Genomic DNA, 71,804 nt, shown 5'->3' on the forward strand with positions numbered 1-71,804 from the left:
CTTTGCAAGAGAGCTGCATCCAAGTTTTCACACACACACACACACACACACACACACAAACACACACACACACTGGCAAGATGGCTCAGTGGGTGAAAGGAGTTGCTGTCTGAGTCTGGAGACCCGAAGTGGATCTCCAGAACCCATGGGCAATGCAGAGAACTGACTCCTGAAAGTAATCCTCTGACCTCCACACATTTGTGGAGAGACTTATTCACCTGAACTCATACGCACATCATACACGTATAATAATAAATAAGTAAATATGTAAACGTCCAAATATAAAAATTTAAATGAAAAACAAAGACCGTGGATAGATAATTTTCCAAAGAAGATAAACAGACGGCCAATAAGCACCTGAGATGATCAGCTTCATTAGTTATTAGGGAACAGAAATCAAAGCATTTTGACATAGCATTTCACCCACCAGGGTGGCTGCTGGCAAGAGTACCAAGTGTCAGATGACAAACGAAGAAATGGAAACTCTTGTGCTTTGTTGGCGGGAATGGGAAACATTTGCAGCCACAACCAACAGTTGTGTTTCAAAAAGAAAGAAAGACCAGTTACCCACTAGCCAGCAATTCTTCTTCCAGAAATATACATCAGGTAACTGAAGCAGGGGGCACCCGTGTTTTCTAGCGGCATTTTCCCACAAAATGGAAAAACATGGAAGCAAGCCAGGCACCCAGTGATGGATGAACGCATACACATCGTATAACTGACCCATAGAATGAATGTGGTTCTGCCTCAGGAAGGAGGAAACATCGACACATGCTACAGCGCTGATGAACTTGAAAGCATTCGTACTCAGCAGAGCCGCTACACAGATCCAGATTCTCTGACTCCAATTATGTCAGGTACCAAGGCTGGTCAGATTTACAGACAGCCTGGCATGGTGGTGCACAAATGTCATTACACTCAACGAGGTAGAGGCAAGAGGATCACTCTGAGTTTGAGTCCAGCCAGGACTACATAGTGAGGCCCGGTTCCAAACCAAGCAAACAAGCACAAACTTACAAAGACAGTAGAAAGGTGGGTGGCAATGGGAGTCAGTTTTTATGGGGCCATTTTCAGCTGGGGGAGATGAGTTATTTTGGAGATGGGCAGTGTTAGAATTCCTAGCCACTCCCCCAGCTACATGACTGTGGTGCGCTGGCAAGATGTTTAGTTATCCCAGGGCCTTAAGTCCTACTAATTTGTGCGCTGTGTGATCATGTAATTTGTGCACAGTGTGATCACGTAATCTATGCGCATGTATGGCGTAGCTACATAAGCCCATATGCGCATGTGCGGCGGGGAGGTGGGGTGCCTATAAAAGCAGGTTCCACTTATTCCTCCTCCCCCTTCCTACACGGTCATTCCCCCATAGGCCTCAGCACACCCCTTCTGTTCCCTTCCCTTAAAAAATTCTTATACTGGATTTTGTTGTACCTCGTGGCTTTTCTCGAACGGTAAACAGTGCTGCTTAATGAATAACATTGTGACGCTTAATAAATAACAGGCAGGGGTTATGCTTGCCCCACACTGTGAATGTGTTTTGCCACTGAGCACCTCAAAGTGGCTAAGATAAACCAAGTTTGAAGGTAACCCCAGCATTAGGAGGTGGAGGTTGAAGGATCTCTGTGATTTTGAGGCCAGCCTAGTCGACACAGAGAGTTCCAGGCCACCTAGGGCTATAGCGTGAGACCCTGTCTCAAATAACATCAACGACAAAAGTTTAAGATAGAGTTTAAATAATAGACGAGGTCTAGTACACATCTTGCAGTCAGTTCTGAAAGGACCAGTGTTTGGTAAATATCATCTGAGCTCAAGTCTCTTCTCATTTTTACAGCACTGGGGATCAAACCAGGTCTACCACTGAGGTCCATCTCCAACCTTTCTACATATACCCACTGTTGTACCTAGCTCATGGGCTAAGGATGTGGGGAAATGGTTCTGGAGTTGTCTTGAGCATCTTTAAAAGAAAAGAGAGCAGGCTCAAAATGGAGCTGCTCCTAAAAGGTCCAGGATTCCAGACACTTACGTGAATTATCTGTAAGACCTGACCCTCTGAAGGATCAGCAGAGAGCCAAATTGCACTGAGCTGACAAGATGTCATTAACACTCCTATAAAAGAAAGGGATCTTGAGTCTTGAGGCAACACAGGCTGGGGAGAGATGCCCCTCCCCCATCAATGCCTGAGGCAGATGGGAGAGCCAACCCTGAAGTCATAAGAGTAGGAGAGCTGTCCTTGCCCCTCATTAGCTGCAGCATTCGGGAGAGTGGCCACTACACCCTGCCTGGACAGCACAGTAGAGCTGGTCCTGAAGGTGCAGGTGTGGGAAAACCAACCCTGAGGATGTGAAAGTCGAGAACTGGCCCCGCCCCTTGCTCATTGCTGCAAAGGCTGAATTAGCCAGGGCAATGCAGGAGAGCTCACCTTGGTGGCCAAGACAGGGGAGAGCTGGCAAGCTGACCAACCCTGCAAGTACCCAGGCCCAGAACCAGGGTTATGTGTTGGCCCACTCCAACATTCACCCCATCTGTGACCTGCAGGAGCATGGGAGTAGGGAGTTAGTGGGGTAGGGATGGGGTTAGTCCTGTAGACCCAGGCTGCGGGATCTCCACAACACAGGCAGCAACCGGATGTCCAGGAAGAGTCCCAGTGGGGGTCCATCGTCAATGGTGCAGCAGAGACCAGGGGCCTCGAAGGACACCAATGATTCTTTTCAATCAACACCTGCATGTAAAAATATATGGATAAAGGGGTTTACTGCGTGACTGGCTCACTGTGTCACACTGCAGCTTCCATGATGAGATTTTTCCCTTTTTCTTTTTTTTCCTCTGTTTTTCTCTTAAATTTTACTTTCTTTTTGGGGGGGTAGAGAGGAAGATGGGTGGGATTGGGAGGCATGATGTGAAAGACACAGAATAAATAGAAAAATAAGTTAAAAAAAGAGAAAGGGATCTTGAACAACTTGGTATACTCTCATTGTTGCTGCTTTCGTCTTTTTTTATACAAGCGTTTATTTTTATTGTTCTTAACTCTTCATTTTTAGAGGGGGTGTGTGAGTGCTGGCCTGAGATGTTGGATCCCCAGGAGCTGGAGTTACAGGCAGTGTGAGTCAGCTGACATGGGAGCTGAGAACTGAACTCATTCACTCTGCAAGAGCAATAGACGATCTTAACCAATAAGTCATCTCCCCAGCCCATGCTTTTTGTTTTGGTTTTTGAAACAGTGGTTTTTTTTCTATGTAATACAGGCTGGCTGGAACTCCCTATGCAGAACAAGCTGTCCTGGAACTCACAGAGACCTGCCTGTCTCTGCATCCCAAATGCTGGGGTTAAAGGTGTTTTTGAGACAGTTTCTAGTAGCCCAGACTAGCCTCCAACTCACTGTGATGATGACCTTTGAACTGCTGATCCTCCTTTCTCCACCCACCTTCCTTCCTTTTTAAAACATCCCTTCTAATTATTCTGTTCCTCTAGAGAACGCTGGTTAATACACTGGGCAAGAACTCCAACACCAGAGACACACTGCCCAGCCTCTTTAAAAAATTCAAAAGATTCTGAATTCCAGAAACACACCTGGTGGGAAGAGGGTGTGACACAAGATTGTGGATAGCCAGTGTCAGTGTCAGCCCAGGAACACTGAGGAGTGACATTCCATCTAGTGAGTACTTGGCTTAAAATATTTTTATTTTTTTTCTTTGAGGTGGGGTCTCTCTATGCAGCCCTGGCTGTCCTGGAACTTTTTAAGTAGACCAGGCTGGCCTCAAACTCACAGAGATTCATTCACCTGCCTCTGCCTCCCTAGTGCTGGGATTAAAGGTATATGCCACCGCACCTAGCCTGCAAAATTCGTTAAAATAGGTAAATATCTCCCAGTCCCCTATCAGTCGCCAATGTTATCTCTTACAGGAAACTGAAGTAAGAGAGCCACCTGGAGATTCTGCAGCAGCAACCTAAGGACAGCTTCATGCACTCATAATGGTTTCCTGTGGTAAACTCAAAGTGCCTCAATAGAGAAGTGTGGAGTGTGGCCAGGGGTCACGTGGCTCAGAAGAACGTGTTGTTAAAACCCACTTTGCAGGAGCGTTGCCACCAGCACTCCTGTTGGTGATGTGAAGGCTGTCACCGCTCCAGGAAGTTAACGTTGAACGGGAACTGGAAAAAGACACCCCAAGGTCTACTTCCTAGAACTCTGCTTCAAGCCACCTTCTCTACTTCTCACTGGTTCAAACCAGCTCACATGCTCACTGCTAGCCAATCACTGCCAAAGGACTGGCCCTATTTTAATTCGTCAAAAAAGGCATAGGGATCTGGGAGCTTTAGTACAGAAGAGTTCAGAGCTTTGCGGGGGGCCTGGAGGGAGGAAGAGGCTGGACAAGCTACCGCAGGAACCCTGGCCTAGTCTCCAAGAAGTCGGTGTGCAGCCTTCCGCATAGCCGGGGCCTGGAGCCGCACCCCACTCCCGATATCTGTGGCCGTCCCTGCCCCCGGTGGTGCTCCCGGGGTCCTGCTCACGACCAGCTAGCAAAAAACAGCAGGGCGCTGCCCACAAGGCGGAGATAGAATTTGCGTTTTTCTCGCACCACCAAGCAAAGCTATTAGCGGTCAGACCGCAACTCCCGGGCTAGCGCAGCCTCAGCCATGCCTATTGGTCTGCGGCTCCATCAATCAGAACTCAGTAACCAATCATAAGGGAAAAGAGGAGGGCGCGCCTCCCTCGGACCAAGGGTTGCAGAAGCCTGGCAAATACTAAACAAACGACCTTTGGGACTGACTTTGTGAGCCGAGAAGCGACAAACTAGTTACAGCTTGCTAGGCATCCACCTGTGGCGGGTGAACGAAGCCCTGCACCTCGGGCCGTAGGAGGCTCGAGTTTCGGCTACTCCTGCCTGCAGCCCTCGGTGGGGCACAGTCGCGGTCCCGCAGGCTACGCCCCACGCCTCCTCATTGGCTCCTCCAGGCACGTGGTAGGGTGGTCCCGCCTCCGGGTGGCCTGAGAGGCGGCACGCAAAGCCGCATGGACAGCTTGGCGCCAGGCCGATGGAGACGACGGAGGATCGAGGAGCTGCCGGTTGCAGGGGACGCGGTAAGCTCCGGGCAGGGCGCGAGCCGAGGGAGGCGGCGCCGTAGCTGGCGTGCGGGCGGCTAAGGCGTGGCCCTTCCGGACGGCGGGCTGGCTGGGCGGTGGAAGCCTGCTGCCGAGGCGGGGCCGGGGGCGGGGCCGAGCAGAGGACAGTCCCGCCCCTCCGGCTGCGCTTGCGCATAGATGCGTAGACGTGTGCTCCGTAATACCGTGTTATGGAGTTTATGAATTACACCCTGTGCCTTAAGTCCTGTCTGGTCACCCATCCTTAATAAGCAAACTGATAGATCCAAGTTAAAAGTAGAAAGCAGAAAAATATTTATTTAATGCAGCCACGTTGGAAGAGGGACAAAGGGACCCAGGTGAACCCCTCCGACTTGGGAGTCCTGAAGTGAGAGTAAAGGTGAAATAGAGAGCCAAGAATATCTAAGCAGTCCGTGTCAGAAGTGTGGTCCGGTCAACACTGGCCCATCATTGTCATCTTGTGAGGTGGTCTGACAGGTTAGAACTGTGTGAACTCTTTCCACTGATCCATCTCTCCAGCCCCCCTCTTTACACATTCTTATAGAAGTTCCTTATCAGATTCATGATTGCAGAAATCCTCTCCCACGCCGAACCTTTGTATATTCTTGTAAGAAAGTTAGTTTTAACTTCTGCATTTAGATCTGTGTTCCATGTCCATCAGAATAGCACAGAGCAGATTCAGAATAACCGGGTTATTTTGTGAGTACTAAGTTCTCAGCACCCTTTGTGGAACAGCTTTTTTTCTTCCCAGTAATTACTTTTGTAGCTCTGTTGGAAATTAGTTCCTTTTTAAATGGGAGGGCTTTTTCTGGACTTTCAGTTGATCAATATATTCACCTTTGTGATAGTACAATACAGTCTGAAGTGCTGTGGTTTGAATGGGAGGTCCCTGAAAAGGCCACGCCCATGCTAAAGGTTGATTGACATTTCATCACTATGGAGAGTTGAAATGTTGCAGGTTTTACAGATTGAAAACTAAGATTCTCTCCAACTGTTCTTAGTCACTTATAGCTATTCATCACCCACCTCTATATCTCTGTCACCTACCCTTGCAGCTATCAGATTAAAGCTTTGGGGATGTTTTAACTTAGGAGACCATTAGCTTCCATGAGCCCTCAAATAGAAACCTGTAGACTTGTTTCTTTGATTGTAACCTGCCTATCTGATGCACCACTGTGTTTAGTAAATGCCTTAAGTTATCACATCTGTCTCCGCTTCCACAATGGAACACATCATTCAGAGTCCTTGTTCCCCCGAGTCACTCAGAATAAACCATTTCTTATTTCCTTTGAAGGTGAAGTTGTGTTTTGTGTTTTGCAGACACTTTGCTTGAAGTCAGTGTTGAGATCTGTAAATGCAATTCTCAAAGTTTGTTCTTTTTGTAGATTATGTCAGCCATTCTGGGTCCCTTGAATTCCCATATGAATTTTAGAATCTGCCTTTTAATTCCTGCAGACAGGTCAGCCAGAGTTCTGCTGTGCTGAGACTTGACCCCAGAGCCATGGTGTGCTAGGCAGGTGTTCTACCACTGAGTGAGACCTCTAGGTCATTCTCCCATACACCCTTTTGTAAAATTTTAGTTTGACACAAATTGGCTTTAAATTTGTGGTTCCAATTTATTTCCACTCCAGTCTGAGAACATACTTAGTATGACTTGTATCCTTTCAAATTTATGACAATGGCTTCTTCCATGGCCTCAAATGTGGTTGGCTTTGGGGAATGTTTTGGTTTTTCATTTTTATTTTTTTGAGATAGGATCTTTCTACATAGCCCTGGCTGTCCTGGAGCTCACTACTTAAGCCAGCCTGGCCTTGAATTTACAGAGATCCACCTACCTCTGCCTCCCAAATGCTGAGATTAAAGGGTATGTGTTGTGACAACTGGTTGAAGTGAATTTCTTGTATACCATAGTTGAATCTGACTGTGGATGTCTTGTCACATGACTATTGGTATTTAAAAATCCTTCATCTTTTTTTGGAGGCAGTCTTACCACATAGCCCTGGTTGGCCTGGAATTCACTATGGAGACCAGGTTGGCCTCAAACTTAAAGTGATCTTCCTGGCTTTGCTTCTCAAGACGTTTTTGTTATTGCTTGCTTTTTGAGTTAGGATGTCATATACCTGAGGCTGACCTTCAATTCAGAATGTAGCCATGGATGACCTTGGACTTCTAATGCTGCCTCTGCTTGTGCAGAGCTGGGAATACAGGCTTTCCCCACATTATTTGTTTTCTATTTAGCAACTCCTTGCTTATCTTTCCTGTTTTCCTCTTTAGGCTTAATGGGTTTGTTTGTTTGTGTGTTTGTTTTGTTTTGACTGTGTGCTGTTTCCCTCATTGGTTACTTAGTTGCCGCTTTGCTGTTTGATCTAGTGTGTATCTTCAGTTGACACAGTCACTGTCAGGCTGCAGCAAGCCCCTTCATGGTGAAGGAGCTCCCGTGATTCTCCTCTCAAGTACGTTCCCCTCTGCTGCAGTCCTACATGCTGCACTGTGCTGTTTACCGTGTCACTCACACAAGCCTTACCCAGGCCGGACCCTGCTTAGCTGTCAGGATCAAGAGATCTGCTCCTGGAAGGTGTCTTTCCGTAGACTTCTGTTTAAGCCGTTATACTTTAGAGAGGTTTCCATAGCAGGAACCAAGAGACCATACATACAGAGTTCCATCATAGTTCGAGTCTTCTTTTCGTCCATATTACCTTCTGGAATGTTGAGGGTCAGGGGTTGTTTTGCATTTGTTGATGATTAGATCCAGAGATTTGTGTATACTTTGTGCCCTAATACTGAACAGAAATATCCGATGTCTATAGCCCCTTTTAATATTTTTTCTTAGTGTTAATATTTCTCTTTAGTGTTTTTTCAGTTTTAGGAAATCAAACACAAGGCCTTCTACATGTTAGGCGAGAACTCTGCTACTCAGTGGTGTCCCTAGATTACTTTGGGAATTTTTAGAGGACAGATCTGCTGGTGATAATTATTTTGTCCTCTTATTTGTCAAAGTATTTCACTCTCTGTGTGTGTGTGTGTGTGTGTGTGTGTGTGTGTGTGTGTGTGTGTGTGTAAAGATGATGATGATGATGATGATGATGCTAGGGCTCATATACAGGGCCTCACATATAATAGACAAGAGTTCTGTTGCTAAGCTACATCCCCAGCTTTCTTTTTAAAACAGGATCTTACTACTTTACCCACACTGACATTTAATGTGTTCTGTAGCCAAAGCCGACTTTGAACTTGTGGTGCTCCTGCAAGCCTCCCAAGTAGCTAGAATTATAGGCCCATGCCACTGGACATAGCTAGGTGTCTCAAATTCGATGGCATCTGTAACCCCAGATGTCAAAGAATCTCGATAATTGCAAGCACAGTATCATGGAGAAAACTATGGCAGAGACAGCTAATGAGCAAATTGTCCGAAGGTACTGATAGGAAAATGTAAAAGCAGCCAGAGACACGCTGTGTGTGGAGACACAACCATAGAGGGCTGTGACTTCACACTGGAAATGGTTCTAGCAGAACAGTGGTTTCCTCAGTGATGGACGATACCCAGTGACAGTTACCTTTTGTGTTCAGTTTCTGATAACTCCTAGGATTGTTTTTAAGCCAAGCAGCCTTTTCTCTGAAAGTGTCTAATTTGCCACTCATTGCGTCCAGTGCAGTTTTCATCTCAGGAACTGTAACCTTCCGTTTGGATCATGCACACACACACACACGTCCCATGTCTAACATTTTGAGCATATGCAGTTATAGGAACCCTTCGAGTGCTCTCCTCTCATTCTTCATTTTCAAACCAGAAGAGTTTGTTTTGGCCCAGTTCTGTGACCCTGTGGACAAGCAGAGTATCATGTTGGGGAGTGAGGCTGCTCATTTCACAGCGCTGTGGGCAGAGAGAGAGGAACGGGGGATGATAGAGAGGAAGGGATTGAGGATGAGATGTATGCTTTAAAGGCACACCCCATGACTTGCTGTCAGGCCATGCCTCTTATTAGCCACTGAGGCTATGATTTCATTAGTGAGGTTAACACCCTCACTGCCCGTCTACTGGAACACGATCCAAGAATGGAGTTGTGTGAGGAGAATTCTGAGTGTTTGTGAGAAAACAGAACGAGATTCTTGTGACTTAAGTTTCTACTTTTTAAATTTTATTTATTTATATTTTATGTACATTGGCGTCTTGTCCAAGTGTATGTCTATGTGAGGGTGTTAGATCCCATGGAACAAATCTTACAGACTATTGTGAGCTGCCGTGTGGGTGTGCTGGGAATTGAACCCAGGTCCTCTGGAAAAGCAACCAGTGCTCTTAACTGCTGAGCCATCTCTGGAGCCCGTGACTTCAGTTTTTTAAAACATGGAATTGTTCTGGGACCGTGTTTTCATGCTCCTCTAGGTGTAGCAGACAGGAGTGAGCTTACTTCAGCCACTCATTATTGCTTGCTGCTGTTATCCTGTATGTGCCTCTGTGGAGAACGACATTTTTGCCATGTGTGGCTTGCCGTGTGATTTTATACAGCTTGAACTCTTGAGAACTTTACTCATGTGACTCTTCTTAACCTTCAGAATACAAATTGTCTGATACTCTAAGCTGCCTATTGCATGAGACTTTAGTTCGCCCCATTTATGGTCTCCATTTTCCCAGGTCCCACTGCCACTACAGTGGTAAACACCCATCACCTCTGGGACCCCACCTTGGAATACTGCTGCATTGGGATCAAGCCTTAGTTCATGAGACTCTGGGGGACACTTACTATACAAACTATTATACCTAATAATTTTTTATTGGTCAGACATTGTCAATTAGAGGTGTAGTAGTTTGAATAAGAATCGCCTCTACAGGCTCACATATCCAAATGCTTAGTTACCTGCGATTGGCACTATTTAAAAGGATTAGGAGGATCAAGAGGTGTGGCCTCACTGGAGGAAATGTGTCACTGGGGGTGGGCTTTGAGGTTTCAAAAGCCCATGCCAAGCCCAGTATATATCCTTTTTTCAGCCTGTGGGTCGGGATGTAACTCTCAGCTACTGGACTAAACTTCTGCAACTGTAAGCAAGCACCCAGTTAAATGCTTTCTTTTATAAGAGTTGCCTTCGTCATGATGTCTCTTCACAGCCACAGAACAGTGACTAGGACAAGAGGCATGGGTGACATCCACATCAGAAAAAGCTCACCCCAGCATGGTGGTGACTCGTGAAAACTGCGTCCCTGCAGTTCCCTGAACAGCAAGCAGGCAGTCCACAGAGTCCGTGGTTCCCAACAATTGTTTACTGCTTATAGAAATCTGGGGAGGGACTTCGTGCACCTCGGAACTACCTGAGCTTCCCCAGTGTTATAAAATTGAGCTTTCCATTTCCTTAGCTTTCTAAAAAGAGCTTCCCTCCAGGAGGATATGTTTCAATTCATAGGAAATGGCTGCACAACACAGAGGTACCCAATAACGCTTAGTTTGAAGGACTTTTTTAGAAGTTTGGGCTGGGCTAGAGAGAGAAGATTCCCAGCATCCACATGTCAGCTCATAACTGCCTGTAACCTCAGTTCCACAGTATCTGATGCCCTCTGCTGGCCCCAGTGACCAGCAGGCAAGCAAGTGGTACATAGATAACACTTGCAGGCAAAACACCCATATACATGAAATAATCAATGAATCAATAAATAAAAATAAAAAAATTAAGAGCTTCCAGCTCCAGAGCTTGCTTCTTCAGAACCTTTGAGCCATGGGGTCCACGTGGATGAAGAAGCCAATACGTAGTCTGAAGTTCAAAGACAAAAGATAAAGTGTAGGTCCAAGTTAACTATGTTCACCCGTGGAGGCTGAAGGAGCAGATAAAAGAGATGCTGGGGACGGGGACCTTGTTGTGAGTTGTTGGGCTACATGCTGCTGTCAACAGCGCATTTGAAACTTCTGTCACCATCTGGTCACCAAGACCACCATTGAGACACCTGCCTTGTTCACAACCGGAGCAGCCCTAGCCCTTGCCCTGAATCTGTAGCATTCTGACTGGCTGTATTCTCAGAGGTGTGCAAATGTAATGTAGATAGAAGAAATCACCTCTTCTGCTAAAAGCACAAAAGGCTTAAGATTGTCAATTTTAAGTGTTCCCTGCCTTGTTTTGACTGGGAATATTTTAAAGATTGTCTTAGAAAAAAAGTTCATCAGCAGCTACTTCACAGCCAGCCAAAAGCACCAGGGGCCGGGCGTGGTGGCGCACGCCTTTAATCCTAGCACTTGGGAGGCAGAGGCAAGTGGATCTCCGTGAGTTCAAGGCCAGCCTGGTCTACAAAGCGAGTTCCAGGACAGCCAGGAGTGTTATACAGAGAAACCTTGTCTCGTAAAAACAACAAAAAGCACCAGGGACCTGACTTTGCTTCCTGGCTATGGTCTCGCCTCTGTGAATTCTTCTGGGGGCAAAGGCAGCAGTGTGGTATATTGTGTCCTGGCAGACTGGCTTTTCCTAGCTATTCCTTTCATGGACACCCTCAGGCAGGTCAGGCTCTTAGTCCAGAGATAACAGACTCAAGGATGTCGAGAGGACAGGTAATTTTGAGTTCCAACCTGGAGTATTTTTGATGCAGGTACACAGACTTTGATGTAAATGAACCCGAAAGCTTCAGTCTGTCTTGTTTACCAATTCTTACTGTTATGAACTGGTTTAAAAACTGGGGATGGGAGGGTAGGTGGAACTGTGTTTTATCCCTCTGTTCTATCTGTGGGGAGCTTCAGGACCTACCTTTGCTAACACTTGGGAAATTATCCAATAAAGCCAGTAGTCCTTGTCAGCAAAACCACTTAAACGTATTGATGGCTTTAACACCCTCCCAGAAACCCTAAGGGGTCTAACTTAAAAGTACGAAGATGGAGAGCTGAGTCTGCCCGTTTCACTCCGTCGGATGCAGATTTGATGGCTCGTCTGCCGAGTGCGGTCCCCAGTGGAACCCTAATGAGCACCCGCTGATGAGGCAGGGCCTTCCAACAGAACCCTTTGCTTTGCCCTTTGGTGGTTATTAAGATTTTCTTCCTCCGTCATTATAGCCCACTCCTCAAGAAACAGGCTCCTGAGCCCTCACCCCCCCCCCCCCACTTTTTCTCTTAGAATCTGCTGAGCTGAGTTGCTGTGCCTGACTTGGTTTAGTTATGTTTGGCCACGCTCCTCCTTGGTAAAAGAAATGGGTCAGTGGTTCGTCTTTGGTTGTGCCCCTGACCTAAGTGTTCTCCTACAGCTACACAGAGTACCAGTCTGTTGTAGCTGGGGTCGGATTTTATTATAGATGCACAGAAAAGTAGAGAGGAGATAAGGGCCCCCGGAAGACAACTTTCCCTGGCTAGGGAACCTCCTGCATGGCTGCTGTATTCAGCAGGTGCCCTGGAAGGACTGTGGGTTGGCTTCTCTGATTATCAGGTGCTTGGCACCAAGAGAGGTACTTAGTATGTGTCCTGGGAACACCACCTTGTCCATCTGACTCAGAGAGCACACGCGTTTCACAGAAAAGAAATAAAGGAGGCCTAGAAGAATGTGTCATATTGCTGATATTTCCAAAACATTTATTTAGGAAAGACTAGGATTCAGTTGTGTCATAACGAAATGCAGTATTTTGTACAATTAATTCATGCTAATGAAAAAGAAAAAAAAGCAGCCTGTGATTCTAGCAGTTGGGAGGCTGAGGCAGAAGGATCACTGTGAGTTCAAGGCCACCCTGTGCTACACAGTGAGTCCAGGTCAGCCTGGGCTGCAGAGTAATACTATGTCTCAACAAACCAAACCAAACCCAAACAAAAAACTATCATCGTGTGTAATCTGCTTTCCTGATCTGGACTGTAGCTTGCTTCTTCTGACTTCTCTTAGAGTTCTGAAGACTATTGTCGGATGAACTTGGAGTCAGTTTTCTTTAAGGGTGTGGTTCCTGATAAGCTGATTCTTGCATCCCCAGAAGCCATCAAGTGTCCTCAAGTAGGACTAGGGGTTCATGAACCCCTTCTTATACGTGCTAAAGTGTCGACTGACTGGATCGTGAGCGGGCAACCACAGCTGTTGTGAGTTCATGAGTACAAGTGGTCCTGTCATGTCCAGAAGACACGGTTTCACGCTGATCTTCCTGGACCTTTGGCTCTTGTAATCTCTCTGCCCTTTCTTCACGGTGACCCTTCAGCCTTGGTGGGAGGGCGTGTCCCATCTGTGGCTGAGCTTTGGCCAGCTGTGAGTTTCCGTGTTACCCAGCATGCACTGCACAGGCATTTCTCTGCTGAGATCTGAGAGCTGCACTGATCTAGGAGTGTAAGAATAACAATTTAGAGAGAGATTTGATATTGTGTCTTTTTTTTTTTGTAAACAGCCTATTTAAGTCTTTTGTCCATGAAAGAAAAAGCTTAACTTACATACCACAAAGTTAACTTAAAAAAAAAAACACCTTTATTTTTATTTTATATTTATGAATGTTTTACCTGCATGTGTGTCTGTGTACCCTGTACCTGGCTAGTATCCGCTGAGGTCAGAAGAAGGCACTGGATCCCCTGGAACTTGAGTATGGTTGTTGTAGGGTCTTTAGAGCTCTCCAAATGACCAGAAGACATCCAATATGCAATTGTAGAAAGCAGCTTTATTTTCAAGACAGAAAAACCAGCATGCTGGGGTCCACCTAAAATGGTGTCTACCCCTTTTAAGCCTGCCTAGGGGAATTCCAGCTGTGGTTAAATGTACTTTGAGGTGATTGGGTTAGATCTTTACTGGTACAGGAATCATTTTATGATTGGCTCATGACATCTGGTCAGCAACTGTGGTTGCGGTCTTAGAGGTCTGTCTGCTGTGTCAGGGGTCTGTCTGACTGAAAACAGCAAGAACAATTCCTGCTTATGGCCAGGTAGGACCTTGATTGGCTACCAGACTGGACGTTCTCCCTGAGGGTCTGATTGAAGCCAGACATGAGTCAACACAGGATGGTGGGGTAATATGGGGCAGAGGTCTTAGCAAACTAGCCCCGGAAAAAAAACAACTGGCCCTGTCCCTTCAGTTGTGAGCCTCCATGTGGGTGCTGGGAATCAAACCTGGTGCCAGTGTTCTATTGCTGTGAAGAGAGACCATGACCACGACAACTCTATAGAGGAAAACATTTCATTGGGGCTGGCTTACAGGTTCAGAGGTTTAGTTCATTATCATCATGGTGGGAAACAGGAAACATGGTGGCGTGCAGGCAGACATGGTGCTGGAGAAGGAGCTGAGCAGTGTATATCCTGATCACCAGGCAGCAGGGAGGGAGGGAGGGAGGGAGGGAGGGAGGGAGGGAGGGAGAGAGGGAGAGAGAGAGAGAGAGACAGAGAACCACTGGGCCTGGCTTAGGCCCTTGAAACCTCAAAGCTCACCCCCAGTGACACACTTCCTCCAATAAGGCCACACCTACCCCACCAAGGACACACCCCCTAATAGTGCTGATTCCTGATGATGCAGCCTTCAAATACATGAACCAGTGTGGGCCATTCTTATTTAAACCACCACACCTCTTTATTCTGTAAGAGCAGCAAGTGCTCTGAACCTCTGAGCCATCTCTGAGGTACCATTGTTGTTGTTTGTTTGTTTGATTGATTAATTGATATTAAGTCTTTTGATATATCCCAGGCTGGCCTTGAACTCAGGGTTTTCCTGCTTCAGCCTTCTGGTTGCTAGTATTACCAGTGCCTGCCACATACCTGGCTTTACTATTCATTCTTATATTAGTGTCTGATCTGTATTGGGTTGATTTCTGTATGTGACAAGTAGCAGGTCCTCAGTCTTTTTTACATTTGAAGTGAGTCCTCTTAGCACGCTTTTCTCCTGAAGACTGTATCTCCCTTGTTGGATTTTCTTGACACTGAAGGGACACTAGCCCACTTGAGCATATGGCTCTGGCAGGCCTTGCCCTTCTCCCCAATTCCCTCTGCCTTGCTAAGAACAGTTAGATTACATTCCTAAAGCTAGCCACCAAGGTCTATTCCCTTATTTGGCCACTTCTTCCCCCTGAGGATGACTACCCAAGTCCAACTATCGAAGTATTAAAGTCCAGCAATCAAAATCCCCCTTTGGTTTACCAAATTAACATGCCCAATTAAAATTAAACACCTCATCTGAACACAGGGTCTCCCATTTTACCTTTATAAGCTGCCATTTGCCTATGGGCCATGTCTGTCTCTCTATCCAGAGGCGGTCCTGTGCCCCTCCAGGACAGATACCCCTGCCTCCTTCCCCTTGTCCCCTTCCCCTTCTCCCTCATCCTCTATCTCCTTTACCACCACATCCCAGCCCATTCTAACACAGACCTCCCCTTTTGTCTTAGAAATCAATAAAGGATCTCTCTGTGAAAACAGGTATTTGGGTGTAGTTTGTACCCAATCCAGAGGGAGCCCCCACTGTTGGTGGGGCAGGAAGTCTCATTCAGACACCATTGTCAAACATCACTTGACTGTAATGGTTTAAATGAATGTAATGTAATAAACATAATGGCTTATTTCTCAGCTTCCAATATCCTTCCATCAATCTGCATGTTTATCCTTCTACCAATAGTATATTCTCTTGACAGGGATAATTGTATGCTGAGATTTTATTAGGCTTTGCCATCTCTTCTATACATTGTTTTGTTTTTTAAGATTCCATTCATTGAATTCTTTAGTTCTGTCTCCAACTCGTTGGAGAGCACAGTGAAAGCTTAGGTCCGTCAATCACAGGCATCAGGTAAATCAGCCAAGGCCTTCGTGCTTCATTTTTCTCATTCCAAGACTCAAGTGAACCCCTTACCTTCCACTGTGATATGGGGAAGAAATGAAATGTCATTTTATTTACATACGGGGTGTTTATTGGGTTCTGCTTGCTATCAGTAGATGTAATTGCTTTCTTTAAGATCTTTAGAGTTGGGGCTAGAGTTGTGGTTCAGCGATAGAGTGTTTGTTCTATCCCTAACACTACGGGAAAATTATCTTTAATGTCGTAATCCAAATGTGGCGTAGGCTTCTGTGTCCTGGGTAAACTCACACAAGCCTAAATCTAATCATCAGCAAGTCCACTGAGTACATTTGTCCTCCCTACTCCTACCCCCAAGTTCAGCTTTCTATTGAACACGTGACAGGAGAAGTCTGAGCTGCACCTGACTCCTCAGACCTTGCATTTGTCTCTGATCTCCTTTCAGCTGGGGCAGCGGTGGCAAGGCTTGGCAAGGCTGCAGGATCGCCTTCCAGTGCTGCACAGCTGTGGGCCAGGCCTCTAGGCCCTGACTGCAGGCCAAGCTCTCAGCGTCCACAGTGGCCCAAGTCTTTGCCACCAGGCCAGGTCCAGAAGGTCCAAATTTATAACAGCACTTTATGAGGACTCCAGTGTTGTCCTTGGAGATGGTCACTGCACCCACCATCCATGCACATAAAGACAGAATAGTTCAGGCAGGCTTGGAGATGGTGTGATGTGGGCTGCCAGGCATGGGGGCTAGTCATGGCATGAAAGGAGAGTCTCACCACAGTGTGTTCTCAGACGCCACCAGGATGGAGCACCTTGGCAGCTGAGGGAAGGCCTGTGTCCTTCTCTGTTTTTTGGTGTTTTGAGTAGCCCAGGCTGGCCTCAAACGTGGTGATCCTCCTTCCTCTACCTACTCCCTTTTTTTATAATTAAAAAAATAAATATAATATATATATATATCTTTATTTATATTTATTATTTTTAATTATGTGTAGGTGAGAGTGTGTCTACATGTGGGTATGTGCAGGCGCCTGCAGAGGCCAGAGGCTTTGGATACCTTGGAGCTGTGAGGGCCTGACTCAGGTCCTCTGAAGAGCAGCAAGTGCTCTTAATTGCTGAGCCATCTCTCCAGTCCCTTCCCCACACCTTTTTATTAAAAGTGGAAGACTGAGTTTTCCCCTTACTCTTCTCCATTGCTTCCTCAAGGTGACCATCTGGCCTAGCATTAGTTGGCCTGTTATTTTGCCCTTGGCTTGTTGATACTGTAACTCACCATCTCCTTGCCAAGTGAACTTGGCTGGAAATTACTGGAAGATCTTGCCTGCTCAGTTGAGAGTCTTTTGAATACTGCTCATGGCCGAGTGAGGCTGCAGCATCAAGATGTCGAGGTCTGTCTGGTGAGAGCCCGTGACGTCCTTGTAAGGTAGGGACCAAGAGTGAGTAAGAGTCCTAACTTCCAGCCGGCCCCTCTCTGCTTGACATTCTGCCAGATTTCATTGTGCTATAGGAAGCAAATCTCTCAAGAGTGCAAGGTCATTTTCCAAATGAAAATGTCATCAGGAAGGAGTCTTTGCTTGATGGAAACCATGCTTTGACTCTAAATGGCAATCTGTGGGGCTTTATTAATCTTGATTCCTGGAAGTCCCCGCTCCCTGTACAGACTGATGGCCGTCCAACTGCAGCATAAGGAAGCTTCTTTATTATGGCAGATAGAGTGGAGGAAAGCTCGAGAAACCATCCGCTACACTTCCTGTAGCTGGACATGAAGAGTGGTGTACATGCAGAGTGCTTATCAGCACCAGGATAAGGCTGATAATAAAGCTTCTCAAAATACCTTCAAAAGGAAGGGTTAGATCATTGTTGCTACTATGTATTATTCTCATTATTATTTTGATGACATGTCACTGTGTAGCCCAGGCTGGTCTCAGACTTGTGATCTTCCTGCCTTCCCTTTCCTAGTGCTGGGATATATGTGTACACCCCCATGCCTGGAAGATTCAGTTATTTCTTTTATGTTCATTTTTATATAAAATACATTTTCTTGTGGACTTGGCATCGGTGCATTACTGATCTCTAATGACTCTGGTTTTCTAATTTTTTAAATTTTAATTAATGTTTTTTTTTTTTTTTTGAGACAGTGCCTTACTATGTAGACCAAGCCGGCCTTGAACTCACAGAAGTCCACCTGCCTCTGCCTCTGAGGTGCCAGGATTGAAGCCGTGCACCACCATGCCTGGCTTCGTTTTCTGAGTTGTGCTATGCATGTATCACTCGTGCTGAATCACATTAACACTCGTAGTATAAGTGCTTCCCCCGGGTGTTTGGATAGTCTAGAGTGTGCCATCTCTTCCTTCTGCTAACTGTGGAGATTCTGCAGTGCTTTCCTGTTGGAGCAGTACTCAGTTTTTATCCACCCCACTCTTCTAGAGTTTCGAGTAGGAAGGTGGACTTGGAAAGATGTTTCGTAGTCCGGAGCCATACCCACCAAGGAGCCGCTGTGTGGTCCCCTGGGTCCTCAGTCCCTGTTGCATTTCCAGGAGTCCCAGGGTCATGTCCCATCTGGTTTCTGGAAGGGCTCATCTTGTCAGCACAGAAACCATGCTTTGAATCTCATTTCTGGCAAATTGCTAAGTCTTAACCCCCTCCTCCCTCTGGACTCTTCATTCATTAGGGTCATTTGGGCCCATCACTTCCAATAAAGGAAGTATCCACATCACCAAAGAAGGGCCCCCTTCCTCCTCAGGGAGGGCAGCTGGACATTCTGAGGCCTGTCCCAACTTTGTCCCGTCACTGAGGCAGCAGGATCATGACTTGTATTTTAATTCGGGCCTCGTCTGCAGAGGTGTCTGCTCAGCTCCGCCCCTGATTTCAGCTGTGCTCAGATGAGGCCGCTGGTCTCTTGATCTGCTTCAATTACTGTTAAGTAATGGGGTCTTTGTGTCTGGTTGGGATTTTAATTTTGTTTATGTAGTGAAGTGTCTTTTTAGTTTGGTGGTAAATCTTCATCTGCCTTCACGGAAGCTGACAGGTCTCTCTGGAAGGGAGCAGAGAGAATGAAGCGCTCAGCTCTAGCAGTCCCAGCACAGTGCTTTAGCACAGTGCCCCAGCATAGTGCTCTGTCACAGTGCCCCAGCACAGTGCCCTAGCATAGTGCTCCAGCATCGTGCTTTAGCATCAGTGCCCCAGCATCGTGCTCCAGCATAGTGCTCCAGCACAGTGCCCCAGCACAGTGCTCCAGCATAGTGCCCCAGCATAGTGCCCCAGCATAGTGCTCCAGAACAGTGCCCCGGCACAGTGCCCCAACACAGTGCTCCGGCATAGTGCCCCAGCACAGTGCTCCGGCATCGTGCCTCAGCATCAATGCCCCAGCACAGTGCGCCAGCATAGTGCTCCAGTACAGTGCTCCGGCACAGTGCCCCAGCATAGTGTTCCAGCACAGTGCTCCAGCACAGTGCCCGGCAGCAGTCAGTGTCCTAGGGTCGGGGCAGACTTTGATAACTGGACTGTTGGCCACAGGAGCATGCTGTTCATTTAATCCACTCTGATGGCTGAGGGTCACCACACACATCATGGTCTCATGCCCCAGAAGATAGCTGCCCACCATGGCATCGGGGTAGGCCTTTCCTTTTCTCCTGCACCAAGGATCAAGGACCCGGACCACCACCTTAGCACCTAAAGAATGTTGGCTCATCACCGTGGGGGTCACAGGTCTGCTGGCCTTCCTATGACAGGTGCTTTGCTGCACACAAACTGTTGTGAACAGTTCCAGAAGTGTCTTGAATTTCACCGGTGAAATATAAGCTCTGGTTTGTGTTTATGCTTCTGCTCCCTTTTCTAGTAAGTCAGTTATTGCAAGAAGAGGGAGATGCTGTTGCTGCTGACTATGTTACTAACAGGAGACATGAAAACATGTATGTAAATAGTGTGAGGAATAGTAACAATCCCACATTGGCCCCAGGTTTTGAGAGTTGGCAGCAACCCAGTGTTAACACAGTGTATTAGTTAATTTTCTGTTGCTGTGATAAAATACCATGAGCAAGGAAACTTAAGGAAAAGAAGGTTTTTTAGCTTATAGTTCCAGAGGAAGAAGAGTCCATCATGGTGGGAGGCGTGGCAGCAAGTGGCAGGAGCCGGAGCTATCTTGAATGGCAATCAGAGGGTGACTGAGTCTTTAAACTCCCAAAGCCTGCCCCACCCCACCCCACCCCACCCCACCCCCCGTGACGGCCTCCTCCAGCAAGGCTGCACCTCCTAAGCCTTCCCAGACAGCACCACCAGCTGGGGACCAAGTATTCAAATATCTGACCCTGTGGAGAACATTGTCATTCCAGCCACCACACATTGTATATCGTTCTCCATGTAAAACCTGAGCAGATCCCAAATAACCAGAGATTCGGGCCTCCATCGTGTCCTCTTAAAGCCTTCGTCTAACTGAATGCAGAAGGCTTGCAAAATCCTCGAGGAAGTAGACATGGTGATGGTGATCCATGGCGGAGTAAGAGCTGAAAACATTTAGATATGACAGAGTACAACATGGAGGTGGGAGTTGTCTTGGTTGGCAGCAGCACTTGCCTCGCAAACATGAGGACCTGGGTTCGGTTCCCAGAACTCTCATAATAAATCTGGGTGTGGTGGCATGTGCTTGTAATCCCAGTGTTGGGAATGCAGACATAGTCCCAGGGCTCACTCAGTCGAGACTAATGGATAACAGACCCTATCTCAAAAAAATAAAGTGGGAGTGTTCCTGAGAAATAATACCCACAGTTGGCCTCTGGCCTCCACAGACATGTGCATACATCTTTACAGACACCCCACTTGGTGGCACACACATGCACACAATATTCTAGGAGACCGAGGCAGGAGGAATATTATTTGAGCCAGCCTAACTGGGCTACTCACTGAAACTGCCCCACGCCCCACCCACCCACCCACAGGTCCTAGCATCTATTGACAAATCTCATCTAGCTGTCTCTGTGGTATTTACTTATCGCTAATTTTGTTTCTGTCACACCGTTGACATTCATTACTTAGAATTTATCACAAAAGGAAGCCCCATCCCTCCTTGTATTTGTTACTGGGTTATTTTCAGATTGGGCAGGTGCACGGTGTTTACCGCTCTCTGAACTGTAACCCAATGCTATCATTTACTTTACAGTTTAAATTGCTCTGACCATCAGGCTGGCACCTGTGCCTTGTTGATGTGCCCGCGTCCTTTCATAAGGATTTCCTAAGTATTTTGGTTTGAAAAATGTTTTAATTAGGCTCAGGCTGACAAGATGGCTCAGTGGGGGAAGACTCTTGCCACAAAGCTTGATTCCTGGAACCTGCATGGAAGAAGGAGAGAAACTGAGTTCTGCAGGTTGCACTCTGACTTCCACACGTGTACCATGGCCTGTGCATTCCCCAAAACAGAGAAATAAATGTAAATAAGTATTAAAAAAACCCACTTTTATAAAAAAAATTAGGCTCCTCTTTTGTTTTCCCTGCTCCATCCTGAACAGCATTTAGAAATCAAAATGACAGTGTTGGGTGCAGTGAATATTGAGCTCATTGCTCTCGGATGCTGTAAACCATCTGAGGAGCATCCATGCACACTCATCTGTGCGTCTCCTTACCTCCATGTCATACTGTATACATGCATGCACACTCATCTGTGCATCTCCTTACCTCCATGTCATAGTGTATACATCCATGCACACTCATCTGTGCGTCTCCTTACCTCCATGTCATAGTGTATACATCCATGCACACTCATCTGTGCATCTCCTTACCTCCATGTCATAGTGTATACATCCATGCACACTCATCTGTGTGTCTCCTTACCTCCATGTCATAGTGTACACATGCATGCACACTCATCTGTGCGTCTCCTTACCTCCATGTCATACTGTATACATGCATGCACACTCATCTGTGCGTCTCCTTACCTCCATGTCATACTGTATACATGCATGCACACTCATCTGTGCGTCTCCTTACCTCCGTGTCATACTGTATACATGCATGCACACTCATCTGTGCGTCTCCTTACCTCCGTGTCATACTGTATACATGCATGCACACTCATCTGTGCGTCTCCTTACCTCCGTGTCAAACTGTATACATGCATGCACACTCATCTGTGTGTCTCCTTACCTCTAGGTCATACCGTATACATGCATGCACACTCATCTGTGTGTCTCCTTACCTCCAGGTCATACTGTATACATGCGTGCATACTCATCTTTATGTCTCGTTACCTCCGTGTCATACCCGTGAGAAGCGAGGAGTGGACCGCAGTAGTCCAGTGCCGGAGATGTGTCTTTGGGTAGATGGCTAGACGTAGAATTGCTGGGTTCTCGTGACTTCACCATACTCTCTTATCTCTCCCTTCCAGCATCACAGGAGATGCTTGCCTTCTACAGGGCTGTGTCACATTTGAAAAGCTGTGCCAGGCTAATGGGTGACAGATAATGTCTTGATATTAGCTTCATTTGCGTTTTCCTAAATACGAATGTATTACTGTTCTTATTGCTGTGTTTACAGGAAGCAGAGAGATGAATCCTGGTGCTCAGCCCACTTTTTCTTTTTTTCTTTTTCTTCATCAGTCCAGGACCCCAGCCTTTAGAATGGTGCCACCCACCTTCAGGGCCCAGCGTCCCCCCCCTCAGCTAATCCTCTGTGGGAATACCATCACAGACACCTCCAAAGACATGCCCACTAATGCCCTGGGCATTCTTTCATCTCACCAACTTGACAAAGAAATCACTGAAGTGAGTGTATTTAACTGAGCACTCTGTCACGACTGATGTGTGTGGCTTCTCAGCAGCTTGCTTGTAAATCCTCTGTCTTTTGTTCATGGAGGTGGGGCCACTAAGGTTTTTCTCTTGCTTTTTTCTGAGACAGGCCTCATGTAATGTGGTTGACCTTGACTCCTGATCCTCCTGCCACTACCTCCCAGTAACTGGGATTACAAGTATGTACCACTGCATACATGTAACTTGTTCCTCACCCTTTATGAGTTTCACATATGAGTCATGAGCCTTTGTAGCACATGCTCCAAATATTTTCTTGATAATAAGCCACATAAGACTTTATTTAAAAAAGCAAACAACCTCCCCCCACCCCCTCCCCCCACACACACTCCAAAAAAGAATGTTAAATTCTGTGAGCCAGGTATGGTGGTGTATGCCTATAATCCCACCTCTCAGCACTCCCAGCTACCTGTGGATCAGGGGGTCCCCTCACACATGTGGTGCACAAAAACCCACACAGGCACGTAAATAAAAAAATCAATTAAAGTACAAAGAAAACCCAAAGCATTTGCTTCCTAGTTTAGTTTAGTTTAGTTTGTTTTTGATTTGTCATAAATGGTGTTTACATTTCAAATGATTTTTAGTATCTCTGGAGATAATTGTGTCATTGTTTTCCTCATGAGAACTAACCTGGGAATGATGTTCATGGATTTCCTGCTGTTGAGCCTGGCTTTCATTTCTAGAAGTTCTTCCTGGTCATACTGTGATTCCCTTAATGTGATGGGAGAGGTCATTTTACTTTTTGCCTTGGTATTTGTGATGGTTAGTGTTGATTGTCAGTTTGACAGGATGTGGAATCAGACAAACCTCCAGGCACACCTGTGAGGGATTATTTAGATTAGGGTAGCTTTTGGGAATGACTGGGAAATCTAGGGCTCAGTCCCATGTATCACGGTGAAATGCCTCCTGGTCGAGTAAACCCATTATGTTTCAAAAACCCCCAACTCTGTGGTAGGACCATTGGCAGTAAGTGGTGGCTGCAGGAGTTGGGGGAGTGGTGTCATTTTTGTCAGTGGGGCACCCACTGAAAAGTAGTCTGCACCAGGAAGTAACTTCCTACCCGTGCTCATGCAAACAGTCAGCCCTAAGTAAATCAAATTGAAATGTGCGCACACACACACATACCCTCAAAGACCTGAAAACTAGAGGGAGACTTCAGGGAAAGAAAATGAGTTCAGGGGAAGAAGTGCTGGGAGGGTGAGAGATGGTGCTGCAGACTCAAAGCTGGAGGGGCTGAGCTATCAAAGTCCTGTAACATCAGGCGTCAAACTACAGCATTTGGAGTTTGCCCTGCTGGGTTTCCATCTTGGGTTCAGGACTTCCTCACTAGGTCCATATTCTTTCCTTTTGGAATGGTGATGTAGATTCTGTGCCACTGCATGCTGGATGTATGTAACTGGGTTTTTAATTTTATAGGCTTGTCTTTTGTCTCAGAAGCAACATTGGACTTTTATTTATTTATTTATTTTAAGAATCAAACTTGATCTTTAACTTTTTTTTTTTTAAATTTTTTTTTTATTATGTATACAGCATATATGACAGCAGGCCAGAAGAGGGCACCAGATCTCATTACAGATGGTTGTGAGCCACCATGTGGTTGCTGGGAATTGAACTCAGGACCTCTGGAAGAGCAGTCAGTGCTCTTAACCTCTGAGCCATCTCTCCAGCCCGACATTGGACTTTTAAACAGTGTTGAGACTGAAAGACTGTAGGGACTTTTGAAGTTGCACTAAATGCATTTTGCATTATAATATGACCACGAGCCTGTGGGGGCCAAGAAGTGGAATGTGATAGTTTGAATGAGAAACGTTCCTCATAGGCTCATAAGTTTGAATACCTGGTCCCCAGCTGTAGAGCTCTTTGGGAAGGATTGGAGAGTATGGCCTTGTTGGAGGAGGTGTGTCACAGGGGTCAGGCTTTGAGAATGTAAAGACTCACACGCCATTTCAAGGTTTATGCTTGTGGTAAACAATGTGGGTGTGGTGGTGCATCCCTTTTATCCTAGCACTTGGGAGGCAGAGGCAGGTGGATCTCTGTGAGCTTGAGACTAGACCCTATCTTGAAAAAATAATTAAATAAAAATGAGTACTCTCAGCTTCCTGCTCCCACCACCATCCCTGTGGCCTCCCTGGATTTGTAAGCCCAAATAAACTCTTCTGTGAGTTGCCTGGTCGTGGTATTTTATCACAGCAACAGAAAAATAACTAACACAGATGATAGTGATTAAAACTCACTATATATTTGAAACTTTCAATGAATACATTTTAAGAGCCAACTAGGAATTATTAAATAAATGATACCATAGATAATAAACACAGTTGGGGAAACTCAGACTTGGCAAAGACAGTGATTTACAACTGAGTGTAGATGTTGGAGCCATGCAGTGGATCATACCAGCAAATGTTTTTTGACTTGGGAGGTGTCCAGAGCCAGAGGGACATGCTGGCCCTGGGCAGAGAGTGGATTGGTGGGTGTTTACAGAGGTCCTCCTGACTCTCTTGCCCAGAACAGGATGGCTCTAGGAATGTATCTTGAGGCATTAGGACATGATACTTTGTTCTGAAGTGTTGAAGGACTATCTTTGTAATTAACCTTCTTTAGTTAATGTGGAAGTAGAAACTAAATGTTAACTTTCTCCCGAATTACCTGCTTATGGGCTGTGTGTGCAGACTCTGAGATCAATAAAAGTAATTTGTTCTTCCATGCCAGTAAGAGAATTATTCACAAGTGAGCCATGCGTACTGTGTTAAGAAAGAATGCAACTCGATGCTAAGGAAGATGTGTTGAAGCATATAAGTAGTTCCTTGAACAAAATTTATAGGTTTGGTACATTTTCAATAAACCAGTCACAATAGTTTATTACAGGAATTTCAGCCAAAATTGTTTAAAATGACTATTTTAAATCTATCAAGCCGAGTAACTACAGACAGCGCTTGAACTAACAAGGTTAAGGTAAGTGATGGCTGTTAGTCCTGAAAGTCATCTCCACACGTTCTAGAAGGCTTTCCAGCCCACGGGGGTCTATGTTAGAAACCGAAGTTTTCTGAAAAGAAATTGAGAGTGTTGTGTGTTGTCTGAGGTCATCGGAAGTGAAATTTTGTGTTTCAGAAACGGGCATGCTGGAGGTCAGAAGCTGGTGGGCATGAGTACAGCAGCCACATGGTAAGCACCTGTGCCCTGCTGTCTTGGAGCACAGAGGACCAGGAACCACGACCTCGAGGCCTGCCTGCACCGCGTCTGGAGTGTAGCCAGGAGAGGCCGAGCTCAGTGGTATGTGCTTCCTCTTGCCACCAAACCCACTGTGAGCCCACAGAATTCATTTAATAAAACCGTGGCTACCCCTGTGCTGATGCACGTATGTCTGTGGTTCATCTCATAGATTCTGCAGAACAGCGGAAGGAGTTCAGCCCAGCCTTGCCTGAGATGTATTGCAGGGGAATCTGTAAGTGTTGTCTGAGACATAAATGGTAGAGTTCTTCACCATCAAATCTGTAAAACAGTTAATAAAATCTGCAGTTACACACACATAAGAATGAGATACATAAATAAAGGTTGATTTAAGCTTGTTTTTTTTTTTTTTTTTTAGCAAAAAAATGTTGTTCCAGCTTCACATTTAGAACAGTAAATTAAAAATAAAGTTAAAATTCTGACTAGGCAGCAGCATTTGTGCATGTGTACACGTGTGAAGGTGCTGGTGACTAGAAGACAACCTGGAGGAGCAGGAGTTGATCCTCTGTTTGTCTGAAACGCAGAACTTGAAGGTCGTCTTGGGGAAGAGACATGACCTTACTTAAATTACCTCAGCAGGCGTTAGCACTGGGTTCTCCTCACCTGCTTAAACTCTCCTAGTGTGTTTCCGTAAACTTTCTGTAAATGTTAGATTTCTGCAGGAAACATAGTGTTCACACCATCAGTTCAAAATAAAGGGAGGTCAAAGACCGCCAGTCAATTTTCAGCCTCCGCTGTAGGGCAGAATATCATAAAGTATATATTAGCATAATAATGCCTTTGTTATTAATTTTGAACTTACCCTAAGAACAAGTTAATATGCTTTTGATAACCTCTATAATTCTTGGGTTTTTTATTTTAAATTTGAAATCTCAATATTGTAATAAAATAGAACTGTATTTAAATTCCACATAGAAACCAGGAGAGTGAGCATGTGTCTGAGTCTGAGTGTTGGAGATTGCCCCCTAAAGATCTTCAGAGAAGTGAATTGCTGTTCCTGATGAGCAAAAGATTGAGTCCGTAACTTACCAGCAGCTTCAGCTGACACAGGACTGGCTGCAGGGTTCTACAGTGCCAAGCACCGACTCTGTCCTAGACAGCCCTGACGTCCTGGTAGCTGCTGTCCACATAAAGCTGAGGTCATTAGATCAAAACAAAAGCAAACTTCAGTGTCTTGCTTCCTCCAGGAAAGTGTGCGTTGCTACTTTCTGTTCTCTGTCTGCAGAGCATCACGTTGGATGTGTGGTGTATTTCTGAACAGTGGTCAAATTCAAGATGCAGTCGTTTGAGTTTAGTATATTTAGGTTGATTTCCATGACTGCCAAATATATCCTAGGATGCAGATAAGTCATACCTTGCTTGAGAATTGTGGCCCACTGTGGTCAAATAACATCTCTGGTTGTGACTGGCTGGCTCTCTTTCTTGCCCCAACCCCGTATCTTTGGGATATAGCTTTCACCTCCTGTTTGTGGGAGGCACATTTGGAGATAGTGTGAGTTCTTAACACTCTGAGAGGTTGTGTTCTGGCTTGAATGGCTTAAAGGGAGAAAGAAAGAATTAGCTCAAGTGCCTGATTGGATCATTTTGGCTAATATTCTGTTTGAACAACAGTACCTGTTTGCTTAGGGTTTTCCCTTTCTTCGTAATTCCCCAAGCTTGCCTCCTTTAGTTTCATAGGAAATGAATCTATGAGCAGAAAACCTACATTGATATGTAAATATCATTTTTTTTTTTGGTTAATGCTCAATATTCTTTTCATCTAAATTTCAGAAACTGACTTTAAAAAATCAGTTTCCTTTTATTTGTAGTTATTCTCAATAAAATTTTACCCAGGCTTGGGTGGTTTAATATTTACACCTACTATTTCTAAAAGTCTTATGTAAATAAAGATTGAAATGTGAATTTGAAAAGTCACACCTCTTGATATTTGAACAGACTATGCTGCATATATCTTCTTTTTCTAATAATATGGCTAGTTTCTCTCCTAAGCTTTTAAAATAATAAGACACTTACTATTTTTATATTCTAAAACATCAAAAGGTTCAGTGTTAAATAAAAAGCAAATAGTATTTTTAGAGATGCAGGGTCCCTGGGAGCACTACTTAGCAGCAAATCACTGGTGGGCAGCGGCTGCAAACTTCAGAGGACTTTATTAAACTCGGGCTCATTCATAGCCGCTTGCCCGCATGCACAGGAGTGCTCCCCCGCCAGCTCACCACTCCCAGCCTGACTCCGACTACGGCTCCCCTGCCTCTCAGCGAGGCAGAGGCTATGAATCCCTAACAGCGGTCCCCTGTGTGCCTCTCAGCTTGTTTGGGGGCTTTTCCCCAAAGCTGCTGTGTGGCCTGAGCCCTTTCTATGTTCCTGACTATAGTTTGCTGATCCAACTGATGCTTCCCACTCTGAATCCTAGACAGAGCTGTCTCTGTGGGACCTGAGCACCTTGCTCTTCAACTGCCTTGTGTTTGTTTATTTGCATAGGTATATATTTATATATGTGTTGTGTACTCTCATGAGTATGGACACACATGTGTTTGGACGTGTGTGTGTGTGTGTGTGTGTGTGTGTGTGTGTGTGTGTGTGTAAGCTCAAACTTGACAGTGTTTTCCTTGATCATTTTCCCCTTATTTATTGAGGCAAGGGCCCCCATGAGACTGGAGCTCACTAATTCTGGCTAGTCTAGCCTGCCAGCTTGCCCCAGGGAGCCCCTCTTTCTGCCTCCCAAGTACTAGGATTACCGGCGGGCTTCCATGCCTGCTGTCTTTTCCGTGGATTCTGGAGACTGGAACTGAAGTCCTCGTGCAAGCATGCTAGTGCTTTATCTGTCAAACCATCTCCCAGTCCGCTGTCATGTTTTAATCACTGAACTCTTCCTCGTGAATGCACGGACCTTGTCTCAGTACGTTCTCCATCTCTGTATGTTCGATCCTTCCATCTGAGCCATTCTAGTTCATTCTTACACTAGTTTCTAGCTCAGTAATTGCTGACATGGGTTCTTTCTTTGGTTTGTCTGCTTGACAGAGTCTCATTTTATAGCATAGGCTGGCCTTGACCTTATCTTGTAGCCTGGACTGACCTAGATTGGTTGTAATCCTCCTGCCTCAGCCGCTGAGTGCTAAGATTATAGACATGAACAATTGCTGACAATTTCCCCTGTTATCATTGTCACAGCTCAGCTTGTGTTACTTATCATTACTCCAGACCATCTCCTCTCAGCCCCATATCACCTGCTCTCAAGGATTGGAATGAGTGTGGGAGCATTGTGGCTCTGTGACACATAGGTGTCTGTCCCCACAGCTGTCAAGCTGCTGCCTTCCCTGCTCTGTACTATCCTGTCTTGCACATCCAGAGACAAGGGTGAGGACTGTTACCAGCAGATTCCCTTGCATTCCACCAATGACCGAAGGCTGGACTGTCACTGAGCAGCTGACTTCTCTGTAGTCAGCTCGTCCATGGGAATGCTGCTGCTCCTTGTCAGTTGGGTCCAAGTGAGGCATACTGAAGCTGCAGGAGCTACAGAATAAACAGAAGAGGATCTGGGAGGGGTTGAGGATTAGAATGTAGATCATGAAGGATATGGGTTATAAGGCAGATCCAGGAAGGGTGAGAGATTATAAGCAAGATCCATGAAATGTGGGGGGCAGAGGAAGTCCTCTCACCAGTGCTCAGAGAGTTATAATGAAGTCCTGCACGAATGTGTATTACTGACGTGGGCACAGGAATGTCAAGGATCCTAGAGCTTTAGACCCATGGAGAAAATGGTAAAGTCTCCCTGGGAGTGAGGCTCAGAGGAAAGATGGCAAAACCTTCCCTTTGGGTCCGTGTGTGGATATTGATAGTGTGTGCAGAAAATGCCCACCATTGCTTTCTCCCCCAGATATTTAGGACCTGAAGACTGCTCCCCTACAGAGACAGCTCCTGCCAAGGTTAGCTAAACTTGCCTCATTGATCCACCTGTATACCACAAGCCCTTGTTTCTCTTTGTGTAATAATCCTCTGTCTTTGTCCAGCTGTATGCAGTAACCCCACCTCTCTGTTCAACTCTATGTAATAAACATGCTGCACTTTTGGTGTGCTGCAGTTTCTCTACCAGAGAGCCCAGATCACCCAACTTTCTGCCCATCCATCCATCACTCTCTTCTCTCTCCGCCCCAGTCAGGTCTAAGTCCCTGAAGCTGTGCCTGGACACGGCACTGGCAATGAAGAGTAACTTTCCACCTTTCTCTATCATGATATATAGTATCCTCATGACCTCAGTGAGCTTGACCTTCTAGACTGATAATCCAAGAAGGTGGGCGAGTTGTAATGGAGATCTATGACAGGTGGGGTTTTATAAGGGGGATTCATAAAGGGTAGGGAGGTCAGTGAAGGCGGTTTTAATGAAGATTCATGAAGTGGGGAGGCCCCACCACTCCAGGGACTTCCTAGACTCCCCTGGCCTGGTCCCATAGCACACAAGAGCCTCAGGAGAGAACAGTCCTGTGGAGAATGTGGGGGCATGCTGCATTCTCTCTGGAGAACTGATGTCCCGGGCCATGGAAGACCTTGAGCACCACAGGAAGGACCTCGTTTCTGAAGGGGTACCTGTCCTGCTCATCATTCTTCTAGGACTGTGGGAACATGGCCTGTGTGTTCTCATAGGATGATCTATGATCCTGGATGTTTTTACAGGATATTCTTTTATGGTCTTGTATGTGTTTGTATGATCTTAGATGTTCTTCTGTGATCTTGTATATTTTTATATGATGTTCTGTGATTTCATATTTGTGTATTTTTTTATATATTCATCTATGATCTGTATATTCTTGTATGTGCTTATGTGATCTTGTGTGTTCTTATATGATGCTCTTTTATGATCATATATGATATTGTTCTATGATCTTTTATATTCTGTGCTGTTCTTATTTTTTATGATCTTGTATATTTAATGATGTTCTTTAGATGTTTTTCTATGATCTTGTATGTTCTTGTATGTGCTTAAATGATTATCTTCTATGATGATGTATGTTATATTCAACGATCTTGTGTGTTTTTTGTATTTGTTTATTAATCTTCTATGATCTTGCATGTTCTTATGATGATCTTAGATGTTCTTCTATGATCTTGTATGTTTTGTGTTTTTAAATGATGATCTTCTATTGTTTTTGTACATTATATGTTTGTATATATTCTTTATATCATGTTCTCATATGTTTTCACATGTCCTCACCTATGCCTTTACACGTTCTTGAGTAACTCTCCACCTTTCTCTATCATGATATATAGTATCCTTATGACCTCAATGAGCTTGACCTTCTAGACAGATAATCCAATCTTGCCTGTGTGTCACGTGCACACCAGGTTCCTGTTGTTCCTGGTTCTAGAACATTCTGACCTCAACATTGTTTTCATTGCCTAGGATGCCTTCTAGGATGTGTAGACACATGTGCCTGAGTCTTTCCCATTGGCGGGATGGTTGAAACCCTTGACTGGACTGTCATCCCCTCATTTTCTGACCACCCAAACCTTCCTGGACCTCAGTCCCCTCAGGGAATCGTTAGTGTCTTGGTGTGGACCTTGTCGGCAGGGATGCCCCCCCTTCTCTAGCCTGTGGCCAGAAAGCACACTGCTGTGTACCAGTGCACATGGCCAAGTGTGACAGAGTCTCTTGGATGTTGATGGGACCCTTTGCTGCACAGCAGTGTGGCACCTGGCCACTGTCATACTCAGCCATCTCATTCTCCCATCTACTTTCGTTGGGATATGAAGAGAGGCCTGCTCCAAGAGGGTTGGGTGAGGGCCTCTGGTGGGGACCATTATGACCCTGGCTACTTCCAGATGTCCACATGAGGATCAAGCCACACTGCTGTTGTTTTGAATCCTGATTCGGTATTTTGATGGTGTATTTTAAAATTTTATTTTATTACTACCTGAATGATATTTCATTCTTCTCCAAGTAATAAAGGATGTAACATTTGTTAAGAACATTCTGTGCACTGGGCAGCATTAGGAATACTTTAAGTACCTTAGTTACGGTGTAATGCATGTTAATACATCTGTAAGTTACGCATTAGAAGTCATTATTTATAAGTGCAAGCCAGGCCTGGTGTCCCACTCCTGTAATCCCAGTACTTGAGAGGTGGTACACAGGAGCTAGCCTAGTGTGTATGTGTGTCTCTCTCCCTCTCCCCCTCTCCTATTAATATATTAATTATTATTATCTTATTTTTGAGTCAGGGTCTAACTCTGAAGCCCAGGCTGGTCTAGAACTTACTATGTAGCCTAGGCTGACAGTGCTTCTGTCATAGCTTTACAATGTGCTGGGATTACAGGCATGCACCATCACACCTATCTTAACCCAGTTACTATAAATAGTGTTGGTGAATATGTAGCTGAAGCCTGTTAAGAAGCCGAGGGTAAATTAATACTCCTAATATGTTCTTTCACCATTGCAGGGCCATTTCAACCATACCGGGGGTCATTAGAAGATGTGATAGGAAGAAGGAAGAAGATTCCAGTTGGGTTTGAATCCTCGTACGATGGCCAGTGCCAATCCCTTACAGCGCTCCTAGGTGCCCAACCGTTCAAATGACAGCCAGGGCTCCGTGCAGGGGTTGTTAGCCTCTCAGGTAATCCAACTTTCTCCAGAGGGCCAGGCACATCCTGAGCACATCCTGGCTCACTGCGGCCTCTTTTCTCATGTTCTGCTGGAGAAGAAATTATCTCGAAGTCAACAAATTCTGTGTCAAACTGCCTAGAGGTTTTGGAGCCTTGTAGCTTATGTAGTCATAAGGCACAGCTGGAGATCTCCCTGCCTTTGGATTTTGGGGGTTGTTTCTGGACATAACTGGGGTTGTTCTCATACTCTTTTTAATTAAAAGACTTATTTTTATATTTAGAATGCTGTATAATCTTGAAGTGAATTTTACTAAATGTTAATGTCCAATCAAACCGTGTAATTCTCCAACTGTAATTATGAGGGACAGAACCCCATTGATATTAAAATGGAAATTGTGGACAGCTGTTGGGTTTCAGTGTGTCGCGTAATTCTGGAGACAGCTTCGTGAGCTGTCTTGTTCACTGAGGTCCTAAAGAAATGACTGGGTGCGGTTGATCACAGAGTCGGCTTTGTGGTGAGCGAGGGGCTGCTGTCCCAGGCTGGGAGATTTAAAAAAAAAAAAAAAAAAAAAAAAAGAAATGACTGGGTGGGAGAGCTGATTTCACATTCTTTAACTGGAAGCTGGAGGTGGGCTCCAGCCCTTCTCCCATGTGTCCGTCATGTTCTTTACAGGGCTTGTGTTCCCTGCCAGGGAACTGGAATAGGGGAAACCAAGCTGCTGCAACCAATGTGGTGCTGCTTGTGAGAGAGATGCTCCAACATGGCAGGACATGGCCTTTACCAACCCTGGGAAGATGCCAGCACTGCTTATAGATGGGCTTAGAGACGATAGCCCACACCCGAACATCCAAGACTGGGAGAGACAGCTTGTGGTGTGTGGCCTTGGAATGTCAGGGTGGTGGTGGTGTTTGTTTTGTTTTTGAGCTTTAGTTTTGTTTTCCTCAAAAATGACATTAAGTTTTGTGAATAAATGCAAACCTCCAAGTTCCCATTTTCCTTTCCCCTGTAAACTCTGCCCAGACTCATGGAAAGGGGTGTCCAGGATTTTGTGCTAGGCATTCAGGTGCTTGCAGAGGCACACAGTTCTGTGAACCCAACAGTCCCTCTGGCCATCATCCACTCCATGAGAAACATCCCTACTCCATGTTAGAATTCAGCAGACTCTGACTCTGTCTTTTGCCTGCTGAAAATGTCATGAGTGGCCTTAAAGAACCACCTTAAACTTTTAAAAATTACATTTAGTGTATTTTTATTGTGTGTGTGGGGGGGTATGTGTAGTGTGATGTGATGTGTGTGGGGGGTATGTGTATGTGCAGTGTGTGTGTGTGTGTGTGTGTGTGTGTGTGTGTGTGTGTGTGTCTAGGAAAAACATGATTTTTATACATGGGATGAAACAATATACATTCAAAATGTACAGATAAGGGTTAGCGTTATTGCTTATCTTTAAAAACACTTGGGAGGCAGAGCCAGGAGGATCTCTGTGAGTTCGAGGCCAGTCTGGTCTACAGAGCGAGATCCAGGACAGGTACCAAAACAAGACAGAGAAACCTTGTCTCAAAAAACCAAAAAAAAAAAAAAAAAAAAAAAAGGTTTATGACTGGGCCGGGGATGGTGGTGTACACTTTTAACCCCAGCACTTGGGAAGCAGAGGCAGGTGGATCTTTGTGAGTTTGAGGCCAGCCTGGACTACATATAGAGCAAGTAGGACACCTAGGATAGCTAGGGCTACACAGAAAAATCATCTCAAAAACACAAAAAGTTTGTTTATATGAATATGAATATTCAAAACCAACAGGGTGTTTCTCTTGAGATGTTACCTATATAGATTCCAAGTTAGATGACATGGCTGTGTACTTACTGTCCTGAAATGTCCTCAGAAAGCTCTGTCATTCAACAAGAGACAGAGTAAATACCCCAGAGTCCTTTCTTTCGAAGGAAGAGGGAAAGGTGGGAATGGAAGAAAGTTCTCAAACTTTGTTCTCTCTTCTCCTGCTCTGGCACCTTGGAAACCTCCTCTACCTCCAAAAACTCCCTGGCCTCTGCCACCAAATCTGCCTCTTCCTCCTCTGCCCTCACCAAAGCCACCTTCACCTTATAGGCTTGGCCCAGTCCAAGGTAACTTTGTGTCCATCACTTTTCACCATCTTCTATGGCCTCCATGGCAACTTTGGCGTCTTCTTCACTATTGAAGTCTATAAAGCCAAACCCTTTGGAAGACCCAGGCTCCTGATCAGTGACTATTCTTGCACGAATAGAGCCCTTAAATGATTCTTTTAGGATCTCTTCAGTGGTTTCTTCTGACAGACCTTTGACAGAGTTTTGGATGGCTGACTTCTCGTATTAGGTGATCCCTGGGGTCCTCGTAATTCAAGCCTGATTGTTCTGCCCACAATTTCTATATTCTTACAAGAGTTTAAAGCTTTAGCATCTTCAAATGAAGCAGATTCTATAAATGCATGCCCTTTAGATATGCCATTTGGATTCTGGGGCACTTTGATAAAAGTTGCTTTCTCAAATACTTCCGGAAGAGCTTCTTCCATTGCACTGAAGGGAAGTTAAAACCAACGTTTTTGCTTCCTTTTCTTTCTGGCCCTATCTTGCCTTTGTCCTTTCTCCAGTGTAGCAGGGTGAAAAGATCACCCATCAGGCCCTGCCCCCTGCTTTTCTTCAGAGATTTTCTCTGCATCAGCTTCTGCGTTAAACTCATGAGCGATTGATCCCTTGATGATCATGATGATCCTTGATGACCAATGATCTGATGATCTCTGTGGCATCTTCAAACACTTCGTCCTCAGTAATGTTGAAAGACGAGTTTTTGGCTAAAAGTGTTCTTGCAGTTTGAGCTTTCTTAGTGTCTCTCTCTTTTTGTTTTTCTAGTTTATTTTATTGCCAAACATTTTTTTTTTTTTTAAACCAGTGAGTTCTAAGGCCTTTTTTCGGTCTTCAGCAGACTTAAAATCCACATAACCAAATTTCCTATTTGTACCAGTTCTGACATCTATAACAGCAAGATCAATTTTAGCGAAAAGTCCACTGGTGGCAAGTTTTCATTCAGCAGCAGATTTGCTGGGATTAAGGTTCCAGCAAACAGGTTGAAAGGTACGGTTCCGAGACGTCCGCTTTCTGTTTCTTGGCTCCAGGAACTTCTGTTTGGTCATTTCCTTCTTTTGTTTTCCAGGTGCTGTCTTAACAGGCTCTTCATCTTCTTCTTCTTCCTCCTCCTCCTCATCTTCCTCTTCCTCCTGGTCACACTCATGGCTTTTACAGGAACAACTTTTACAGGAGCTTTCTCCCCTTTGGACAGTGTGATCTCCACAGCTGTGATCTCCACAGCATCCTCTTCAGAACCGTCTTTCTCCTCACCGTTCTCTTCATCATCCTCATCCTCCATCCTCTGAGGCAGGAACAGCAACTGCTCCTTCCTCTGGTTTCTCTGCTGTCACACGTGGCAATGAATCCTCTTCATCGTCGTTGTCATCGTCATCTTCCTTATCCCCATCACTGTCTTCCTTTTGGGCATCCTTACTGTTCTTAGCCCTCCTTGGCTGCAGTGGCAGCTCCCCATTTTAACAGGGGTCGCTACCAACGCTTTTGCTTGTGTGGCAACTTTGATCGTTTTTGTTTGTGAAACCACTACCGTCTTTGCTGGAGTTGTGGTAGCCGTCTTGCCTTTTCTTCTGAGGGAAGACAACCTCTTCTCCACTGCTGTCATTGTCATCATCTCCACAATCGTCCACCTCCTGTGGGGGAGGAGCCATTTTCTTGGAGTTACTGTGACTTTTTTTTTTTTAACCAGCCTTTGTGAGTTTCATTTTGATGGCAGGTAATGACTTCGACGTGTGTGGCCAGAGAGCGGCGCAGAAGAGCCTAGGCAGACTCAGGCTGCTCCTATGGCAAGCCCAGCTGAGGACCGAGAAGACCCTGGAGCACATCTGTGGTGGTATATTGTGGACCCTAATAAACTTTGCCCGAAGATCAGAGGACAGAACAAGCCACTAGATTAAACATAGAGACCAGACAGTGGTGGCATTCACCTTTAATCCTAGCACTCACGGAGTCAGAGATCCATCTGAATCTCTGTGAGTTCAAAGCCACCCTGGACTACATGAGATTGACTCAGTCTAGGAGAGAAAACAGAGCCAGGCTGTGGTGGCACACACCTTTAATCCTAGTACTGGGAAGCACACATGCCTTTAATCCCAGGAAGTAATGGCTAGACAGAGAAAGGTATATAAGGCGTGAGGAGACAGAAACAAAAGGCTTTTTGGCAGAAGCGTCCCTTCCAGCTAGAAGCTTTTTCAGCTGACGCTCTTTTGGCTGGAGTTTTTCGGCTGAGAAGTCCCTTTCAGGTGAGTACTCAGAGGATTTTAGTCAGAGGGTTTGTGGAGTTGATGAGGTGAAAGGTGTCTGTGGCTTGTTCCTTTGTCTCTCTATCTTTCAGCATTTACCCCAATGTCTGTTTCCAAATTTTTTATTATAAGACCTTTAGAAATTCAAGCAACATACATACAACTGAATGCCAGCTGTCGCTAGCATCTGGGGGAAAAGAGGCCAAAGTCATCTTAAAAGTCAACAGAAAGTTATGTTTACAACAGGCCTCCCTTGGCCAACCCTATCCTGGGTAGCCCTGGGTGTGTCCTGCTGCCTGTGGACAGATGTGGGTGAGCAGAGAGGTGGGCAAATCCTTCTTCAGCTCTGGAAATCCCTGGGGGTGGGGCATGCAGCCTGCTGGAGGTGGCCAGGCCAGCTGTCCTCACCACCAGCTTGCTGTCCCTGCCAGGCCACTTGTCTGCACGGCAGGTACTAAGTACAACCCATTAGCCCACAGGCAGAACCAACCTGCACAGATTGCACTAAACTGGGTTTCCAGGCACCCCAGGAAGAGCGTGAAATGGGATTATCCCTTCCCAGTGCTTCCTCATTGTTTCCCTGTCAAGAAAGGGAAAAAGACATTTCCTTCCACCCAAGGAAACACTGGGCATTTATGTGTGGGACATTAGCTAAGTTCTTTTTTGTCCCTTCAATCTGTCACTGTTGGGTTTTGTATTAGGGTAAAAGTATCGAAGTATACAAACCTTTAAAAAGTAAATTGATGGCAGTTTCGAAACCAACAGTCTGAAAAACACTCACTCCAGAAAGTTCAGGCATGTTACATCCTTAACAGAGAAGGTCGTGTTAACACCGTTCAAGCTGCTTCACCTTCGAAAACACGGTTGCTTCCACCTCTTTTATGTGTGTATGTGTGCGCCTGCTTGGGACTGGGGGTCAAGCTCGGGTTTCATTCCTCAGGAGGCCACTGATCCTGCTGTATTAGCTAGACTGGCTAGCCGGAGAGCCCCTGGGATCCGCCTGTCTTCACTCCTTGCACACTTAGATTACAGACATGCGCTGCCATACCCAGCTTTTACGTGGAGGCTGGAGATAGGAACCCGGGTCCTCATGCTTGCTCAACAAGCCCTTGGCACACTGAGCCATATCCCCAACTCTTTAACATGATCATTTTCAAAAACTTAAGTTAATAATGCTGTTAATTTCTTGAATTTCCCAATAATCTTGACAAATCCTTTCTTAAGTCATTTGAATTAGCAGAAAGAATGTAATCTCAAGGATTAGGAATGTCTTTTCTAATCCCCCAAAGTTAATGATGACCAATGGTGACCCATGGCATTTAAAGACATCTGGGGAAATAGCTATTTAATCCTTTTAAGCTGTGTGTGTACATACGTGGCATGGCATGTGTCTGTGTATGTGTGTATGTGTGCATACATGGCATGGTATGTATTTGTGTGTGTGTGTGTGTGTGTGTGTGTGTGTGTATGTGTGCATACATGGTATGGCATGTGTGTGTGCTTGTGTGCATACATTGCATGGCATGTATTTGTGTGTGTGTGTATGTGTATGCACATGGCATGTGTTTGTATGTGTGTGTGTACGTACATGGCATGCGTGTGTGTGTGTGTGTGTGTGTGTGTGTGTGTGTGTGTGTACATGGCATGGCATGTGTGTGGAGGTCAGAGGACAGTTTTGTGGCCCTTTTCTCTCCTTTCACTTTCCATGGCCTCCAAAGATTGAATTTAGGCCCTTAGGCTTGCTCAGCAAGAACTTTGACCCTCTCCACCATCTTGCTGGTCCTGTTTAAGTCTGTGAACCTAAGTTTAGTCAGTCTATTGTGTTTTGGTATTAAGCTCTGTGGATTTCTCACATATTCTGGACAGTAATGCTGCCTCGTGTCTGTTTGCAATATCTCTGCATCTGGGTTTCCTCTGCACTCCCCGTTTCCGTTACTGGTGGGAGCAGTTCACTTGTCTGATTTGCTCTTGTTGCCTGTGCTTTGGGGCTTGATGTCTCTGGTGTCAGTGCCAAAGCAATGTCCTGAGTCCCGCCCCCTTCTGCTTTCATTTTTGTGTAGAGAGAAGTTCGGGTCCCTCGTTTATGTCTGCAGTCCATCTCAGTTTTCTCTCTCTGTTTCCGTCTCTCTTTCTTTTTAAAGGTGTGATAAAGGTCCAGTTTCCTCTTTTACATGTGCATATCCAGTTTTCTTGATTTCACTTCTTAACAAGGCCGGCCTTTCTACGTTTGTAGTTTGTCCTCTTTGTTGAAGTTCTTCCTGCCATTTCAACAATGTGTGGGGAAACCCGCGCAACATTATGCTAAATACAGGAAGCCGCTCATAGGTGAATGCTGCATGCTCTCAGGCATATGTAGAATCTAAAAAGATTTAGTTCCGAGAGGCGGGGTTTAGAATGATAGTTGTCAGGGCCTGGGGTGGGGGCTAAGGTGCTTAGCTCCCATTATGGAAGACGAGGACGTTCTAATGTTGTGGTGTGCGGCCTTGTGCTTCTACATAACAAATCACATCACACAGGGGAGCAGCCCGGGAAGAGGGTAGATAATCCAGGCAAGTGTTCTCTCCATGGAGTAAGTAGTGTGCCTGGTAAGCACAAGGACCTTGCTTCCATCCTGAGTATGGAAAAGCAAGGGAGGGAAGGATGCAGGAGGCCTGGCCTTCCCAGGGGCACCCTGGCCTGCAGCACATCAAGCTGGCCTCACCCTGGATGGCAGGATTCTCCTGGTACTACCCCGGCTGGTAGGCTTGAGTAAGCAAGTTACGTTGGTTTCAGCAGGCCTTGTGTGCTGGGCTACATCAGCCATCTCCACCTGCTATATATACTGTTGCTGTTCCCCCCAGGGTCAGAGAGGGGCTGCCACACAACCCTTGCTGCTGCAAAGTACCTGCCTCTCCAGGCCTCTTCACTGGATTATTCAACTGGGGTTGGGACCAGATGTGTGTGTGACACCCACTATTTAAGTGCAGGCATACGACACCTGGCATTGTAAAGTGAGGCCATAGGCACAGGCTGGGGTTTGATCCACCCTGGCCTTGACCTCAGTGATACCTCTGAGATATCCATCACTTGGAACCGGAAGTCTCAGAGGCCAGCTGTGGCCTTGCACATTCCTTATGAGGCAGGTTAGAGTGATGTCTTCAGAGCTGTTTCTTCCCCTCAGGAGCTTTAAAACCAAACTGGGACCATGGGGCCAGTGAATGGCCCTTGGAGACTGAAAATGACCAAGACCTCTGTGAAGTTTCTGCTTCCATGGATCCTCCTCACGAGTCTAGATTTTGTCTGATTTAAGGGTTTGCACTGCTGACTGGCAGCTCTGGCCAGAGCAATTGAGAGAGGCCATGTGTTGCCAACAGGAGACCAAGTCATGGACCATGATAATAACAGGGAGGGCAGGGTGCCCAAGGATGCTGGATCTGGGGGAAAGGTCACCTGCTTCCATGCCGTTTGCCTACCCTGCCTGTGGGGGGAGTCAGGAGATGCTGAGGCACCCTGAAGGTAGAGACAATTAGACAAGACCCAGACTGACAGACTGAAAACTCCGTTTGTCTCTAGTCCGCTTTGACAGAGTCATTCTGCTAGCTCTAGCCTGCAGGAAGGAAGGAAGGAAGCACACCTGTTCTCTGGGAAGTACCACGTGATTTTCCTGGTACTGAGTTGGGGTGCTTACAACAGATGAGGGGGACGTCGTCTTTGGCTTGAGCTTGTTAACAGAAAGTGTGTGAAAGCTTGTCTCAGGGCTGGGCAGAACTTACCTTCCTCAGCCCCATGCCAGGGTCCAGTGCCTTCCCATCAAGCACTCAGCCTTCCCCCATGGACCCTCCAGTGCCCCACTCAGATGCCAAGATGAGAGTGAGGGCATGGACCACTTTTCTCTTCCCTTCCTTCCTTCCTTCCTTCCTTCCTTCCTTCCTTCCTTCCTGTCTGTCTTTCTTTCTTTCTTTTTTTTCTGAGACAGGGTTTCTATGTGTAGCCCTGGCTGTCCTGGAACTCTCTCTGTAGACCAGGCTGGCCTAAAACTCACAGAGATTCACCTGCCTCTGCCTCCCAAGTGCTGGAATTAAAGTCGTGTGCCACCTCCTCATTCTTAGCAGCACCATGAACTAAAGGGCACATACTAACACTTGTCCCCTGAAGTCAGTGCTTTCTTTCCACAGTCTTTCCCCCATGGACTATCTTCCTCCTCACTATGGTACCATATGGGGTCGTGCCAGTCTCAACTCCACTTCATGATGATAGCAGGAAGCCCCGAAAAGCTGCAGAATGCACACCTTGCCCTCTAAAATCCACATGTACAGTAAGAGTGGCAGCTCCTAGGATACACATGAGCATTAGAAGGAAACTAGGGGAACCTCAGAGCCATGGTGTGACAGCCAGGTGACATGGTGGATAGAAGACATCAGTTCTGTGCAGGCTCCTGAATAAAATGTGCATGCCTTTCCTTGCGATGATTAGAACATACAATATCACAAAGTGACTGTATGCAGGTGTGCACATGTAGGCATAAGTTTCTCCGGTCCTGCCCAACCCCATGGTCCCGCAGCCACTTATAAAATAATCACTCAGAGGCTTAATATTAAGTGCAAATTATATGGCCTATGGCTCAGGCTTCTTACTAGCTGGCTCTTATAACTTAACCCATAACTATTAATCTATATATCACCACGTGTTCCGTGGCTTTACCTGCGTCCCATTGCATGTTGCTCCTTCGACAGCGGTTTGGCCTCTCCCCTGCCTCTCCTTTCTCCCCTCACTATCTCTCTTGGATTTCCCCGCCTGGCTCCACCCTGCCCTGCCATAGGTCAATGCAGCTTTATTTATTAGCCAATGGGAGTAACACATATTCACAGCCTACAGAAAGACATCCCACAGCACCTGAGGGGAGGACTTAGACATTCCCCTGGCTGGTAGGGTAAGGCATCCCGCCTGGGTCACGTAGCAGGCATTTCCCAGGTAGGCTGCTCTGCACAGCTGCATTGATCTTGGTGAAACAGGTGAGAGACTGCAGCAGATGCAGCCTGGGGTGTAAGGGTGTCACTCTTCAGAAACTGTAAGCCCAGCTGCAGTGGGGGGTGGCTGGCGGAGGCGTCATCACCCTCATGACTCACAGGGAGATGGCAGCTTTACATATTTAAGAGGAGCATGGCCGGTTTCTTATCTGAAGTATACTTCCCTGGAGAGACCACCACCATTTGATCTATTTTTGATTAAAATGTAAAAATTAAAAATTAAATCAAATGGTGGTATAACTCCTTGGGGAGAACACACTTCAGTTATGAAGTATTCCCCACAGCAACCTTGGGACTCTAACGGCAGCGTCGTCTCATCTGTAGGTGGTCTTTTTATGCCACACGTAATTAAAATGAATTGCAATGAGATCCACCGATGACTGCCTTCCGGGTGACGACCCGTGGCTGGTGCTTCCCAAGCAGGTCCCCAGGGGTGGAGCCTCAGAGGTGAGCTTCGTGGTAGTGGCAGGGAATCCAAGGGTGCCAGGCCTGAGAGAGGAAGGAACGTCTTCAGCACAGCCCAGTACCTTTACTTGTGACCGGTTCCGCCACAGAGATGGTGTGGTCAGACCTAGGAAATATGCTGTCAGCATCTAGTCTGTAGCTGCTCTGTGTCTAAACACTTGGCTGCCTCAGTACAGGGAAAGGGTGAGTGAGAGGATTGGCGGGGAGTGCAGCTCTACCCCTGTGCAGCATTTGCATTGGACTCACGCCTAGACTAGGCCTCGATGTGGTTTCTGAGCCACACATCCAGTTGTGTGACTGGTTGTGCTGTGGGCAGCTGACACCCTCTTGGCTGCGTTTGTGTTTTGAAATCTGCCTTGAGTGAGCTGCCAGAGAAGCAAACAAACACTTCTGGGACACAGAATACCTCACTCTATGCTGGTATGTAGCAGCGCGTGCGTGCGTGCGTGCGTGCGTGCGTGCGTGCGTGTGATATGCCTGTGCATGGATGTGCGTGTGCCACAGCAAGTGTGTTGAGGTCAGAGGACAGCTCTGTGTGTTGCTTCTCTCCTTCCACATACAAAGGATCCGGGGATTGAACTAGATCATGAGGATTCCGCAGCCAGCACTTTGACCCACTCAACCCTCTTCCTAGCGACTGCTAAGGCATTTCTCTTGGTAGCATTGGCTTTAACCTTTACACGTGGAAACTCTCCCTGGAAGCCAAGACACACCTCCAGAGGAGCCTGTGATTTTAGAGGCTGCCAGTGGTTGGAGGAAGGGCCAGATCTGCCGTGGTTGTCTGCTTTAGGACCCTGCGGTCTATCTGGAAGCAACGATGTATATCAATCCATTCTCAGCCAAGTTGGATTTTAGGAGCCAAAGAATTCACTTCCCTGCATTTGTGACTCTGCAGCTGGGTACAATTTGAAGCCCCGAGCAAGGCCTTGCCCAGACTTAGCAGGAGCTCAGCGTGCAGCTGAGCCCGGGGAAACCCCTCCCTTCCCCTAGGCTGAGCTCCATCTTCAGGACCGGGCAGGTAGAAGTGAATGGAGGAGAGGAGAGGGGGAGGCAGTGCGGATCACTCATTGTCCGATGGAAGTGTCATGGTGGGCTTCAGCCTTCTTTCCTTGCTGCAAATCACTGCAGCCTTTCTCCAGTCTCTGGCAGGCTTGTTGCCCTCCCGCAGTGGGTGGCCTGGTTCTGAGCCGCGTGACAGCTCAGTCACTCCACCTGGGACAGCCCACCTGCTCTCCCAGCCTCCTCTCTATCAGGTGTCCTTCTGCTGTAGCCCCTGTGGTCACTTCTCAGCCACGTCCTCTTTCCAGGTGCCATGCAGCCCAGACGTCAACTCTCTCCCAGACTGGAGTTCACCCTCTCTGTTACTTGTTTTCCCCCCCGGCCCCAGATTACCCATCTCTCCTGTCTCTACATCGCTCCTCTCTGCTTTTCCCTCTCCCTACCTCTCTGAGTGCCACAGAATGCCAAGACCAGTGGATTGTCAAGGTCACATAGAAATTAGAAAGTCACCCAGCTCTACCCTAGGTTGAACAGACACCCTTGTTCTGCAAAGAAGAGTTATGAACACCTCAAGGACATACATGTGGAGACATGGAAACTTCTGGAAGACCAAGCCATGTTAGGAAGAAGTTTGAGTTTGGGGCTTCAGGGGGCTGCCTGACTCAGGCCATGGCATGGGTGGGTGTTATTGTGGGTGCATTTCATTCTTTTCTTGGTCTAGGCATGTTCTGGATTTGGGGTGAAAGAGGGGGTCCCTAAGTCAACAGGACTGTGTGGAGAGACTTTCTGATTCCTGTCTTGGTGTAGCACTCACTGCAGAGCCTCAGAGCAAAGTGGTACAGGTGGTAGGGTGCCCACTGCCTCACAGGAGGCATGCCAGTCTTAGTAGTGGGGGTTTTAGAAGGTTCTCAGTTTGGGTTGCTTATGGATGGCCTTGGGAAGGAGTTTTAGGGCTGATACATTTTCTATCGGATAATTCCTCCAATTAGCTTTAAGATTTTAACAATTTCCTTAGAGTTTCTGAAACTATCAATGTATTATAAATGTTGATAATCTATTTTAAATATCTCAACTCCTAAACATCACTATTTTGATGCTTTGAAAATGCAAACACACTCAAAACCAGGGGCTCAGCAAGTGAAGGCCCTTGCAGCCAAGGCTGGGGACCTGACTTTCCTTCTCAGGACCCACACAGTGGAAGGAGAGGACCAACTCCTGCAAGTTGTCCTCTGACCTCCGTATGCACACTGTAGCATGCAGGCACCCACCCCCATCACCCTTCATCCCCCCCTAAATAAACAAACAGTAAATAAATAATACATGCTGAGCAGCTAGGAAAGTGAGCCGCGGCCACCTTGCCCAGCCTCATGTGAGCCTTTTGCAGGCCTGTTCTCTCCCCTCCCTCGATTTTCCCCTGGATTGTGTAAAGGCAAGCCCACGCTACTGTTTTCATCCACTCTTTTTTTTTTTTAACTTTCTTTTTATTTATTCTATGTGTCTTTTACATTATAGACCTTGATCCCACTCATTGCCCTCCACCCCTGCACTCCCCACCCCCAAATATAAAGCAGGATTTAAGAGAAAAAAGGGAAAAATTAAAAATCTCATCATGGAAGCTGCAGTATAACACAGTGAGTCACACAGTAAACCCCCTTGCCCATGTATCTTTCCTTTGCAAGTGTTCCTTGCAAAGAGCCCTTAGACTTCAGTATGTGTCTTCAGCAGATAAGGATACTTAACATAACTTACTTGTTATCACATATAACAACAAAAATCAATGGCTCCTTAGCATAAGCCCATACCTAGTTCATTTCTGCTCACAAGCCATGCCACCTGTCCCCTCCAGGAGTTGCTCTCCAGCTCCTATTGGCATCAGGTGGACTTGCAGAAGTGTTGGGGGCATGCTGAAGACAGCAGGTGGCTTTGAGCAGCTATGGGTCTCAGAATGAGGGAAGGACACACAGAAGCAGAGCTTTCTACTGTGAAGAGCACCCTCAGAAGGGAGGCTGGGGGAGGGGGCTTGGGGCTGGGCTTGAGGCTTGAGCTCAGGCTTAAGCTCAGAGCTGCCTCCTGAGACTTATCCCCCAGATCTACCCAAGGGACCCCTGGCTTCATTTTTGGGGACACATTGGTGGTAACTGTCAGTATCCTTGAAATTGGTGTTTGCAGGAGGTGCCTGATTCAGACCCAGAGTGTCAGAATTGAGGTGCTTGTCACTTTGCAGTTCATCTTTGGCAGGAGGTCAGCCTGGCCTCTATAAAAGCAAAGCTAATCTCATGGAGTCTTGGGTGGAAGGACAATGATCCCATGATGAACCCCATCAAGGTTTTCAGGGTTCAGGACAGCAGTGAGGGCTCGGCAAGACCAAAGCTTCCCTTTGCTGGCTAGCTCATGTCCAGGAGGGCAACACATTTTCCTGTACCCATCCATGGCCATTGTTGCCCCTGTGGACCACCTCTCCCTGCTCACTTCATTCTAGTCTGTTGAGCAAGGTGCTTGGCTGTCCACTGACAGGCAGGTGTCACAGTTATTTTCCTATTACTGTACAAAAGCACTATGACCAAAACAACTTATAAAAGAAAGAGTTCATTTGGGCTTACAGTTCCAATTGAGCTTACTCAGAGGGTTAGAGTCCATGGGCAGAGTAGGGGTGTGATGGCAGGCAGTTGGAGCAGCAGCTGGGGGTTCATATTTCAATCGGTGAACAGGAGGCAGAGAGGGCTAAATCAAAATCACAAGAGTCTTTTGAAAGCTCAAAGCCTGTCCCCAGTGAAACACCTCCTTCAACAAGGTCACACCTCCTAATCCTTCCCAAACAGTTCTACCAACTGGAAACCAAGTATTCAAACGTATGAGCCTGTGGAGGCCATTCTCAGTCAAACCATCACATAGAGTGATGTGGACAGACACTGGATACTTACTCAATCTGAAGGAAGGGATTAATGTTGAAACCTAAATGACCCACTTCCTAGGCTTTTCTGCAAGAGGAGCCTTTCTGTGACCTTTCCCTTAGAAAGATCTAAATAGCACGAACTCCTTTCCCCCAGCTTTCCATGCAAGGCTGGGAAATGGGGCTGTTCTGTCTTTGTACAGAGATTAGCAGGATCTATAGCACAATCCCAGGGCTCTTTCTGGACTGTTTACTACAGGCTCCCTAGGACAGAATAGCGCAATAGGGACTGAGTATGGGAGCCACAGGCCTCAGGCTTCGTGATGCCATGTTCCCTTGAGTAAGGAGCAGCACTAGGTCCAACTTGCCTGGTCCAGCTTCTGGTGTCCCCCTTGTGCTTACCCCAGGAGAAGGAGCATGCCAGGGGACAAGAACCCTATCTTGGGTCCTCACAGACTAAAAAGCAAGAGACTGGAGCTTCCCAGGCAAACCAGTTTGTCATCCCCTGCCATGTGCTATGCTATGCAGTTCACCACGTCTCCAAAGACTAGCACGCTTGACTCCCAGTCTCATGGAGAGGACAAAAGTTTCCAGGAGTGGGGATCCATTGCTATCATCTATGGCATAGAGAGGAGACAGTGCCAGGACCAAGATGACTCATGATACTGAACTTTCTGTCAACTAGACTGGGCTAAAGGCTGTCCAGGTAGCTCGGGAAATGTTTTTGTGTGTGGGGGGGTGGGGTGGGGTGAGGGGTGCAGAAATGTTTCTAGAAGAGATATTTGAATCAGTACTCTTAAGTGGGTCCACCTTCCAATGAAGACAGGCATCCTGCAGTTTACTAAGGTCCTGATTAGTCCAGAATGGTGGAAGAAAGGACCCTTTCTTTGCTCTCTGCCTAAGCTGAGATGGCCATCTCTCTAGTCTCACTCCCTGATGTTCCTATCTGTCCACCTTTTGATTCAGCCTGAGACCTCGCCATTGGCTCCCTAAGTGTCAGGCCTTACAGCCTGAGCAGGACTGTGCTGGGGCCTCTAGCTCAGAGACCTGGGGGGCTTCTTGGCCTTTATAATCTCAGATCAAAACTTCTTGTGATATGTCTCTTTCATGGGGTCTGTACATATCCTCTTGGTTCAGTTTCTTTGGGCCCAGACACGCAGAGCGTCATGATGCCAGGTCCATGCCAACTTTTGGCTGCTGCAGAGATCACCTGTCCCAGTTTGTCTGAAATGGAAGGTTTCTTGGGATGTGGGAGGTTGAGCTGGTCATATTACACAGCATCTCTGTGACCCTTTTTCCCTGTAGCTGGGACCCTACCCAGGGTCCCATGCCCCTGTTGCTCCAGGTTCAGAGCCCACCACTTCTTTATTCATGGCTAGTTGCCCTTTCTGCTTCATCTCCTTCTAGAATAGCAAGGAGGATTGTACACAGTTGGCAACTAATGTGTGTATCATATATTACACTGAAGTGGCTGTAGGTGAGGCCCACAGATAACATTCAGAAAGGCTGTTATAATCCCAAATTCATTAGTTGCACAGTTCAAGGCCAAGGCTGATATCAGATATCCCTTGGCCAGGAGGGGGGTCAGGAGAACTTGGGCACAATTGGGCACTCTCCAGGCAGCCCTGCCCACACCTCTCCATCTGTCCAGCTAGTGCCTTTGCAGCCCATCATTTAAAATGAACAAACACCAATTAAGAAAATAACTTTCAAAATCATTCCCTCCAAAGCAGGCCTGTGAGCCTCCATCCAGATGCAAGGCCTGGAGTAAATGTCAGCACAAGCTTGTAAAGCCCATAAAGTGAAGCCAGAGCCTCCCTGGCCCAGGCCAACACCACACATGGGCAGGATGACCACTGATAAAGATATGCCTGCATCAGATGAGGCAGATAAGTGGCCACAACAGGGACCAGGCAGCCAAAGGACTTTCTAGAGAAGAGAGCTGAGCCTCAGTTACCCTATTTCTCTTCCAAGAGACAAGTGTGGCCTCAGAAGCAAGTGGAAAGTTCTGAATGAAAACTTGAAGACCCACCGGCCACCCTCTGGCCCCACCACAGTGCTATGGGCACCTGGACGGGCTGGAAGCAGCCTGCGCACATTTCTCCCTATCAGGAAAGAATCAAAGACAGCATCTTGGGTAGGAAGCAATCGCGGAGGGTGGAAGTTTCTGGTCAGGCAAATAAATTGGATTTAAGTATATTACAGTCATAATCTTTCCTGCCCCTCTCCAGACGGTCTCTGTACATGGAAAAATGAGAATATATTCGCAGACAAAGCTTGACCTGAGGGAGAAGCCTGCCGGAATCTGGATTTCCAATAACATAAGACAATAAAGCTTAGACTTCTAACCTGCCTCAATATAGTAAAAGTATATAAAGAGCTTAGCTGCTAATAAAAGGGAAGGGTCTCCCCTCGTATTTGAAGATCCGGACCCCCCAGAAGGACACTTCATAAAGATCATGACGGGTTAGCTGGGATCCTGCAGACACGAGGCCCCTTGTTGACCGATTGTCTGACACCTGTCACCTATGGGTCCTGTATTAATAAGTCCCGTGTTGATTTCCTTGGGGTATTTTTGTCCCTGTAATTGCACATCTTCCTGTTGTGACAGCACCCTTTGCTACTCGCTGAGCTACAGTTGCCTGATGCAGAGAAGCTCATGTGTCCCTCTATTCTTCCGGGAGGGTACACACCTATAAATGGCACCTCCCTCTGTGAGGTGGCAGGACCAAGAATCAGTCATTTCTCCCAGGAGCTGAAACCCAATCCCCTCACAACATGGGGGTGTAGTGAGAGGTGGAGTGGTGAGGTGAGCCATGGCTTATGCAGTTGGGTGAGGAAGCAGTGCTCAGCTCAAATGTCCCTTAGCAGGTAAGTGCCACCAAATCACCTCCCACCCCGGGGAATTTGAGTGCCATGAATCCTCTTTGCTCACCCACCTGCCACTGTGCAGAGGTCATCGCTCTGGCCTCATGGCTCCACCTCTGGGTCTGGTGATGGCAGGGGCTCTCTTTGATACCATCTGTACACTAACATGGAAGCCGAACTTTCTAGAATGTTCCAATTTGGCCTCTTGCGGGCATCGCCTCATCTCTGTGTCTGCACTTCAAAAGATCCAGTCCTACTCCACGTGGAACATGGCTCTGTAGAGGATTTTGTTTCAGCATGGAGGAGGAGTCATGACAGAGACACCGCAGACCCAGGCCAGGCCAAGCCAAGCCACAGTCTACAGACCCTGCTAGAGAGAAAGCAGCCCAGGCCATGAGCTCATCGGTGGGCTGCTGCCTGTCCTGTTCACATATCATAGTGGGGACACTTTGTGCAGGAGACTGCCACAGAGCCACATGGGTTTCTCCTTCCATCTCAGGACACTCCGAAGCCATGCAGCGTTTCAGCAGCCCATGAGAGGTGATTTTCTCAGAGTGCCTGCAAATGGTCAGGCCCTGGGTGCCTGAGAGACCTGAAAAAGAGCTGCTTCTGGGTGAGGCTTTTGGCAATGGCAGGAACTAACACTAAGCGTCTAGTGGAGCACAGAACCCCTAGGCACTCCAGTCACTACAGACGCTATCCTGACATGGGTGTATCAGTGTCTTGTGGTGGGAGGCACTGAGCTTGTGAATAATTTAGAAGACCAGGGCTCAAGACCCCCAACCAGACTTCTGGCAACACAGCCCTAGCATAGGAAGAGGCAAGTAGCCATTCCAGTCTCTAGCTCAGTGCCTGCATCTTTCTCATCACAGTGTAAGGGAAACACAGGGCCTACAGTGATTTAAAATGCATCATCCAGATTCACATATGGGAGCCATAGTTCCCAGGAACCATGCTTGGAGGCAAGGCCTAGCAGGAGGTATTTTATTAGGGTTGGACTTGACATGGCAAGGAGATATGTCATTAGAAGATGTGTCATTAGACGCTCACTCTCTGCCACTTCACCATACAGCATCAAGAAGGCAGCGACTGAAGGCCTTCAGAAGTGTTGTGGTCCTCAACAGAACTTGCATAGGAGGCACCTGGCTTTAGACTCTCAGTCTCTGGAACTGGGAGCAAATGTGTTTCTGTTTTTTAAAGCATCATTTATGGCACCCTGAACTACAGCATGAGCTGTTGGGCCTGTCAGCAGAATCAATCTGGAACAAAAGCCAAGTTGATCCCAGTGCCAGCCAGGGGGCTCAGGAAGTGAAGATGCTTGCCACCAAGCCTGAGGACCTGAGTTCTAAACTTGGAACCCACGCGGTGGAAGGAGAGAACCAGCTCCTACAGTTGTCCTCTGCCCTCCCGGTGCGCACCTTAGCATGCATGCTTACACACAGGCACACACACCACAATAAATAACCACATGTAATTTTTTTTAAAAATCTAAAAATGTTAACCCTAAGCTACCAAATGCCAGACACTGTGGAGGAAATACTCAGCATGGGAAAGGTCTAGTCATTCCCTAGCTGAGTGATTTGAGATTAATTCCGCAAATGCAAAATAGAGGCCACAAGAGCAGCAACAGAGGTTGTGGGGAGAATAAAGGGGTACAGTGACAGATAGCCAGTGACCAAGCCTGCGATGCTGCCACCTGACTTCCACAGCACAAGTCACGGGGCAGCTCTTCTGTCTACAGCCTGTGACAGAACTGTGGGGCTGAGTTGTGTTCCCCTCGATTTCCCGTGAAAGTCCCAAATTAATCAGGTGGTGGCCATTTGGAGAGGAAGTCTTTGAAGACAATAACGGTTAAATGAGATCAGTGGAGGGTCCCCAATTTAGCATGAATGATAACATGATTTTCAGAAAAGATGTTACGGCAGAGAATAAAACCCGGGGATGAGGTTATGAGGACCCAGCAGGAAAATGGCTAGCCGCAAACCAAACGGGAAATCCTCTACTTGGACCTTGACAGGTGTCCCCCATTTAGAGCACTGTTAGTTCAGATGGTTAACCACCTAGGTAAGTGTGTGTTGCCACAACTTCCCTGGAGCCTCACAGGGCAGGTTTGCCCACAGCTGTCTCTACTCTCCACATAGAGTTGGCTCTGTATTCCTCAACCTCTTCCAAAGTCTTTCCTCTCTCGTAGTCCATATTCCTGCTCAAAGTCCTCACGGCTCTGAGAGAGGTGAGAGGACATCTGAGTAGCAGAAGCAAATATGTGGACACAGCCAGGTCAGCTCCTACTGCAAATGAGAGCTACAAACTCTGGACAAAGACCAAACCCTCCCAAGCTCCGGTGGACATTCAACTACACATACCTCACTTTAGCCAAGAAAAAGCTCTCTGAACCGTGGTGCAGGTTGGTGCTTGAGATATCTGCAGTGAAGAGTGGGAAGCCTTTAAAGAACCCAGAGGAAACAGACACATTCCACACAGCTGCAAACAGTGGTGACCACAGACGTCTCCTCAGGACTGTTGAAGCCACAAGGCAGTGGGACCACATCCTTACATCCTGAAAGGACTCCTGAAGACTTCCAAAGCCCAGAATCCACAATAGCATCCTTCTGGGATGAAGGCAAGCTTGGGATGAGAGAAAGCTTAGCCAATGTGTTGCCACTTATGAAAAACACTGAGGGAAGTCCCTGGGAGGGAAGTTTTTCTGTTGGAATTTCCAAGTTAAAGAAGTAACAAAGGCTGACAGGTCTCGGAAGATGTGTGAAAATTAGAAAGCTTTTAATGTCTTTATTTCTTTGAAATATAAAAGACTGTTTATGTCAGAAATATAGCACGTTATCTTGTATCTATTACAGATCGGACACAGATTATGGAGTGTGGCACGGAGAATGGGCAGGGTACACTCAGGTGTAAAATGTCGTGTATATTTTAACTCCTAAGCAACCACTAATACAGTGTCAGAGAAAGAGAGATGGCTGGAACACAATAGACTAATAAGATGGAAAAATTACAAGTATCTAGATATTCCAAAATATGGCAGACCATGAAGAACACTAGGAAGGAAGGAAATAGAAGATTAATAAATTAGCAAAGCCTGTTCAACTGTATCAATAACCACGTTAAATGTTAGTGGGCAAAGCCCAGTAATTCAAAGGCAGAGATTAACAGAACTGAGTAAAAGAAAGGCCAATAACAAAATCCATTTTTTTATAATTAATATGTGCCGATAAAAAGGGGGTGTGTGGTAGTTTGAATGACAATGGCCCCAACAAACTCATATACTTGAGTTATTGATCCCCAAAGGGTGAAGCTGTTCGGGAAGGATTATAGCACTGTTGGATGAGATGTGTCACTAGGGGCAGACTTTGCGGTTTCAAAAGACTCGTGCCAATCCCAGCGTGATCTTCCTCTCTACTTCCTGCTTGTGTATCAAGATGTGAATTCTAAGCCATTCCTGCCACCCTGCCTTCGCTCCTTCACCTTGAACTCCAACCTTCTGAAACCATAAGCCCAATTAAATGTTTTGATAAGCTGCCTTGGCCATGGTGTTTTATCACAGGAAAAAAAAAAAAAGAAATAGAAAATAGAAAAGAAACCGACGGATGGAGCATGAACTATATCTCCCCACCACTAAAATGGCTATTGGGAAAGAAGGGAGGGAGGAGAGGTGAAGGAAGGAGGGAGGGAGGAGAGGGCTTGGGCAGGGATTTGGAGACATTGGGAGCTTTAGACACTGCCAGTAGAAATGTAAAACGATACAGCCTCTATGGAAAATAGCATGGTAGGTCATTAAAAATTAAACATAGAGCTACCAAACAACCCAGCAACTCCGGGTATTTCTCCAAAAGAACTGAAAACAAAGCCTCCAAGCAGCATTACTCACAGTGACCAAGAGGTGGAAGGGGCTCACAAGCCCGCTGACAGCCGAGCGGGTGAGTGGAGGAGGCGGAGGTACAACGCTGTATTAGTTACATTTCTGTTGCTGTGAGCACACACCAAGACCAAGGCCACTTACATCAGAAGTTCCCGTTAGCTTATGGTTTCAGAGGGATAAGAGTCCATCATGGCAGCGGGGCATAGAGCAAGAGCAAGCATAGTGGCTGGGGCAGGAAGCTAAGAGCTCACACCTTAAATCACAAGCGCTGAACAGAGACAGCAAACCGGAAGTAGTTTGAGGATTTAAAGTCTGAAAGCCCGCCCCTGGTGATATACTTCCTCTGGCAAGAGCAAACCTCCTAAGCCTCACCAAACAGCACCACCGACTGGGGACCCACTATGCAAATACCAAGGCTTATGGGGGTGGGGGGGGGCATTTCTCATTCAAACCAACTCAAATGGTTCAGCCTTTGAAAGGAAGGAGATCCTGACATATCCTACAAGGCAGGTGAAGCTGGAGGCTGTTACAGGGAGTGGGATAAGTCAGTCACAGGACAGGTGCCAAATAATGCCGCAGTCAGACTGCTACAGACAGACAGTGGAATCCTGGCTGCCAGGGCTGGGAGAAGGGAGAAATATGGCGTTCTTTTTTCTGAGACAGAGCTTTGCTATGCAGCCCTGGCTGACTTGGAACTGGCAACAGTCTTCCCACCTCTGCCTTCAAAGTGCTGGGACTGTGGGCACAGGCACCACACCCAGGGCAGGGGTTGTTTTCGGTGTGTGTAGAATCTCAGCTCTGTAAATGAACACATTCTCAAGACTACTTGCACAGCAATGTAATGGAGTTGAAACTGCTGGACTGTGCGTTTAGAAATGGTGAAGCCGACTGGATGTGGGGTGCACGCCCACAATGCCACTACTCATGAAGGCATGAGGATCAGGAGCTCAAGCCAAAGCCTTGGCTACAGAGTAAATTCAAGGCCAACCTGAGATATGCAAGACCCTGCCTCAACCCAGCTCCTATTCCCTAAATGGTGAAGGGAGTAAATTCTGTACCATACGTGTTTTACCTCAAGGAGAAGTAAAAACCGGAAGCTGGAGACCTGACTGTGATGATGATGTTTTGCATGTGAAGACTGAGATGGATGGAACAGAAATGGTTGATGCAGATATTTGGAATGGCTACATGAATATCAGACAGCACACACAACAAGACCCAGGCATTAAAAGAGATAAAGAAGAACACTTCATAAAAGACAAGAGAGTCCATTTATCAGGAAGGCATAATAATAAATATGAATGTACCCGAAAAAAGAAAAAGCAGACAGTCCTGCCAGCTCAGAGATCTTTAAAAAAAAAATCGGTGATGTGACTGTGCACAGGGGATGTGACACACCATCCCTGTGACCTGACTGGTGCTTACACTGTGTGGTACACTTTCCCTCCAAGAGTGTGGAGGGGGTTCTTTGAGGCACAGCCCCACAGGCTGGGCCACACAGAGAATGGTAATGAATGTATGGGGCTGGGATAATGCACAAGGTGTAGTCTAATAAAAGTGGAATTAAGTTAGAGATCAATAACAATATGATAGCCAGGAAAACCCCGTGGTAGACAGAATAAGCCCCCTCCCCGCCCCCCAGTTAGCCACATCCTAATCCCTGGGCCTGTATGTCGCCTTATATGGCAAAGGGACTTAAGATTGTAGACAGAATTAAAGCTGCTAACCATTTGACTTTAGGATGACATGTCATCTTGGATTATTGGGGGTGCGGCGATGTCTTCAGTGACATCTGTGAAAGTGAAAGAGAGAGGAGATGGACTGTAACAGGAAAGGCTCGCCACTGGCCATCACCAGCCTGCAGGACAGGGGAAGTGACCACAAGCCAAGGAGGACAGGCAGGCCAAAGAGGCAAAGCGTGGGGTTCTAGGAAGTATAGCCTTGCTCATACCTGAACGTGTACCTGATGAGACCTAGCTTGGAATACTGACCTACAGGACTGTGAAACATTACATTTATTTTCCACACAATGGAAAAATTTTCTCCAATTTCAATTCACAAGGGTTGTTACAATAGATGTAATTTAAAGTTAATACCAGGGGCCTGGGGGAAGTTAGCTTGGTTGGTAAAACACTTGCTGTGTGAGCATGAAAAAAAACTGAATTTAACCCCTAGAACCTGCATGTGGTGATGCATGCTTGTAATTCTCAGCACCAGGGAGGCAGAGACAGGCAGGTCTCCGAGGCTCAATGAGTTTTATGCCAATGAAAAACCCTGTCTCAAACAAACAACAAAAGCATGTGCATACATAGGTATACATGTACACACATATAAAATCAGTGTCAGGGATGGTGACACATGACTATAACCCTCGCATTGGAGAGGAGAGGGTCACTGAATTCAAAGCCAGCCTGGGCTACATGGTACTGCAGGCTGTGAGATCTGTGTCCGTGGGGGGGAGCCAGGACCTGAGGACTTCACATCAGAACTTATACCTGTAGCTAGAGTTTTCCTGCCTGGCCCACAGTCAGGACAAATCTCTCTCACCTGCCAGTTCCACAGCCGCTCAGACCCAACCAAGTAAACACAGAGACTTATATTGCTTACAAACTGTATGGCCGTACCAGGCTTCTTGCTAACTGTTCTTATATCTTAAATTCATCCATTTCTATAAATCTATACCTTGCTACCTGGCTCGTAGCTTACCAGCATCTTCACATGTTACTTGTCATCATGGCGGCTGGCAGTGTCTCTGACTCAGCCTTCCACTTCCCAGAATTCTTCTCCTCCTTGTCCCACCTATACTTCCTCCTGCCTGACTACTGGCCATTCAGTGTTTTATTTACTAACCAATCAGAGCAACACATTTGCCATACAGAACATCCCACAGCATATACCTTCACTGCATCTGGCCCCAGATGTGGACTCTTCTCCTGCACACTGGGTCACTGCATCCACAGCACCGTCCCTGCCTTTCCTTCTGTGGTCCTTTCCCAGGCTTTCCTTCTGTGGTCCTTTCCCAAGCCAGGTAGAGCTACTTGAGGTAGACCCTGCCATCCTCAGCTCCATGCTCAACAGAAGGCAGGGATGCTGGGAACAGCTTCTCAGATTGTCCAAGAGCACACTTGGAAGATAGAAGGTGATTCTGTGAACCTGCTGGCCAACCTTGCCCAAGAAAGGCCAGCTGTGATGCTGTCTCTGGGAGGTAAATAAAGTCTATAGCTAAAGGAAAAGTCCCCATCCACATCCTGGGTCTTCAAGCAGACAGTGCCTGGCCTGTGTCGCCTATGTAAGACACAGCTGTCCCTGTCCCTGTACTAGTTGCTTCACTATGGCCTATTTCTATGTTAAAGCAACAGGACCAAGGCAACCTGTAGAAGAAATAATTTATTTGGGCTTATCGTTTCAGAGGGTTGGAGTACGTGATGGCAGAGTGGAGGCAGCAGGCAGCCGAAACAGGAAGCAGAGAGAGAGAGAACTGAGCTCTTTAGACTACCAAAGCCCACACCCAGTGATATACTTCCTCCAGCAAGGCCATACCTCCTAAGCCTCTCCCACAGCACCAGTTAATGAAGTGGGGACCAAGCATTCAAGTGCCTGAGACTATGGAGGACATCTCATTCAAACCATCATATCCCCTAGGAGGCGTCCTGGAAGTGATTCCCTTTCTCGGGACAGGCCACTGGAGAAGGCCCGGAGCTCCATGTTGAGGAGCACCCATACCAGCGACCCCTACTGAGGCATCTGAAAGTTAAATGTTTAGGTTGAGCTTTATATGTGACACCCCCAGGCCCCTCAGTGGTTGGGCAACTGTCCCTGAGAAATGCATAGTAATGGAAGCTTTTGTAGAATGTTTCAGTTACTTTATACAAGTAAAAAAAAAAAATCACACAGGTTATGGCTGGTGTTGCCAGGATAGGCTTGGCCCCTGCCTGTGTCGGGTTCCAGAACATCCTCAGAGAAGGACCGTCCCAATTAGATTCAAAGCTGAACCTAATGAAGTCACAGCTTTAACTATGACCTCAACTTGGTTTTTAATATTTATTTTATGTGTATGAGTGTTTCGCCTGAATGTATGTTTGTGCACCATGTGTGGGCCTGGTGTCAAAGGAGGCCAGAGGAGGACACTAGATCCTCTGGCACTGGAGTTATAGATGGTTGTGAACCACCATGGGGGTGCTGTGAACTGAGCCCAGATCTTTTAAAAGAGCAGCAAGTGCTCTTAACCATTGAGCCATCTCTCCAGCCCCTACACTCTGACTCCACTGTTGACCCCATCTTAAGCCCTGTAAAACAGGCTGTGGGTGGGAAAGCAGTGCGCCTTGCTCATCCCACTGTCATGACCTGTACATGTGGCCCAGTCACCAGCTGGCTACATGACGGGGGTTCTGTCATGATATGAGATGCAGGGCTTTCCACTGCACTAAACAACAACTTTCTGCTGTTTAGCTTGGCCTCCCTGAGATGGAGCTGCAGAGTGGAACAGGAGCAGAGAGGCATGATAACAAAAGTCCAAGGGCCGGCCAGGTGGCAGGCGGCTGGCTGGGGAGACAGCTGCTCCCTCTCTCCAGCCTGGACACAGTGATTGTACTGGACAATAGACTAGTGGATATTTCTCATTACCCAGGCAGGCCTTGATGTGCTAGGCAACACCCCAAGACCTCAGATCCCTCCCTACTTCAGCCCCCATAGGATGATGCTCTCCAGAGCAATGTGACTTGGGGACACATAGGACTTCCCAAATGACCAAAGTGCCACAAGCTCAGGGAAGTGTCCACATCTTCAAATCCAGGGAACTGAAAGGCTAAGAGGCTCAGTGGGCCCGGCTGTCGGGTTACTCACTGCTCTAGGTTAGCCCCCCACCATGGTACCTTCATGTCACCAAAAGGCCTAGTTATCACTGAACCCCTAAGAAAATAGCTTCCCGCTGCAGGACCCCTATTCCTTCTTATATTTTATGCAGAGGTTCTTATGGTCCCGGTAGAGAGTCCAAATTACCTGTTCCACTTCTGACACCTCAGAGAGCTCTGAGTTAAAGCTGGACACTAGCATCCCAGAGCCTTGGGGGCTGGCTGCTGGGAGAAACATCTCCAGCTAGGAGCACTTGCCATCCCAAGTCACCAGGGCAGCCATTTCTAAATGAATTTCAGAGAGGAAAAATAGAAAACACTCCCTGAGAATATTCCTTGTAATGATGGCAGAGCATACTCCATAGGGCATGGGAATGTGTCCGAGCTATGGGAAGGAGGATTCAAAGTACTTTGACATTGTAGGCAGGGCCGGTTCTGTATCCCACAAACAGAGAGAAACCCAAAGAAACACAAGAGGCTGCCTCCCAGGGCAAGGGGGCATTTTCTAGGGAGGCTAAGAGCCAAACACGCTGCCCCCCCATCATAAATTAAACACCCCAGTGAGCAACCAATAAGAGGACACCAGTCTCACGTGAAACCAGGTCCTCCTGGCATCCTGGATTCTCCTTGGTCCTTCTCATCTTGCCTCCACTCCATGAAGGCACTCATGCATATACACAAAATAAAAACAAACCTTAAAAATAAATGGGGAAGTCCAGCTGAGCACTAGCCTGATGCACCAATTCATTGTTCTCTGCTCCTGACTGTGGCTGCGATGGGAGCGGCAGCTTGAACTTGCTGCCACCCTGGCTTCCCCACCATGATGGACTGTAACCTGCAGTTGTGAGCTAGAGTAAACTCTTTCTCCCGTGGGTTGCTTTTGGTCGGAGTATTTTATTGCAGCGACAATAACGAAACTGTGATAAGTACGTAGCTGAACACAGCAAAGGGGTGCTTAGGAAAATTAGGAAATTCTGTCCTAATCCCAAGCCAAAATGAATTCTAATGACTTTAACGTTTTTATGAAGCTCCGGTCAGTGAGTGAAACAGCAATTTTAAAAATCAAATACTCTAACACACAGTTTGAAGGCAGACTGACTTGATGCCACCTGCTGAAGAACGACAGGCAATGACAAGAGCCCTTGTTTTCTGAGATCAAACTGTTCTGCCCGCTAGCAGCAGAACGCTTTGTACGCGCAGTCAAAATGCAACATTGCATGGGTGAGCACTGCCAGAAATACCCCAGGTTCATCCCACGCTTGGCTTTGAATTAGGTTTTGGCCATTACTCGAAACCTTTGGCAGCCAACCAAGCTTTGCAAACGCCACATTCGATTCTATGACCCCTGTGTGGGTCCTGACCCACAGTTTAAGAAGCTGGGTGCTAAAGTGACCCTTTGGCCCAGGAATGGCATTTGGAAGCCACACGCTGTCATTTGAGGCTGATTCCCTTTGCAGGACTGGGCAAAGGCCTGGCCTGGAGCTCAGCCAGCACTGGAGCCAGCAGACTTACACCTGTTGGGTTTCAAGCACCTCGCTGCCACTCCCAACCGAAACTGCCATGAGCCTGAGGGGGTTTGTGACCAGGGGGGATAGCATAAAGCCTTTCTCTAGACCCAGGAAGCCATATGCGTATACGGCCTTTCCACCTTTTTTGCCAGCTTGCCCTCAGCATCTGACAATTGTCCCTGTGTCCTCACTGAGGGTTCCAAGTCCATGAACAGACAGTGTGGGCCCCTGTGGAAGGTAACCTCATGTTCCACATGCTTTGCAATGCTGTTAAACAAGAAGAAACAAGGATAAGAAAAACAAAGTGGAGAAGAGGGTGGTGCACACACAGGAACCAGAAGCCAGTCAGAGGAGTGGAGGAAACAGCCTAGCATCTTAAGCCAGGACTGGACGTCAAAACAGTGACTATCCTAACGGGGTTACGATCACAGCCCAAGCAAGGCACAGGGAAGATTTACTGGCTTGAACTAGTCTTAAAGCACTGGTGACTTCAGACATGAAAAGACCCCTAGGAGGGCCTGGCAAATGCTAGCCCACTGCCCAGGTCTGGCCTGTCCCAGCTGGGATATAACCACTGGTATTTACATAAGGTATCTGTGTCTGTCCTTTCCCCATATGGCAGAGCTGAGTGGTTGTGGCAAAGACCTATGTCCTACACACACACAGAGTTTGCTGACCCGTGTCCTGGAGCTGGCTGGCTGTGTGTCCAGTAGGGTAGCCACCAGCTGCAGGCAGCTCTTCTGGGAAGAGCTTCTGGGCAGCTTCAGCATTTTGATTATGTAACAGGATTAACTTCGCCCCCCTTTACAATACAGCTGTGTACTGATGGACTTTGCACTCAGACCCAACACAGATGGCACCACTCTCATTCTCTAGTGCTGTTGAGAGCACGCTTAATAAAGCAAAACTGCTTAGATGTCATTCACACCAGCACTTGTCATTCACACCAGCATTGAGAGTTCCTGAAGCAAGTAAGTCTTCCTGAAGCACTGGTTTGGAATTTAGTGAGGGTATATCCAAAAGGGTCCAAGGCAGAACCCTGACCCCGAGAGAGATTTGCTTCTGTACCGCAGCTCCATCCTGAATAGTAGGCTCTTTCATCCTATCTGGCTTCAGCTGCTTTCCTTAGCTGTGGAGGGAGATTTCACAACCCCTTTGCCGTGTTCTTGACCCTAAAGCTATAACCACTGGGCTGAGGTTGCCAAGTTCTGCTGCTTGATGGGGCTGGAGCTTGGCCTTCTCTTTCAGTTAGATTTGCATCAGCTTTCTGTTTTCCTTCACTGCCTAAGCTTTCCTTTAGTTCCTTTTCACAAGTTGGAAGCTTAGTTGGGTGGGGTCCTGCCCTGAGGTCACCACTCCCTTTATTCCACTTAGCATCCGGCTTTTCTTTAAACTTTTAATTTTCTTGAGCACAGGACTTAACTCATTATACTTTCCGGTGCTCCTTTTCTCCTCAAACTGTACATTTTGTATTTTTCCTTGTCCAGCTTGCTTCTTTTCATTATAGATATGCATAAGAATGATCACTAATAATCACACGACACAGACAGTATTAGGCTATCTTGAAATCTCCTCTGCCAACTCCATTAATCTAAAATTTTTCAGTTTAGCCTCAGGCAGACTTTTAAGACAAGGGCAGAAAGCAGCCATATTCTTTGCCAAAGTATTACAAGAATGGTCTCTGGACCACTTACTAATATTCTTCCCCTCTGAAACTTCTTGAACCAGGCCATCATAATTTACACTGCTCTTGGCATCACCATATTCCATGCTTCCACTAGTATGGCCCATTAAGTCCTGTTTAAAGTGTTTAGCTGCCTTCCTAATCCAAAGCCCCAAAGTTCACATTTTGCCAACAAACAGCATGGTCAGACCTGTCACAGCGACTCTCAACCCCCCTGGTACCAACTTCTGTCTTGGTCATTGTTCTATTGCTGTGAAAATACACCATAGCCATGGCAACTCTTATGAAAGAAGCATTTAATGGGGGGCTTGGTTGCAGTTCCAGAGGCTTGGTCCATGATCATCATGATGGGGAGCATGGCAGCAGTCATGGACCTGGAGCATAGCTGAGAGCTACATTCCGATCCACAGGCAGAGAGAGAGAAACCTCAAAACCCACCCCCAGGGACACATTTCCTCCAGCCACCCAGCCACATCTACTTCAACAAGATCACACCTCTTATTCCTTATAATCCTTTCCAATAGCTCCATTCCCCCATGACTAAGCATTCAAATACGTGAACTCATGTGAGCCATTCTCATGAAAACCACCATACTATTCGATGGTCTTCCATACATCATGGTGCATATGGTGCTCCGTGGGACACTATCATGTGCTTATTGTGGTTTATTTCATAAGTAGGTGCACCTTAAGAACAATTTATTCAAATATTAATACCCCTTCAAGGGAGTCTTCATCAGCACATCATTGTGCTGGGAATCTTGCACAGCAAGGCAGCAGAATCAATAAAACACAGACAGGTAGGATGTGCAATGAAGGACCTCAGGACTTAGGTTAGTGAGTCTCCCTAGGCTCAAGGGATGTGTACAGGCAGGCTCAACCCTTTTCTCCTGAGTTCCACCACGCCCCCAAGATTTCTACCTGGGAAGCCACTGGTCATCCTGACAGTAGCCCATGAAGGCCAGAGCCACCCAGGGAAGTCCTGCTTTCCTGGTGCACCTCAGCTTGTCTCAGTGGGAGCCCACACTGCTAAGCAGCCTTGACTGGCTTGTGGGGTAGGCCTGGAGGAGGAGTCACTGTAAATCACCTAGAAGTGCAGAAGGAGTCATCAGACAGTCTTCTCTTTGCATGGGTTTTGAGCTCAGGTGGTCTGACCACCCCTGAGGCCCTGGGAGAACTTCTCTGCCTCTCGTCTATATATATGTCTCACTTTCCCCTTTTGTAAAATGTGGATACCACCATGATGTGGTGTGGGGTTAAATGGGTTAATAGGAGAGAAGTTCAGAGCAGTTGTTGGCACAGACACGGTGCCTAGGGATGCTTCGCTGCCAATGCTGCTGTTGCTATGAGACCTGAGGTAGTTCATTTCTTTGCTCTGGGCTTCATGGACAGCTTTTTTTTTTTCCAGAAAAAGAGAGGCTAAATTATTCTAAAAATTAAATATACAGATGACTCCAAACCAAGCACCAATCTCAGATGGCATTGGGAGGAGCTTCACTGTTCAAAGAAGAATGTTCTTTGATCCAGCCACCTCCCACCTCTTGGGGCTGCCCAGGCTCTGGGACCCAGCATGGGAAAATACAGGCCAGCCACAGCCTAGCTGGGAGGCTTACCTGGAAGTGGTGATGATGTGCCTCTAACCCCACTTGCCACATGACAGACAGCCACACAGTGTGGTCTAAAGGAGAGATTTAGAGGTGTCTGGGGAAAAAAAACAGTTAAAATTGACATATCCATTAGGAGATTTTAAACTGGAAACATGTTCCCACGGACCATCTGGAGACCCTCTCAGGTGATGCTAAATCAATATCTCACACTTCGGTTGGATTCATCATTCTGGTCCTCGAAACTGCCCTGTTCCTAAATTCTTTCCTGTTTTGCTCTGAAAACGGCCCCTGGGGCTCTCCTAGATTAATGTCTTAGATGTCAGTGCCCCTACCCCAAACCCTTCTACAACGATGGGTGACAGGTGAGAGGGGAAGGGACTGAGGATGGGCTGCTTGCACTGAAGGTTCCCCTATCAACCATGCTGCCCCACGCTCCAGTGCAGGTCCTGTCAGGCCAGTCTCTTTCTCTCCAAATTCCTAGATGGCTGTCATCAAGTTTGAGAGACTCCAAGTGGACCGGCAAGGAAGAAGAACTTGCTCCCAAGGAGAGGAGAGGGGCCACTTAGCACTGACCAGTTTTCAGTGGCCTTCCAGGTACCTGGGAGACCAAGGGCCAGCAAAGGAACCAAGAGCCAGAAGCACAGGCAATGTCTGGATAAGGTAGGACACAATAGCTCTCACTCCACATTTGGTACCTCCTCCTCCTGCAGACCATCTGTTCAGCCCCTTGGACTCAGGGTGGCTGGGGTCATGACCGGAACATGGGAGCTGAGCACAATTGAAGCCCCCGAGGGTAAAGCAGAGGTTGGCCACAGGATCTTTGCTTTTGAAGCAATGCTTCCACTCTCATCTAAGAACACACCACATAATAGGAAAAACCTGAAATTGACTATAAAATAAGAGCCTTCCCGTGAACCACTTATTTTGATAAGTATAAAATAATTATCTTCCAGGAAACAGCTCAGGCTTGTGGCTGGCTGTGTGGCTTCTGCAATCCAACCCCCCAGTTGAGTTGTAGCCCAAGTCTGCTCTAGTCTGGTTTTAGAGATGTGGACAGGATCCTTTCTATGAGCACTTCTCAGTACTACTGAATGGGGGCATTATTATTATTATTATTATTATTATTATTATTATTATTATTGCTCTTGCTGGCCCGCAGATGGGGAGAAGAGACTCTCTGGATGGTTGGTGCCCTGCTGCTTGTGGCAGCTGGCTGTCAGGGCAGAGTCACAAGTGTCCCTGGACCAGAACCTTCTTCCCTAACACTTCATGTTTATGGTCACTGAGCACTGATGCCCTGGCTCTGAACCCTCTGTCTTGCCTGAAGGCCAAGAAGGTCCACTGTCACCATTTCCTTACTTTAGGAATTTTGGTGGCTGTGCCTTGCTCTTCTGTGTGCATAGGGTCTCCAACAGAGCAGCTACTCTGGGTGACAGGCCCAATCCCATCTCAGGAGGCCTGATAGCTCATACCAGTCACATCGGAGAGCTGACAGGGTACCACCAACCATCCTCACTATCAGCCCCAGTTGGCCTTGTTGCTGAGGCCCCACTCTTCTCTGCCTGGTGCTGCTCTGGGAGCTCCCCTTACTGATGTCCTTAGCCAGTCTGTACATCATCCTGTGGGTTTCAGAGGCGCTCCAAAGAAGAACTTGGGGGTCCTACATTTGCTTTGGGCTAGGTGTGGTCCTAAATATGCCAGGAAGGTGTTTTTCCATCTCAAACTCCAGATCAAGGGGGAAAGGCAGTGGGGGAGAAACCCAGCTCCAGGCAGAGCATGCGCAGAGTGGCCTTAGGACACCAGACCTCTCCTCTCAACCATGAGGCTGTGTTCTCTCTACGCTCTGCCCAGCTGCTGTCATATTTTTCTTGGAGCCTACTGTATAGGAGGCTGGCAGAAATAAGGCTGCGGCCCTGGACGTCTGATACTCATCCTAGCCCCACACCTTGGAACTCAAAGTGCTTGGTACATGGCATACTGTTAAATTCCCATGATGTGCCCTTAGTTACAAACAGAACACCATGACTAAGGCAGCCTATAGAAGAAAGAGTGTATGGGGCTTACAGTTTCACAGGGTGAGTCCATGACCATCGCGGTGGGTAGTGTGGCAACAGGCAGGTAGACATGGTGCTGGAACAGTTGCTGAGAGCTCACACATGATCCACAAGCATGAGGTAGAGAGTAAGAGAGCTAACGGAGAATAGCATGGGCTTTTGAAACCTTAAAGCCTGTCCCTAGTGACACTTCTTATAACATGGCCGTATCTAATCCTTGCCAAACAGTTCCACCAACTGGGGGACCAACATATGAGCCTATGGGTTCATATCACCACACTCCCCCTGCCAAGACCCTCCAGTCATGGTAACGCCGAGCCAATGCCACAGAGCTGGTGCCTGTGCACTCTGCTGGAGAGGGAGATAGTGCTTTGTCTCCCCATCCCCTAAGCATCCTTATTGAGGTTCATCCCAGACACTTTCAGAACAACCTGATTGACGCATAGCCCAAGAACAGTTTGCAAAAAAAAAAAAAAAAAAAAAAAAAAAAAACTGGCTGCAGTGCTATCCAGAATGTGTGCATGTGGGTGTGTGCAGATGTTCACCTTTATACCTGCCGCAATGTGCAAGACTGAGCTCTAGCTGTCAGATCACAGACACTGAGTTTGTTCACAGAGCTATCCCATGTGGTCCTATCTTTTGTGTGTGTATGTGTGTTGAACACACACTTATGTGTGTAGGTGCACAAGCCTGTGCGTACCTGTGCAGAGGCCAGAGGATGATGTTGGTGTCTTGCTCTATCACTCTCCACCTTATTCCCTCGGGACAGCATCCCTTACTGAACCTGAAGCTAGACTTCTGATACCCAGCAACTGACTGCAGGGTTCATCCATGTTGTGACATGGATCAGTCCTCTATTTCTTTTTATGACTGAATAGTTTTCTGTTAACTGGATATGCCACATGGTTATTGTAGTAATGTGTGTGCAAACAGACAAATTTTTCCCCCTGCATTTTCCAGTCTGAATTGTGGACTTGGTGGGATCATACATTCCTGTGTTTTGGGGTACCTTCATTGCCAGGAAACACAGATGGAACCCCTCTTTCTTGAGGCCTCCTGGTAGCCCCTCTATGTACACCATTACCTTTGCCACACTGAGTTACCCCACTGTGAGCAATTCTGCCAGCTCAGTGGTCAGGCAGCATGGACAACCTGCTTGTCTGGCATTTCTGGGAAACTAGGAGGTGATGACTGTCCCACATCCTTCTCCACACAGAGTAGCTGCTATGCAACAGCGCTGAAGGGCCACCTCTGCCTGTCACCATGGCAGTGATGCACCTGCTTGGCTTTGATGCATGGGGTTGCAATTCTGACCTAAATTCTTCTCCGCTGGCAAGCGTTGGGTTGCTTCTACTGTTCACATGAGCTAAGCAGTAATACAGACTCCCAGTTGTAGCCAAGAATAAACCCAGTTGTTCTCGCTCCTTTTGCCGAGTGGAGTGGAAAGCAAAGGGGCTGGATGATGACACTGAATCCCTCATGCTCCACCAGGGAGTGATAGGTGGCTCTCATATGGCCTGACAAAGGTCAAAGGGACATTTCGTGTCAAAGAGACAGGTCACAGCAAAGGTCAAGGAAATACGGCCACATCTAAGTCTGGAAGGTTGCTGGGCATCTTCTGGGCTCCCTGGGTACCAGATGGGCTGTAATGACACTGCAACACCTGCTCGCTTGATGACTTTGTGTAGACAGGGCCAAACTGTCTTTCATGCTATGGTTAGCATTTCTGTCGCCTTCTCCCCTAGAGAGGAGCTACTGTGGCTTGCATCGTGTGCTGTCTCTGCTCACTTCAGCAGCTGACTCAGAGGATGGGCTCCTTCCTGTGATGCAGCCCCCTGCACCAGGTAGGCCTCAGGAGACATGGGGCCTGTGGTGGTTTGAATAAGAATGGCCCCCATAGGTTCATATAGTTAAATACTTAGGGAGTGGCACTATTTGAAAGGATTAGGAGGTGTGGCTTTGTTGGAGGAAGTGTGTCACTGGGGGTGGGCTTTGAGTTTTCAGAAGCCCAAGCCAGGCCCAGTGCCTCTCTTCCTGTTGCCTGTGGATACAAATTTAGAACTCTAGGCTACTTCTCCAGCACCATGCTTGCCTGCATGCCGGCATGCTCCCCTCTGTTGTGATAATGCACGAAACCTCTGAAACTGTAAGCAAGCCCCAGTTAAATGCTTCCCCTTATAAGAGTTGCTTTGGCCTTGGCATCTCTTCACAGCAATAGAACATTGACTAAGACAGTCCTCATCAGATCCACCTCCAGGCCACAGTCACCTGTGGAGGAGGGTGGAGCAGTCAGACGGTGCCTTCATCCATCTTCCTCTTCACAGCAGAGCCTTCTTTGTTCTAGCTGGGATCAGCACTTATGGCAGACTCAGCCTCCTCTGTCTGCCTCAGCCCTCTGTCGGCTGGGATAACCAGATCAAGGCGGTAGCCCTGTGCAGAAGTGATAGGACCACTCCCAGGTAGGTGCTCTAAAGACTTGCTGAGTAGTCTGACTTCCCCTTCTTCCCTCTGCAGACCAAAAGACAGACATGTTAGTGGGAGCCGTCAGCCCACCCTAGGATTGCTGGAAAAGTATGTTCATTTTCTGGGCTTCATGACAAAAAACAACACATGGGCGGTTTTAACATGTTTAAACACAGTTGAGCCCCTTATCCAAGCTCCACAGAGGATGCATCGTTATACCAAGCTCTACGTGAATTTTGTTATTTCCTCTACAAGCCTGCCTATGGACTTTAACTTATAGATTAGGCATAGCAAGGGATTAATAATAAGAAATAATGAAATAGAGTGATTATACAAACACACTATGGTAATTTTTTAAGGATGGAAGCCATTATTACATAAAATAAAATCTTATGTCACTGGAACAGTAGATCTAATAAGCTTGGCAGAGTGGATTCTCGAGACAGGGAGATGATTTGTATCCCAAATCAGAGAGAGTGGAAAATTGAGGCGATTTCATCACACTGCTGATAATGGTGAGCGATTTAAAATGTAGAAATGGTTTATTTTCCACAATTTCCCATTTAATATCTTCCAATCCAGGTTGACCATGTATAAATGAAATCACAGAAGTGAAACCACATGTAAGGAAGTATCCCTAAATAGAAAGTGTTCCTTCATAATTCAGGAAGCCGGGAGTCCAAACTCAAGGGGAGGCTTTGTTTCCCACATGGGCTCTCATGTTGGAATCCTTCCTGGCTACTCTTCCAAGTTCTAGACTTTTCTGGAGTTTCCCAGCATTCCAAATTACTTGAACTCATCCTCCATTCTTTCCCTCGGTCATCATGTGACATTTTCCCTAGGTGTGTCTGTGTGTGCCCTGTTCTCCGAGAGGAAGAATCATTAGATCAGAGTGCATTCCAACCTATGAGAACAACTCTAGTGTGAGTGATTAGATACTCTAAGTCCCTGTCTCCAATCAAAGTCACACTTAGAGGTTCCAGGTGGGCAGGAATTTAAAGACACACTATCTAGTACAAGGAGAGGAATACAAATGTGCCCTCCTCTAAATGGCCAAGCTCTTCAGTTCCAGTCAGACACTACCCCCCACCCTCTACCCGCTGCCTGCTACCCTATGGGATCAGATGAGGAGTCTCCTAGAGAGCAGGGAGCTGTTGTCCCAAACTCAGAATGAGAAGTCTCAGGAAATGAACCTGTAAACAGGAAGATGCTTGCTCGCAGCCCCCACGTGAGACCCTCCAGTCCCTGACATGTCACATACCCATGCCCTGGCTCTGAAGGCCCTATATATCAGCCCCTCCTTGTTGGTGTGCTCTGGAGCCAGAAGGGCTACCCAACGCACTTGGCTCTGCCTCGGAGACTCAACGGTCACATCTGTCTCCCTGTTGTGTGGATTTTTCCTGGCCCAGCATAGGTTCTGAGTCAATAAGAGTCAGAGATTCTCTCTGGATCTTCTTGGGCACTCCTACTCACCCCTGGAGTCTTGGTCAGGGTGACCAGGTCAGAGTGTCACTGCCCAGCCTGAGTTCATTGCTGCCCACTTCCTGCCTACAACCCAGGGCCTATTCATACTTCTTGTCCTCTAAAGGTCTTTTTTTAACTAAAGTCCCATGACCACATATGGCAGTACTAACCCACACATGTTATAAGTTAAATGAGTTTGCAAAGTCCTTTGGTTTTTAAAAATGTCTGAACTCTGAACCCTGAACCTACTGACCTGCTTTAAACAACACACACACACACACACACACACACACACACACACACACACACACACACACACACACACACACACGGATAGGCCAGGTATGGTGGCACATGCCTTTATTCTAGTGCTTGGAAGGGAGGCAGAGGCAGGTGGATATCTATGATTTCAAGGCTAGTCTGTCTACGTAGCAAGTTCCAGGCCAACTGGGGCTGCATAGTGAGACCTGTCTCAAAAATAAAACAAAACAAAACACTTAGATATCAGAGCCCAGATATGGACTTCTGCTTGGCAAGGTGACACTCAGACTCACGCTACGCCCTCTGAGGCAAGGATACACCCAGCCCTTCGTAGGGATCTTTCTACAAAGTTTTTGAGGGGACCAGAGAGATTGCTCGATGGGTAAGAACATTTGCCATGAAAGTAAGAGGATCTGAGTTCGAATCTCTGGTACCCGTTTTAAAGCCAGTCATGGCTATGTGTGCCTGTAACCCCAAAACTGGGGGACAGAGACAGGCAGATCCCAGGATCTCACTAGCCAGCCAATCTAGCTGAAATGGGGAGTTTTAGGGTCAGTGAGAGATTGTCTCAGTTAGGGTTTCTGTTTCTGTGACAAAACACCATGACCAAAAAACAAGTTGGGGAGGAAAGAGTTTATTAGGCTTACGCTTCTGTATTGCTGTTCATCCCTGAAGGAAGCAAGGACAGGAACTCAAACAGAGCAGGATCCCAAAGGCAGGAGCTGATGCAGAGGCCACGGAGAGGAACTGCTTACTGGCTTGCTTGCTCCCCATGGCTTGCTCAGCCCACCTTCTTATGGAACCCAGGACCATCAGCCCAGAGATGGCACCACCCACCATGGGCTGGGCCCTCCCCCATTGATCACTCAATGAGAAAATGCCTTACAGCTGTATCTCATGGAGGCATTTCCTCAACTGAGTCTCCTTCCTCTCTGAAGACTGTATCTTGTGTCAGGTTAACTCACAAAACCAGCCAGTACAGAGACCCTGTCTCAAAAAATAATACATAGAAAGATAGAGGGATGACATCTAACATCCTCCTCTGGCCTCTGCATGGATATGCGCAGGTGTTCACATAGGCATGCGCGCGTGCGCGCGCACACACACACACACACACACACACACACACACACACACACACTTCGGTCATGTTATCCAGTTGGTCAGCAGAGGACCATCTGGATCCATCTCTCGAGCCCCTGAAGGTTCTAGGTCTCTACCCATCATGCTTTTCTATTTGTTTCCCTTCCTCTGCAGTTGGTTTTTGTTGTTGTTGTTTTTAATTTTTTGCTAGAGTTAAAAAGATTAATCACATGTTTTATTTGGCTGTTTTAATTTTCTTTTTTGGTGGGAAAGTCCCTCTCTTCTCTGTTGGAATATTTAGAGGGTTTTCTTACTAACTTGATAAAGTCTGTAGAAAGAAGACAACCCTTTGCCCTTCATCTTCATGGTTGATATTTTTCCCCTGTTGAGGCAAACTTTCTTCAGGTGTGAAGTTTGGGAAGTTTGCAGCATGAATCCTCATATAGGGGACATTAGGGGACATAATGGGCATGAATGCCTTTTATTGCAGTTTTCAAACAATACAGATGTGCTCTTCGGATGGCCATTTTTTATATTGACCCTCTATAAAGTCCCGTGGCATAATACTAAATCATAAATAAGTGAAGACATTTTTACAGGAAACAAAGATATTGAAGTCTGAGGACATGGCTTTCCCCCCACATTTTTAAAATTATAAAGTAATAAACACACAAAGTAAAAATACTAAGGCAATGTAGACTGATATTAAATGAAAAAGGACCGTTGTCCGCCCCGCGCCCAGCTCTCGGGAGAGACCATTTTAACGGTTTATGTTTTCAGAACTTGTTGTAGCTACCGTATTTCTAAATAAAATGCTTTTACTGCTGCTTCAGGATTGACCAATTTTAGACAATTTCTACTCCGTGTCCCAGGATGAAAGAGAAGTCAGGTCATTTCCACTTCCTCCATCATCCCTTTAATTGCGCTAGTTGTATTATTTTTAGCTCTTCCAGCTTTCCTTAATGGCTCAGACTCATGTGCAAACACCTCCATTTCTGCTTGGCCAGCAGTGGGTCACCACGGGGCCCCTGGGGGTCAGGGGACAGGGGGAGGCTTGAGCTCAGAGCTGTAGCTCTTGGGTGGGCCTGGGCTGCCGTCTTTCCCTCCTCTTGGCCCAGAGCTCAGTCACTCAACGAGTGGTGGGAAGCTGTGACATGCAAAGCCCTGCGTGGCAGTAAATGCAACACAGGGCTCACCCTCCTGTTTGGAGAAGACAAGAAGTGGACAAACATCAGCAGATGAGAGAAAGATGCAGTCTATCGAGTAGTGACAGAACCGAAAGAGAAAGCAAGAAGTGGGAGAAGAGAGGGAGGAGCTACGAAATCAGAAGGAGCCAGAGAAGGTGGGTCTGGCGCTCCCTTCCGAACCTGTCACTTTGTCACCGCCGAAACTGCCTGTAGTTCTACAGCCAGCAAACTCTCATTAGGATATTATAAATACAGGTGCTACTATTTACAATGGGGTTATATAGACGGGCCCTCATCGTGGATTAAAACTATTACAAGAATGCATTTGTTACTGTGTGCTTAACACACTATGTTCGTTATTTGTTTTGTTGCTGTGATAAAATATTGCAACAGGAGCATCTTAAAGGAAGAATGTGTTTATTGTGGTTCCCAGCTCCAGGGTACACCACGGCAGGGAAGGCCTGGATGCAAGCAGTGTCTGCAGTCAGGACACAGAGAGTGATGAATGCTTCCTTCTTTTTCTGCTGCTGTCAAGCCCGGAGCCCAGGAAATGACGCCACTTTCATTCAGGGTGAGTCTCCTCACCTTAATGAATCTAAGCTCAGAAGTAAATCATAGGCATGCCCAGAGGCTAACCTCATCTAAATAAGCTCTCACAGTGTACTTGAAGGCTTGTCTCCCGGCTGATTCCAGCTCCTGCGAGGTTGACAGTCCACACCAATCATCATGAATACCAAATATAACAGCCAGGCCTACCCTGAATTTACAGTACCCACACTAGCCTACAGTGGGCAAGAACC

The 71,804-nt window shown here is 46.9% G+C and overlaps 1 protein-coding gene and 1 pseudogene across 1 annotated transcript; one reads left to right on the forward strand and one right to left on the reverse strand.

The window, feature by feature from the left end:
* Positions 1–4,364: 4,364 nt before the first annotated feature.
* Positions 4,365–32,796, forward strand: CUNH10orf143 (chromosome unknown C10orf143 homolog). Its single transcript, XM_052713237.1, has 4 exons — positions 4,365–5,077; positions 25,675–25,836; positions 25,946–26,008; positions 32,229–32,796. Exons 1-4 carry the CDS (start codon positions 5,009–5,011, stop codon positions 32,256–32,258), a joined length of 324 nt encoding a protein of 107 aa, XP_052569197.1. The 5' UTR covers positions 4,365–5,008; the 3' UTR covers positions 32,259–32,796.
* A 1,469-nt stretch (positions 32,797–34,265) lies between these two features.
* On the reverse strand, positions 34,266–36,204 carry LOC128123824 (nucleolin-like; annotated as a pseudogene).
* Positions 36,205–71,804: the final 35,600 nt, after the last annotated feature.

This window comes from Peromyscus californicus, unplaced genomic scaffold (genome assembly GCF_007827085.1).
Source record: "Peromyscus californicus insignis strain IS unplaced genomic scaffold, ASM782708v3 Scaffold_4__1_contigs__length_199733344, whole genome shotgun sequence".
Classification (NCBI taxonomy): Eukaryota; Metazoa; Chordata; class Mammalia; order Rodentia; family Cricetidae; genus Peromyscus; species Peromyscus californicus.

Coding starts and splice junctions, on each gene's coding strand:
- CUNH10orf143 (XM_052713237.1), top strand. CDS start 5,009: ATGGACAGCTTGGCGCCAGGCCGATGGAGACGACGGAGGATCGAGGAG. Junction 25,837..25,945: donor AGGAGAGGCCGAGCTCAGTG/GTATGTGCTTCC, acceptor TTCATCTCATAG/ATTCTGCAGAACAGCGGAAG. Junction 26,009..32,228: donor GATGTATTGCAGGGGAATCT/GTAAGTGTTGTC, acceptor TCACCATTGCAG/GGCCATTTCAACCATACCGG.